General features: G+C 34.0%; 2 protein-coding genes across 3 annotated transcripts; both read right to left on the bottom strand.

Annotated features, from left to right (window-relative positions):
- Positions 1-19,618: 19,618 nt before the first annotated feature.
- LOC127862509 (uncharacterized) lies at positions 19,619-29,276 on the bottom strand. 2 transcript variants are annotated; one of them, XM_052401661.1, is made up of 11 exons: positions 29,024-29,276; positions 28,079-28,788; positions 26,621-27,157; positions 26,149-26,325; positions 25,158-25,325; positions 24,755-24,918; positions 24,142-24,223; positions 23,572-23,716; positions 23,113-23,311; positions 22,817-22,937; positions 19,619-21,484 (listed from the first exon to the last, which is right to left on the bottom strand). In XM_052401661.1, the coding sequence occupies exons 2-11, from the start codon at positions 28,092-28,094 to the stop codon at positions 21,312-21,314; spliced, it is 1,782 nt and encodes a 593-aa protein (XP_052257621.1). In that variant the 5' UTR covers positions 28,095-28,788; positions 29,024-29,276; the 3' UTR covers positions 19,619-21,311. The 2 variants fall into 2 exon arrangements, with proteins under 2 accessions (XP_052257621.1, XP_052257623.1); XM_052401663.1 differs by lacking the exon at positions 29,024-29,276 and having other exon boundaries at positions 28,079-28,835.
- A 1,662-nt stretch (positions 29,277-30,938) lies between these two features.
- On the bottom strand, positions 30,939-55,248 carry LOC127862956 (uncharacterized). The gene is made up of 6 exons (XM_052402229.1): positions 55,183-55,248; positions 39,750-39,777; positions 32,915-33,004; positions 32,310-32,455; positions 31,529-31,683; positions 30,939-31,109 (listed from the first exon to the last, which is right to left on the bottom strand). The coding sequence occupies exons 1-6, from the start codon at positions 55,219-55,221 to the stop codon at positions 30,953-30,955; spliced, it is 615 nt and encodes a 204-aa protein (XP_052258189.1). The 5' UTR covers positions 55,222-55,248; the 3' UTR covers positions 30,939-30,952.
- Between the last annotated feature and the right edge of the window lie 5,171 nt (positions 55,249-60,419).

Genomic DNA, 60,419 nt, shown 5'->3' with positions numbered 1-60,419 from the left:
ATTGACACAAACGTCGGAAGCAATAATTCTGGTTGATAACGTGATATGTAGAATATCTAATTATCTTTTTTGTCCAAGAATGTCATCGACAAAGATGTTGATAAGTTGAACTGCTCTAAAATACTCATTTAAAACTACTTGTCAAAAAATAATATGATAGGTCTCGTTGATATCCTTTTATATCGTAAATGCAAATTTGTCGTTTTCTAAGAAAGTCTATAAACCTACATAATGGTCATATACAATTTCGCGAATTGATGTAATTATAATCCGTAGTTGATTCGCTTTATGTTGTTGCGTTTAAACGTTGTTTGTGCCTCCTAAAAAAATTGAAAACACACTGAATACGTCGTAGGTCAACTTTGTTATATATTTAATTAATTCATTTATTTATAATTATTTCTTGCATTACTTGTGATTAAAATATGAGAATTTATCAACCAGAATAATACAGAGCAAATTCAATGATATAATATTCTTGTGTACATCACCGCAAATATTTCCGCTCCTTTTTACTTTACCCAGCAGTCCGAAAGCATTTTAGAATGAAATCCTCGATATAAATACTGAGACATTATGAACATGGGCAACTGCCACGTTAATATGTACATAATGAATACAAAGATAACACTAACTTAAATCCTGATAAAATCGTAATAGAAACGTTGAGACAATGTGCCTTTGGGCAAATACCACGCAACTTCAGTTTGATCATTCTCTATAAGCCTCACTTCACTAAGAACAAAATAGTTCATTGGTAATTGGAAATGCTAAAGATGAGTTAACGATTCGAGTTTTGCAAAGTAGGTTGTTTTTCGGGGACATAATTGAATGCGGAAGGAAGGAAACACGTTTTAGAACAAGATGCCTAATATTTATGAAGTATTTATTAAGAGTCTATTTCAACAAACGTTATGATTTAAGCCCATGCGTACACAAAAGTTACAACACAATACATTCACATATGGTCAATGACGTACAGAATCTTTAACAGAACCAAGATCAAAATCTTTTCAAACAGTTGTAATAATACAACTAATTTGTATACACTCGATCGTATTTTTGTATGTTTATATTAGGAAGCTAAATAAATGAACATGGAGAGAAACCATTGATAATATAAGTCAGCTCTCAAATTAAAAGCTTATAAAACAAGAATTGATTGATGTCGAACACTTTTTTATTGTCAGTCCGTAAAAGGTCAATAAACGTGATCATTTTTGTGTTCTTCAAATAATATTTATATATACATCGCCGTTTACATGTAATAATAGTATGTTATGCTTGTGACTAGTGGTATTTATCGACACAAGCAAACTGAATCTGTTATAGATTTAAAGGCACTCGTTTCATTTAAATTGAATTGAGAAGTACATATTTATATATCCAATCGTCTGTGATTCAGACACTGCTAACATATACGAATGACCGAACGAACGCATTGCAGCTACGATATATCATTTAAACAATCGCAAAGATCGTTTCAATTGACAATTGACTTGTGCGGCTAAGGTGTTTTTCCTATGCAACAAAGTATCAACCACTCGAAGACAAGATCTTATACGGTTTTGGAATTATCGATGGAACACTTGAGGTATTGTGCAAATTGCTAAATAACACATAACTGAATTTCGATTTATATACTAAACAAATACTTAGCAGAAAATATTCCCTTTTTTATTAGAACATCTAAATGATGTAATATCTTTGACATGTATCTCTCCTAAATTTGAGCCCTTCATTTCGAAAACAGATTACATACTAATATTGGTTTATAATTTATATTAAGAAATGTAACAAATAAAAAACGACGAAAAAACGGATTTATACCATTTAATTGTAAGGTCCATGTACAGAAATCAAATCAAATAATTTATATTTATGTTATCCCTTTTAAATCATGGTAAAACTTCAGTTTTTAGTTAGAACGAGACACACTTTGAATTCATTTTCCCGTGCTTTTTATTATCAAACAACTGAGAACCAAAAGATTTGTTTCCAGTAACAACATACGCTTTGAAATAAAATATAAGGCGAGGAAACTAATTTCCCAAACAGTTAACACGTTCCAGAACAATGTTCCGCTGCTTGGATGAGAGATTAACTGATTATATAGATTGTTACTTTAAGAGTACGAGTCCTGTAAAGTTTCACTTCAATTAGAAGCAGGGAATGTCAATTCATTGAAAGAGTTGCTGTATGCAGTCGTACCTAATCTACCTAAATTAGTTTTAGCTGATTTAAATACAACTGATGTCCAGGCCCTTATTTTTTCCGTTGTTAACGTACATGTTTTGAGAAAGCAAATTTGTGTATTGTATTATTTGCGTATTCGTGTATTCGGAAGACTAAGAACGTATTGGTAACATGTTTATGTCATATAACTTTAGTTGAATGGAATCAGTAATGTTTTCTTAAGAATCAGCAGTTAGTCTAGCATGTCTTATATGAAAGGCTGAAAACAAATCACTTAAGCAAAATAAACATGTTCAAGTCATGGCTATGTAGAAGGTCTAATATATTAACAGCCGGATACGGGCTAAATTTTCTAAGGAAAGAAATAAAATATTGAATTAATGCAAATTATCAATTAATCATATCAAGCTAAAACGGCAGGATACTTAAGCGTGTTATTAAGATTAAGGCTCGTAATGATATGCCTGACATAAAACATATGTCTTTCATCTTAATTTTAGATCTACTGGCATAAAGTTAAATCGAATATACATAATGTTCAGGCATATAACTATTCTTGATTTATATTTATATCACCATTCATTCCTTAGAGGTCAAAGACAATTGCTCTAACCAAAATACGTCTTGAACTTAGAGTAGGCAATTGCCCTTTTTCATCCGTTGTCGCATTTTTGTCGCGCGTGTAAGTTTAAACGAATTGGTATTTGAAAAATACATTTTAAAAAATACATTTTCGCATGTTCGCTCATTCGTTTTGGAATAGCTTTTGTTTGGTTACATTAATCGGATTAAAGGCCCTTTTGCGACAAAAAATGGACATTGAAATTGTTTCGCGTATAACTCTAACAGTATTGTTAGTTGAGTGTTGAAACTACTCGGAAAAAAACGTGAACTTGCAAATCTGGGTATTTTTAGATTAAGTTTTCAAAATCGGTGTATTGAGATCAAATCGGGATATGAATTCATCCACCTTCTTCCAAACAGCATGTCTAGTTCCATTAAAAACTAATAATTATCACTCATTTAACTAAATAAGAAACACCAACACTATGCTCTAACTAATCTTATTTAGATCATCATTGATATCATTATCAATTACATGTAGGTTCACCCTACATGAACATATCGAACCTATCGAAATTAAAACAATACGTTATCCTACGTCTGTTTTTTTCCATTTGCCAGATATTGGTCAAGATGATTGTATCATTCAACGCGCGTGTCTTATTAAATCCCGTAACCATCTGCAATTTGAGTGCGATGTAATGTATTGTATTAACACCCGCAGGTTGATCCATAAGTGCTTCGATAGAAAAATGACAAATGCAAACGCATTTAATAATACTAATTGTCCGACCTGAGTTTTGACTAAATCACATGTAGTTCGACCAATATTTTTTCAAATCTATTTAGTTTGTAAAGCTGTCATTTTACATCTTTGTGAGTATATGTTTGAACAAACAAGCATTCGAGATTCCATGTGAATTTGTGGCCAAACTATTAACTTGATTGTGACAGAGCAAAGTAGTATAACAAAAAGACCATAAAAAAATATAATCGAAATTGATTATTGTAAAACAGTAAGTACATAAAATGCACTTCTTATTGTGGAGGTATTTATTTACTCCACCGACGTACAAATGTATGAATGGCAACAACTACTGACGAGTTTTGTTGAAGTAGTGTTCAAATGAAGGGCTTCATTTTAATTTTTATATAAAAAAAAACTGCGCGTGCATATTTCAGTGTCGCTCTGGTTTCATTACTATTTAGAAAAATTAGTCCCTGAAGTGCACATACAAACTTTGATTTACCTTAAACATAACAACGCTATAAGTAATTTCATTTAGCTTATAAGATGTGTTTCTATTTATATCTGTATTTTGTATTGTTTAACAATAATATTTGCTTAAATATTTCTTATACAGGCATACCATCGGTATTGTATTCATGTCAAGTGTATACGATATTTGAAATTCATAATTTGTTGCAATTTTTTACTTGACATAATCGTCTGAAAATTACTATCGGTTCAAGACCCACACCCTTAACCGCCGTTGCTAGACACTTCTACCAGTCTTGGTTGTGCCGTATGTGGTATATTCATAAACAGCACTTAAAAAACAGTATCTAACTCGACAAGCGTAAGCCCTTTTTAAAAAAACGCGGCCCCATTGCGTGAAAGCTTGTATCTTAAGTCTAATGATTGAACCGGTAAACTCTGTGTGATACGGCTCATGGTAAGAACGAAATATTGCGCTGATGTAATGCAGGTTTAAATTGATTTAGATTGTTTTTCCGACTGACCTGTCGATTGCCACATTCATCTGAAACAATAAGTCTTATTAATGACAACACGCGCGCAAACGTGTTCCATCCTTCAGCTTGTCAAGGAATGCTGTCGACAAAGATCGTGTCATCGTGTTATCTGAAAGACTCATGAAAAAACTGTCAACATATCGCAGGAAATATATTATTCATGTACAGATATCCTATACATGGACATGTGTCAACATATTATAAATTCTATGAAAACAGTAGAGTGTGTAAGTAACTGCCTTGAATTTATATTGCAAATGTTTCACCTTATTATTAATCCAATTATGCCTTTAATAACGAAATAAATTGCATTGTCTCGTATTGTCTTTGTAATGTATATTATTATTTAGGAATGAGTAGTCAATATGTCAGCATAAAATTCTGGTAAACAGTGGTAATGTTCGCACAATTTTACTTTGTTGAATTTTTGGTTTGAATGAATTAACCATAATTTACGTTTTCATATACCAATTCTTTTTCATCTGATGCGATTTATTTATTCCAATGACCAAATCTACATATGGCAAAGCTACATCAGTGATAGTATAATCTTGTTGACATAAATGTTAAGAGTTCCCCTATGTACTTAACTCAGAATCTCGACGGCAACGTGTCATACTCTTTTGAAGATCTGGATGTTGATAATTAGAACATCTGCTAATTCAACGTTTAATATCTCTAAAGATCACCCAGCGGAATAACTTTATATATTTACAGACTATGCTATGGGAACGTTGCGACAAATTGAATAAATGCTCATATCACTTAACTACATTTTGACTATTGGTTTTCTCAAAGCGCAACTATAGGAAAATCGCTACTACCGGGACTTCACGAGGCAACGTATCGTACGTAGATTAAGTTTGTTTATTTTTGGGACATAATTGATCGCTTCTTTTAAATACGTTAGGTTAAATTATATATCTGAAGAGGATGCCTTGTATCTATGAAGCGTATCACAGCGACGTCCACATGTTGTATTAATATGATGTGCTTGTGACAAGTGGTATTGCCAAAACACAGCATACGGTATTCGGTTATAATGCCTTCTTTTAAACTAATTATAACTTGCTTAAAATAGTATTGTAATTTCGTAAACATACAAATCGGACACTATAATTACAAGTATATAACAAGATTAACACCTTGCAACTACGATACGACATTCATATAACTATTGCCAGTCCTGTTTTCATATACAAATGACTACTGCGAAAACATTTTTTTTATTTGCAATTTATCATCATACAGACTGCAATATTGAATACACTTATGATATGCTCTATGAACATTTGTTTAAATTGTCTAGACGTTTTAAACTTTAATGTATATTTAATATCTTGATTTTTTTTTAAACTTTTAAACACACATAATCCGGATTGACAAACCTTTTAAAATCAATATGCATTACACAATTGTTCAATTGTATGAAAAAGCAAGGTTCACAAGTTTTACTTATTACATTATAGTTTTGCGTGCCAATATATCTAAGTATTTACACTGATCGGCTTATGTGCTTATATGTTATTGTATTTTTCAATGAATATTTACTCGGTTGTTCTTAAATACTTTATACATTTAGTCCTTCTCCGGCAAAAAATTATCGTTCATTTACGCACTGTTCACATATTCAACTAGTACCACTTTTGAAACTATTTTGACTGCATACAATGTCGGAATCAAAATAAGTGTATACTCATGATTGTTTATTGACACACATGTACAAACACTTTCGCGTCGTTCTCGTGCGTTATAAAACTCCACAGTATTTATGTATTGGTTGTTAACCGTCTTATCTATGTTAAATAGGTGCATAAAAAAACATTAGATACCTTCTTACATGTCCAATGTATATGTTTTATAGTTATAAAAGGCTATGGTATGGTATAATTATAATTAAAAACAGTGCCACAACAAGGGATATCCTATTTTACACTTAAATAAATCTAAGTCGTTTATATAATCACATAATAATCGCTTTTTTTTTCAATATGTCTATCTGATGACCGAACCAATAGGGATAACAATTATTTCTTTTAATTCCTAGATCAATGCATCTTAGCTCTGTGTCGTTATTCGATTGATATTTCAATGTGCTTGTAGCGAGAACCATAAGTCTGGGTTGGAATCTGTTGTTAAATTGCATAGTGTCCGACTAATCCAATGCCCGGAACCGGAGGCAACCTTAACTTATATTGGTCTACAGAAAATGTCATTAATAACAACGACGAGGTGTACCTCCTGTAAAACTCTTATGAGTAGCCCGATATGCTTGCAAAATGACCTGTCTGCTGTAGTGTAAGGCTATTATTCAATTGGTTGTTTTACACTCAATTAACGTATACATAACTAGTTAAATTAACACCCAGTCAACCATAAAATGCACTGTTCTTGTACGATGAGTCAACAATTAATCCAAACTCCAGTAGAGTCCCATTAAACAAATTCCAAATTTCGTTATTTCAGATTGTGTAAGCAATTTATCACTATAAAGAGGATTGGTCCTTTTTGAAAATTTGAATAAAACAAATAATGTCATACCACTTCTTGGAAAATCCCATTCGACTAAATTGTTTAGCGTTCAGAAAACAAGCTCTTTCGACAAAATCCCTATACATCCACAAAAGCACCCCCAAATGTTTAACACAGCGCCCCTCCCCCCCCCCCTCCTGAAATGCACCATAATAAGTTACATGTACATAGAACTTCATAAAAGAAGGCCATGTTATGATTGCTTAATGGTTTTTGTCTGCAAGATGAGTAAAGGAAATCTTTAGACTTAGGGCATCACTTTCGACCACAATTATTTTGGTAGATGCACAATACAGTTTAACCTTAAAGAAAACTCTAACTGTAAAGATCATAGAAAAAAAGTGTTCCTTCATAATAATTAAGCTATGTGTCACAATACCACATACCAAACATTGCAGGTCGATCCGACAAGAAGAAATGCTCTAAACATTAATTTGCAGATGGAAAATAAAAAGCTAACAGGCTTTCATTTTCTTCCGTTCAAAATATTTTAATCTTCTCGTCAAAAGGTTTGTGAGAGTCGAGAGGATCCCACTTCACACCTACATACTTTACGAGTTATAAAGCATAGTATAACACATTTTGTACACTAAAATATTACAACTTTTAACATCACATTATAAAAAAATACTTTTTAAAGAAACAGTGAACAATACAATACTTCTTATGTCCCATATCACAGCTAATAATTCCTGGAGAAGATGACAAATGGTTCCGATTATATACTTTGTTCGAGTCATTATAATAGTTTATTTCATTTAAAATATAATAATTCAAGGACGGGTACGATTTAACAGCTTTAAGAGTGGGTCAAGTTTTGTTCATTTTACAATTATAAGAAAACATTTTTATTACAACAAATATTAAGTTTAAAGACCCATTTGTGTTTCCAGTATACAGGAAGGCAAATTAACAAGGCTCGAAAGATGATAAGATGATTATATCCAGCAAACAATTCTGATATTTACTAATTTACATGCTTGCATTCCCAAAATATATGTTCAATGGTTTCACATTCAGTTTCACAAAAAGTACAGTTGGCTGAAGTGACATAACCTATTTAAATAAAAATGAGTGTATTTCTATAATTCCATGTACAATTTTATGTTGAGACCATTGAAAATTAGTATCCCGTATTATACGAAATGGCATATCAAAAATATGTCGCCATTCTTTTGTTTCAATATCATTTAAACTGTTCAAGTATGTATCTATACACAAAGGCGAGGACTCGTTTATGGAAATTATGTCATACATAGGTTGTGTATCTTTTATATTTTCAAAGATCTGTCGCAGACTAGTGAAGATTAACGGCTTCATAAAGATTGTATCATAAGAGAATCTGAGCTACACGTATCTTTCGAATGCGTTAATTTTGCCGAAGAAAATTAGTAGTTTGGATGGAAGTTATATACTTCATAAGTTATACATGCAAAACTCACCATTACTTTAGGAGGTTTAAAGTTCAGTGCTCGGCATCAAGTCCCCAACAAAATGAATGTCTTTGTCAAACCATGATTTAAACAACACACTTTTGGTACCAATTGTTATACATTGGTCATATAAAAGTGTTTTTGAAGAAGCAAAAGCTAATGTTTAAAAGGTTTTTTCTACTAAGTTCAACAAATGATTTTAATGAATCTTTCCCAAATTCGTTTTATTTTTGAAAATCAATCATGGGATTAGGAGATGCTGCAGAGCCATCCAGGTGTACAAAAGTGTCGTCGGCAAATTGTGACAATTCATATTCTATGTCATTAGTTGTAATTCCCTTAATCTTAGTATTTGACTTTAATTTAATTGACACAATTTCAGCGCAAAGTATGAAGATAAAACAAATACAATTCATAAAACCGTATTATTACGTCATGATCAAAATTAAACCATGATAGCGTCCGATTTAAAAATGCACATGACAAATATCAAAGGCCTTTTCAAACTCTATTAACAGCATTAGACCAGGGATATCGTTTTCACCTGTGTAATTGAGTATATCGTAAATAAGTATGTTGTTCTCTCATAAGAACCTACGCTTGATAAAGCCAGTTGGGTCATTGCTTATTATTTTATCAATATAAAGTTTCAACCTGTTGCGATGAAATCAGAACCGATTTTATTCACACTATTTCGAAATGTTACTGACCGCTTCTTGTCTAGGTTAATCACCTTTTGGAATGCAGGTAAGTATACCTTGAGTTTGAGTAACGGATACATTCCACTTATAAGTGCGTGATTTAAAGCTCTGCTAACAATTGTGGCCAATTAAGGCCAAAATACCTTTAATTTGTTTTTGGAAAACCCGATGTACCTGTGTTTTCATCATGTGCCATGTTCTTTCAAACAAGGGAAGCCTCTATTAATGTGATTAGCCCTTAAAGACTATTTAACTCAGTACCAGAAAGTTTAGGTACTTCAATGTCATCAACAAAACTATTTAAATCTTAATTGTTAACGTTTTCATTTTTATTCTGGTATGTTTTTATATAATAAGGTGGTTTCCTTTAAAATGTCAGATTGGTTATCTAGTACATTTCAAATTTCATTAATTAAGCGGGTCATAGTTTAAGTCGTGTAATCGTATTTCTCAAGGTAACAAAAAAGTTTTGGGGGCTTTGAATATTTTTAACCCATTCCGCTCTCGACCTTATCACGGACCCTTTGAGTGTTTCATCGAAAATGTTTGTAAATTCAGCATTGAACATATTAATATATTGAAAATTATTATTCGTGCGATTTTTTTCTAGTTTCGTGTTTAGGTTGCTATTCATGAGTATCAGTCGATTTCTTCTTATAGGATCATAAGAATCATAGCTAAGCCCCTTATTTCAATTGGTAAAGTATAAAAAAAGATGATCGTCAATCGTGAAATGAATGTCTTGGTAATTTGTATTGGACCTATTTTCAAAGTTTACAGGGGGACCATGTATAGCTCTGTTATTTCGTTTATTTTTTATAATGTTTAAGAGGTAGATATCCCCAAATAGGTTATTATTATGCTTCCATAGATCTTTGCCTTGATTAAAATTAGGGAATCGTAAAGACACGATAAAAATCGAATGATCAGATTGGAACGTAAAACTTTAACATCTGAATGCTGGTAATAAAAGCGGCGATAAAAGGAAAAATCGAGGGTAGCTTGATGTAAAGGACTTCCCGGATAATTCAGGTCTTAAAGGGTCGGAAAGATTGCGTTTATCAAATTGCTGTATAACCGTTTGTCTAGCATTTTTATTATTAAGAGTTTTATAATAATCGTAATCAAAACCCCGATCTAAAACTTAATTGAATTCCCGACATATATATGATAATTCCTTTCAAATTACATCAATTTTCTGGAAAAATATTATTTAAAAAGTCTTGGATATCATGTCTTGAAAATAGTTCACGTCTACCAACAATTCAGGTAAAATTATAAACTACAAACCATGATCAAAATTGGGAAAGCCTCAAGCTGGTACTCTTTTCATGCTCTAAGGTAAAGATATGTGCTCAGAGAAATTGTAACAGAAATGTACGTGTCTGTTATCTACCTTGTTGCAATCTGCCACCTAGAGTGCCATGTAATTAATTTTATAAGCACCGGCAGATTAAAACATGTGTGCCTTGGGTAAAAAGGACAAATACGCTATGTCCTAATAGGGGTCTCAATGCACATCCCCCTGAGATTAATTTTCACCCATACCAAGTTGTTCAGTAACAAAAGTAAGTAAATTGTTTCACTTGTCCTCAAAGATAAACTCAATTAAAAGTGTTCATATAAACCAATTTCAATGGCAACCGCCACTCAAAATTGGAAAACGGACTAGTGCGACTATATCACATCATCATTATATTATATTATCGTAATACAACCAAATCAGTTTCTAAACAAAAGTTACATACTGTGCTTTATTTTGAAGACCAAATTTTATATTTATCTCATTTGCATATTCATGAATATTGATGAGAATCTCCAAAAAAAATGGGAAATTTCACCAAGAATACAGACAAATTGAGAACACTCGAACCATCACCTGGTACCACTGCAGATTCAAGAACAAGACAGAGACGTGTTAGTGTAGAAAACACAGTATTGTTTCCTAAGGATTGCATCTTTTGTTACAAAGCAATACTCATTAACCCAATACCCATTAACGTTAAAAGAGGTGGAACTCGGACCGAAGACTTGCTTTCTAAATTTCTAAGTGATTCATGGAGAACATTCTTATTACATGCTGAATCAATCCATGATGAGAACTTATTACTTAGAATAAGAGGCTGTGACTAATTTCCTTCAGAAGCGCACTTTTATCCAAGCTGCATAAATAGCTATTTGATATACTATATAAGAACGGGAGATAATGTAATTCCAAAGGATCTAGATGTTTTCTTGAAGTATGTGTTTTCTTGAAAAAGCGTTAACATGTGTTAATTGCCATGACATTGAGAAAACTGTACAGAAGTAATCAACTGACAACACTTGTGAATCGATTAGGCATCTGTGAGAGTCATGCGTTTGGTATTGAACTAGTCTTCTACTCGGAGTTTGATAATTTTGATCAACTGATGAATACTCTTCGAGGAACCGATTCAGTCCATACTGCACATGGAATAATGCTTACGGATGTAATTTGTGAAACAGATGATCCTGGTGGTGTTCGTCCAGTTGTTGGCGAGATATCTCGAACCATGAACATACTCCTTAAAGCACTTGTAGAAGAGGAACTATCGAGCTGCTGGGTTGGACAACGAAAGAGTCCACATTATACAATCAAACAAAGATCTTATCCGAGAAAACGAGCTATAAATCACAGCAAGCAATCAGCAAAATATTATTTGGATATTCATAAGGAATGATAAGTATGCACGTGGACAGGAAATACCAGGCTGGACTGGATTTGTATCAGTAACAGTAAGATCACCGACTAGGCTTACCACAATCGATTACTATCCTACGATCAATCATCCAATCACAGAGTACAGTACAGTACATGATTGCCTGAGATATGCAGAACAAGCTACTAGTGAGGTAGGACAGGCATGTACAGTCACTACATCTGATCTTGGCGTATGCATGAAGCCATATCCCTTGATATGAAACAACCCAGATAAATACAAGAACCACATTGTCCTTATTGGCACCATTCATCTTACCTGTGCTTACTTCAAAATCATGGTTGGTAAAAAGATGTCTGGGCCTGGACTTGCTGATATTATGTTGGAAGCAGGATTGATCGGTAGCGGTTCCATACAGGGTGTCTTCACAGAGAGACATTTTGAAAGGGCAATGCATTACCATAAAGTTGTTAGAAAGACTGATAGTAGAGCAATTCCTAAAGGATGAAAGTAAAGTGAATGTGTGTGAAAACATACTTCTTAGTTCGTTGAGCAAGCTAGAACATCTGACAGAGAATCTATCCAAAGAAGAACTGGATGAAGCCTTAGATGATGAGAATATCTAGATGTTGACACAGAGATACAATGATTTTAAGCAGATAATTCGAACGGGGTATCTTGGGAAAACAGCAAGATTTTGGCTCTAATACATCGATCATATTAGGAATATTCTCGCGCTCGAACGAGCTGTCAAGATAAATGATTTCATAACATGTCTATAATTTAGCTTTGATGGACAGAATTATGCGAAATTCCTTGCATTCTTCTCAACATTCATCTCCAATCTAGACGAAACACATCCCGGAGCTACTAAAGAGAGGAAGGAATGAGTGTTTCAATGTCATTCATCCCAGGTAACAGGTGTGCAGTCGACAAGACCATGGAAGAGACTTTCATGAAACATGCTAAAAGTGACAGCGGTGCAGGTGGTAGTGCAGCAGGTGCTTCAGGGTTAACCAGCAACTATAATTCGTACCAGAGGTAGGTAAGATCTTCACTAGAGAGGGCCAAGTGTGTCAAGGCTGCATTTCAGATGGCAGACATGATAAATGATACTGGGACAGGAAACACAGAGAACTTCACTCAGCTGAGATCTTAAAGGGATATGATGAGGTTATCGAAACTATGAATGCTATTCGTGGTTTTGTTAACCAATTTGATGTTGAAGATAAAGACAGATTATACTGCGTATCCTCGTATGTTATGGTTCCATCTAAGAATATGGATGATATAATTATTGCTGAGGTACGTGGCGCACAGGAAAACATACATTTGTGTCCGAAAGGTTAGAGAAGAAAGACAAATGTTTTAAACCTGTGAAGAGAATGACAATGGAAGATACAAGTTAACCCAAAACAGTGAAGTCGGCAAACAACAAAGTCCTTCAATATAGACAACAACGTAACATTGCCATGCAACTCTTAGTTCAATTCCAAAGACCAGACCGAATAATTAATCTAGAGGATCTTCTCAAATACCCACTAACTACTGTGCCGTTTAGCATTGAAACTGCTGATGGGTTTCTGGCAAAAACTGACAAATCGAAAGGTTTAAAACACGTCACTGAAGGGACTTATCATGCAGATACTTAAAAAGACAAGACATTAGTTATAGAAGATGGTAATGCATTGTTTCATTCGATGAAAGACATCCCGTCATATGTTAAACAAATTTCTGAAAAACTATTTATTATGACACCAAAGAAAACAGATGTCATAATAAGTACAGACATGTACAAGCAAGGGTCTGTCAAAGCAATGGAAAGGAAACGTCGCGGTTGTGGAGAAAAACTTCTGTTGAAAGGCGAAATCACATAAAAACGGCAGACTGGAAGAATTTCCTCACAAATGACGAAAACAAGCAACAACTTGAAAAGATCATGTGCAAGTCATGGGAGAGCGATGAATATGCAAATAAACGAGAGGGGCAGGAAAGTGATTCTGGTTTGTGAAGAAGAAGCCTTTCAGTTCACAACAAGAGATGGAGAAACCATTGAAAAGACACTTATTGAAGATCTGAAATCGACACAAGATGAAATCGACACTAGAGTTATTATGTATGCCCTGTATAAGAAAGAACAGGGTAACAACACTATCCAAATTCGATCCCTTGACAGTGACATATTCTGTATAAGTTTGTACTACATTCAATTATTTGACGGTTGCAAGATACTTTTTGACACTGGTGCTGGCAATCATAGAAAACTATTTTACATGAATGACGTAGCTACGGGATAAACTGAAGAAATCAGATCAGCACTTTTAGGTATACATGCATACTGCGGTTGTCAAACAACAAGCGCTTTCATAGGAAAGGGGCATATCAATCCTATTACGTTGATGGGAAAAAGGCCTCGAACTGTTGCTCAAATGGCTGCTTTACGAAATACTTGGACAGTTGCAGACGAAGTAGTGGATGAATTTGCAAAATTCACGTGTGTCATGTATGAAAATGCTATAACCGACTCGGTAAATAAATTGCGTTTTCTTAAAATTAAGGAGGTCTGTGGTGATAACCCAAAAGTGTCAAAGAATGTAGACTTGTCAGTGTTGCCTCCCTGTAAGCAATGTCTCCTGCAACACATCCGTAGAGTGAATTACCAAGGTGGCATTTGGAAAAAGGTCACACATACCCGATCCAGATACACCACTTGCAACGGAAGGACATGGATGGACCAAAAACACTAATACAGGCCTGATTGAACCGCTTTGGATTGATGGAGAAATTCTCCCGCCTCAAATTGTTGATATATTGGAAGACATGGCAAATGAACTTGAAGAAGATAATGACACTGATGAAAGTGATACTAAAGCGGAAAGAGTTGGCGATGAAGACAGTTTGTATTACGATAAGATATAATAATTTATGTGATATAGTCGCCCTGGTCCGTTTTCCAATTTTGAGTTGCGGTTGCCATGGAAACTGGTTGATATGAACATTTTCGATTAAGTTTATCTTTCAGGACAAGTGAAAAAATTTACTTACTTGAGTTACTGAACAACTTAGTATGGGTGAAAATTAATCCCAGGGGATGCATGGTGATCCCTATTAGGACATGGCCTAAAAGCATTTCATGAGAATACTATCTCGGGACGAAATCATATGCATTGTGGTTAACATTAAGACAAATGTGTCACGTTGCAATATCCATTCATATTTCACCTTTGGGGTTATGTGTTTAAACATACATAGACTGGAGATTCGATGGTCTTTGTAAAAAAAACAACATGTATCGTTATTTTGACGCGTACTTTTTGTAACAATTTATTTTTCAAAAGTATCATCTTGTAATGAAAAATATCTCAAAACAATGAACAGATACAATTGAGGAAGTGTTAAATAGCCTGCATGGCAACCGTATGTTTTCACAGTAATGAACTAACCACATCGTCTTTTAAAGTAATGCATAAAAAGGGCTTTGAAAGTTTTACTTCAAAACATTTCAGTGTATATTTCTGTGTTGTTCTAGTATTCGCTGTTACTTATGAGCAATACGTCTGTCTTTAAAATGCAACTAAACTTTAGCCTAGATTGTTTGTTACAATTTAGGCATAGACTGTTTTCTCCAAGAACACATTAACGATAAAATTTATCTAGTTCATTCGTTTTGTTTTCATTCTGTATTATTTATTGTTTCTACAGTATTTTTTGCTTGCCCTTTGCTTAAAATGGCATTCCATTATAATGGAATTCACGTCCAGATTATATGTTCTTTGATATTGATAATAAATTGAGTTTTATGCTTGACATAATAGTCTGAAAAATTGTGTCGGTTCAATTATAACATCATCAACTACAGTTGCGTACCATGTGTACCATTCCTGACTTTCCTGCCTGTGTTCCATTCACAAATGACTTACAAAACGGTATTCAGCTAGACACAATGCAATCTTGTGTACATCATATCCACGTTTTTTACGTGGAGGCTTCGATATCAAGTATAATATATGAACTTATAAATGAATCGCAAACAATTATTCTTAGTTTCGTCCGAGAGTGCTTTTCACATAGATTGTGTTGTTTTTACGTTAATGTTTAAAGATTAATTTGTCAAATCTGGTTTCACACCGCAGGAAATGCCGTATTGTCCCCTACCGGTGAAACCGGAGGGGACTAATGGTTTGCGCTCTGTCTGTCTGTCAGTCTGTAAGTCCGTCATACTTGTCTGGATCCTGCGATAACTTTGAAAGTTCTTCATATTTTTTCATGAAACTTGAAACATGGACAGATGGCAATATTGAAATTTATTCACGTCATTTCATTTTGTTCTTACGTCAATAATTCTGGTTGCTATGGCAACAAATAGACTAGAAATATTGCTGAAAATGGTGGATCCTTCGATAACTTAAAAAGTTCTTCATATTTTTTCATTTTCATGAAACTTAAAACATGGATAGATTGCAATATGGAGATTATGCACGTCATTTCATTCTGTTACTACGTCAAGAATTCGGGTTGCTATGGCAACAAACAGACTAGAAATATTGCTGAAAATGGTGGAGTCTCACCGTTTTTTTTGGCAAAAGTCTTGTTGAATGTGTCATATTGTAAAATTATGCTATAAATGGACATGTTTCCCTTTTATGATAAACTATATCAACCTTAATAATGGCCGTAAAATTATTTCAGAAAATAAAATGTAAGTGAATTGCAGTTAATAGCGTCTTTTATGTTATTGAATCGAATAGTTCCATTATACTTTCTCATGTTTATGCCATGATTATTTTATCATGAAAACATATGTCCAAATTAAAGCAATGATGATCTTGTTACCAACATTATTTTAAACACTCAGCCAATTTGTGTTTTCCCCTAATGTGCACCTCAGTGGAATTACCATTATTATATTATGTAGTATTGTTTATTCTACCATAAATTTATTGTCTACATTTGTTTGCTCTAAGCGCACAATTCGTGACGTCGAAAAAATTAGTTCAAAATGCAATTTTAAGTGCTATCGATGATTTAACGAGACAACGTCCTACATGGATTGCATAATTGTATTGGGGGAAATAATTAAATGTTATTTTCTAAGTAATTGAATAAGCATGATAGTAAAATACTATCTGAACTGCTCTCATCTATGAAGTGTGTATACATACAGAGACGTTTACATGTCATACTGTTATGTTTTTTTTCAGTAACATTACCTTCACATAGCAATAAGTATCAGCAATCGAATTTAAGACCGTCTCTTTAATAGATAACAGATTACTAATACTAGTATTTAAATACAAAAATATATCAATTCTCTATTACAGAGGGGATAATCAAGTGATAGACAAGATGGCGACGTCCATACCGAGACAGTTATTTTTCGCCGTTTTATACCCTTTATTACATCTGTTTATTTTTTTAAATGACGCTCACTTTTCAGCCATATCAGTAAGAAGGTGAGTAGCGTTTACTTCGTATTTTAATTCGCTTTATATCTCGACTTTACTCGGTGCAAATTTTCTTAGTGGAGCCCTAATTAGGTCATCCCGCTTAGAAATTTTGCACCGAGTAAAGTCGAGATATAGAGCGAATATTACCTCGAAATAAAAGCCAGTAACTTTCTTTCTAATATGGCTGGAAAGTGAGCGGAATAAAAAATAATAATACAAGTAATAAAGGGTATAAAACGACGAAAAATACCTGCCTCGGCATGGACTTCGCCATCTTGTTTGTCACGTGATTACCCCCTCTGTATTAAATCCAACACGATTTGATGCGAATTTCCAAAACATGCAGATTCGTACGAAAATGAAATCATGGCAAGAAATATTTTGATTAACAAAAGACTACTGCAGAGAGAGTTTTTCGTCCCCGCTTTGTCATCATACTGATATGGCACCATCTAATAGTGGATGAAATTATGAAAAAAAAACTTAAAACGTTGTGCGCATTGACGAATGACACGTAACTTCTTTTCAATTAAACTACATAAGAACAGTAGACGGCGGTAAGATGAAATAGTGCCCTGTGCCATAAGAACTTCTTACTGGTGCAATATGCGGAAACGTTTTAGTCCAAGACGGGAGCACTTAATTTCTGTAAAAAAAAATAGTATTTACAAACTTTTAGAAGTATAGAATAAATTTCAAATTGAGAAGACGTTCTCTCTATTTAGTCCTAATATGCATTTAAACATTTCTGTGTAACGCAAACATACTGAGGTTTGACAAACCTTCATATTTTAATCGCCAGTTAACAACTTACTAGTAGCTAGAAATAAAACCTTGCCGTTCACAGTTCGTACTTGCATCATAAAATCATCATCATTAAACGGACATATTACTTCACATTTATACTTACCAGGAAATCTGCGCATATCGTGTTGCATTTGTCAATTTACATTTGCTCGGTGTGTCTGTGACAGTATCTGCATCTACTCATTCACAAATATTTATCTGGAGCAATGTCAGTTCTAACACGGCAGACCATATACTTTCTTGCCTATGAGCAAGTTGATGTCTTATTCCAAAAGGTCCCATTACATACGACAAACTTTCTATGGCATAATGGCTGTTTTGCCTTCCCGTTATTTCACATTGTGCAAGCCTAGTTTAACTATTAACACGAATATGTCTGCTTTTTAATATTGGAATAAAAAATGTCATGCCATTTCTAAGACTAAATGCAGGCACCCTCATAAAATAGGGTTCTGGCGGTGAAATGTCTTCACAAACCAAGTACCTCAATAACCTCAACCCAAAGGTTCATCTTTCAAGGTTATCCTCGATTTGTATGGTTTGTGTAGTAAGTAAAAAATGCGATTGAAGCTAATCATATTTTCACAAGCACAGACATGACAATTAAACAACTACTTTACAATGTACTTATAATTAAAGTCATTATTGTGTACTTATATAAATGTTTCGTTTTTAAACACCATATGCCACTATCCCTTACTTAATTTATATTGACTTAAATTAATTATTTGATCGCATTATATTGTGAAGTTGTTGTTTTTTATCACCGAAGAATATTTACACACGCGTTACTCTTGAATTGTGATATTTTTTGAAGGGGAGACTTTTTGTCATACATAAATATACGTAAAGATTTTTCTTTAAAGAGGACTCAACAAATACATGTATGCTTGTCCAGTATGACTAAATGTTCAAATACACGTACGCGTTTTTATATCATACAGCATTGTCATTTACATAACAAATATTTGATACTCGAATGCACAAATACGTACCTTATGTGCATCTTCGCTAAGACATATATATAAGGACAACGCTGAGACATATTTAAACAGTTTCTGTACGTGCGCTTCTCTACCTGTGATGCCTATGCAGTTTCAGTATTCGTATCTGTATACAGTATTTATTATCGCAGTACAATGTAGAAGAAATGTTAAATTATATCGATGATAATTGTTGGTTTTGGCAGATAATCGCTTGCAAATTAGCAATAGTTGAATAAAATCATACGATTATTTGTCAGATATGTATTATCTTTCAAAGCATTACATCAAATGCAAACATGGTTCTATAAAAGGTCACACTACCAGATGAGATGTTTTACACGCTCGATGATTTTATGACAAACATGTTAAATATTTAGAAAGATATATAGGCACTTAACAAGAGGAAGAAAAACACATATTGTGCATCCTTCTTTTATTCATCCAAAGCCATATAATCATGTCTTAATTAGGGTTGCAGACAAATATAAGTCATTAAATACTTTATTAAATAGATACAGTACGTTGTTTGAGAAGTAGCGGCTTATAAGAAAAAGCTACATCCGAATTATAAAGTTCTTATTAAACATACGAAACAAACGTTTCTTTGATAAAACAGTTATAGTTCATGTACATATGTACATTTCATCTTATATTTAGCCCATTCGATACTAATAATTTAATTATTTAACTATTAAAAGCAACAGTGCGTGTACACCAATGCATTTCACTTCCTAATTACAGACAAGGTAAAGTAACCTTAAGCTGATGATCTTGATGATCTTGTTTCATTGTGTTCAAACCTTTATATTTGTACCAATCAAAATCATGTTCACATAAATAAAATAAAACGAGTAATCTCTACTTAATTGTAAATAAACGTTCTTTTTTGTTTGATATATTTATTATTTAACTGAAATTAAAGAGCCGCGCGCGGAGTTCTTTAATATACTACAAAACAAGTAAGTTGATGTCAATGTGTACAGGTGTGTTATAGATAAGATTATATTTAGATAAGATTTTATTTACAGCATTTCCAGAAGGCCAATGTCTCATGTGGACATATTTTAGTACAAGCAATATAATAACTACAGAAATATAAACATGATTATAACAAGCACATGAAATTATGACTAAGCGAGGTTACACAACTTTGTCAATAATAATTACATAAGTAGTGTCAATAGTTTACAGCAGGAAATACATATTAACCGTAATAATAATATTTAAGAGGAGTTCTCATACTGATCAATACATATTGCATTAATATTAACGTACATTTACACTACAAACAAGACCTAAAGAGAGTTAAACAAGAAATCAAACAAAATACTGATTATACAGCTAAATCAAATAGTTGGCAGCATACATAGATGAAATACGTTAAATTTAAGAAGAGTAATCCTACTTATCAATGCATAAGTAGTTCATTTCTAACACACATTTACTCAAAAAACAAAACTAAGAAGGCGTAAACAAGAACACACACAAAAATACTCATTATACAGGATTTCATTCACATACAAAATCAAAAACAGCAGCAATTTACATTGTTCAGCTAGTTAATGGGAAAAATACATCAAATTGGCGCATACATGTTCGCTGATCTAACTAAAAAAGCGGCTTGGACAAAACACTTAGTTTTCTTAACACAGAATTACTATCGGAAGACATTAATTCTATAAATGTTTGCATATATGGTCTGTTTCTGTAATATGAAGGTATATATTTACATCTTAAATCTGTATATAAGGTGCATTCAATCTCTGGTATAACGTAGCATAAGAATATATACAAGTCATGTTGTCAAAAAAATTTAGATGCAGATATTTTAATACAAAGAATGTCATCTTCGCTTGTAAATACTAAAGTTTCTTTGCTAGTGAGTACATTTCGAATGTAAACAATAATTCCACCGGACGCCCGTTTGCTTGATTTTAATAACTGAGTTCGATTTAAAACATAATGATCTAAACCATTAACATTTAATTTTGAGAAATCGTTCGTTCATATGATAAAACTGAAAAATGTCAGATATTAAAGCCTATAATGCTTTTTGAATAGTATACATATTGTATGCTGTGCATTAAAAGTGAAACAAAGTGTACTCCGGTACATTTAGCAATTTCTTTAAAACAAAACAGTTAAGTGATGCAACTGAATGCTTAAAAAAGATGTATCTCGGCTCAGAGTTATCTTTTCAACGGAGCGGTCAGTATTTCGGTGCATCGCTTGCATTCCGTTTTAATTGTTTTCTGTATAGCATACACACGAACACGGCTAAACAGCAACACAATGCCGCCAGCGCCAAAGGCAAGGTCGTGATCAAAATGATGGCATCATTCTTTATACAGACCTCCAAACTCGAGAGCGTGTCTGTGTTTCCTGAAACGGATTACAAATGTATCAATAAGACGTGAAAACATTCACACTCTCTGTGTGTTGCATTTGTTGTACTTTTCGCACATTGGAGAGCATGTATACTATGACATGCATTGCGTTATGAAAGATACAATATTTCAAAAATCGTGATCATTATCAGGACTGAGTAGATTGGTTTTCGTTTGGTACACGAACTTATGGATGGCAGAATAAATCCACCGATCAACCCAAACTTACTAGCTTGTCGTTCTCATGAGACGTTAAATGGAAGGGGAGTGTACTATGACTTTCTAAAAGGGCACAATAAGACCTAATATTGTCTCTTGAAGGGGATGTCTCTTGTATCTCGACCTTCCCTCGCAACGCAACTAAATTGTCTTCTAGGTGCGATGGAAATATAGGAAAATTCCAAGTGCACTGGATAATAATTATTTATGTGCATACATGATTTTTAGCTTAATGATAGTTGAAAACGAACGTACACAGACGCACTTTTACTACAATAACACATATACATTATTATTACAAGACACTGTCTGTATTGAAACTATTAGTTTAAACCTATTTATTTTAGCTCGATTGCATCGAAAGCCTAGGGCTTATATAAACGCTCTCGAGTCCGTTACCTGGGCCTAGAACCAGTACTTGGTGTCTTTGGGGGAGATCTAAAGAACGCTCCCACGGTGGGGATCGAACCCGTGACCTCCCGGTCGCTAGGCGGACACCATATCCATAAAACCACGGCGACCTTTTAAGACTAATGTAACTATTAAAACGTTTGAGGTCGCCGTGGTGTAATGGATATGGTGTCCGCCTAGCGACCGGGAGGTCACGGATTCGATCCCCGCTGTGGGAGCGTTCTTTCGACACCAAGTACTGGTTCTAGGCCCAGGAAACGAACGGACTCAAATAAGTAGGAATTACTTTCTATGCAATCGAGCTAAAATAAATAGGTTTAAACTTATTAAAACGTTTTTCACAGACATGATAGATTTGTTACACAAATGTATATGTTGTTTTCTTAAAGTAACATTCATCGAAGAGCTGAGACATATTTAAACAGTTTCTCTGTGTGCGCTTCTCTCCCTTTGATGCCTTTGCAGTTTCAGTATTCTTATCTTAATACAGTATTTATTGTCGCAGAACACTATGGAAGAAATGTTATATTATATCGATGTTAATTGTTGGTTTCGGTAGAAAATCAGTTGCAAGTTACCAATGATATGACTTTAAATCAGTAGTTTAATAAAATCAAACGACTTTATGTCAGATATGTTTGATTTTTTAAAGCATTGACACCAAATGCAAACATGGCTCTGTAAAAGGTAACACTACCAGATGAGATGTTCCACTGCGATGACTGGGCGTTGTAAGGAAATACGAAAACACCAACTGTAATATTATCCAAGTTCTCGTCCTCAACTGACCTTTTCTTGCTAGGTGTACATATGGATGTCTGGAAAAAATTTAGAAGTATAATACACATGAGACAAAATCTCCATGTATATACAAAGAGTTGTTTAGTGTTATTGATAACGATGTCATACAACATTACGACTACAATCGAGTCGTACATTTGTAATGAACATTAACCAAATATAGTATATCATAAAGTTTAACGTTTCTCGTACCGTACACGATGTATCCAAAGCACTCAAACAATAGTGGCCAATATCACACATGAAGAACAGTTGGGCTTTATCAATGAACATGGAGATTTCAAAAACACCGCTGTAGAGAATCTTTGTTTGAGTACCATTGCCAATGTTGCTTCCCGTCACAGGTGTGAAGTTTTTGGCTGGCAAAAAAGGCTGATCTGGTATGATGCAACTAAAATGTGTACAAAACACAGTGTTGATAAAGATTATTTTTGTTACAAGACAACTTAGTAATTGCTTTCAATTTTTTGTCCCTAGCAGATAATTCGTTTATTAAGTCCAAGGCCGGTAATAATACCGTTTTCCAAAAAAAAAACAATATACAAAACATACAAGTTTTAATCTGATATCATAAACTTTTATGTTTTTAATCAACCAAATCACATTGAAATGGTGTTGCGGTAGTTATATAAAACAAACGCGAACGTTTACCCATTCGATCCTGTTATTTGTTGAAACACGTTAAAGGTGCTGTCCCCTGACACTTTGCAGTTGATGGGACGGATGGCTACAGCTGCCAGATTCTCTTTTGCATGACCGATGGCGTCTTCATCAATTAGTCCATCTTTGTCATTATCTACGGAACCAATTGTTGGTTTGTAAATACGAAGTTAATTTTAACGATATAGATACACATTAATAAAATTGCAATTATCCAGCTACAACATCATACTATTGTAAATTATGTAGATACTGTATATGTTGTTTTGCTAATATCATATGTTAAAATAAAAAATGAATACATACCATAATAACATATATTTGCTTAATAGTCAGAGTTTCTACAAAAGTGTAAAATTGGGTTACACCATTGAATAATGCATATTTTGTGTATTGCAGAGACAAGTACCAAAATAAGAGAAGTTATTGATGAAGCATTTTCATCACGAGGTCTTACTTCAAACAACGTTTGATGCAATTGTTGTATGAGGTTTTTATTATTATTTAAGTATAATAATCAGTAGCGACATAAAACCCAATGATAAACATAAATAATCTTACCCACACCATCCACTATTTCTTCGTCAATGTAACCATCGCAGTCGTTGTCCATCAAATCACCGCGAAGACCAACTGGCTCGCACTGAATAGTTAAAATAAGTAAATAACAAGAACAACCCGTTTAACTTGAAGGTATAATTATCCCCATATAAATATTTCGCTTTCGCTCAGAAGTATGTCCATAACAGTAACCTTAACAAGTGACAAAGACCTTAAAGGAAGTCACTTATTACTTTTGCGCAAATCATAGCCGGAACAAGTTATATTTGTTATTTCAAAATACATCAATGGCTGGAGAGGCATAAAGCGCACAAAACACAGTTAGTTATTTTTAAATGAATTATGTTTAAAACATGCATTTAAACTATGATAACCTCTTGCTGTATGCATAACAGATAAAGTAATCTCCAGAAATGCAAAAGAAAATGACAACATGTTTCATGAATTTATTAAGGAAATCTTAATTTGTAAAACAAATGTATCGTTCAACCAGTAACAAGACGCTAGAAATGAGGGTTGTTTTCTCCTTGTAATAATAAGATTATTAATGAAGTACACATGTGTCATTACATGGAACTGGCTGTCTTTATTTCTGAAATAAATAAGCACTTACATAGTCGAAGTTTGAATATCGGGTCCCCGGTAAAACCAAAGCAGCACCGTCATTGAGGTTCGACCATGTATACGCAATGAACAGACATGGACTATCACAGGACAGTATTCGTAGCACTTGTTGAGGTGGTATTTGAATATTTGCGAACTTGTATCTACCTTGTCCTGAATACAGATGTTAGTCACACAATTTTATGACATACTCGATAAAGTCGTCTGATCCAAATACACATTTGTAGTTTGTTAAAAGTTTATAATGACAAGGAATGGTAACGCACTTCGTCAAGGTTAGAAATACCAACTGACCTCGTTTTCTTGTGTAACATTTTGTATTGATAACTTCATTTTGTGCAGTAAGCCTTTTTCTAACATTGTTCATCTGATATATTAAGTGCGATACGTACCGTTCACCTCTTTAACAATGAGAGGGATAATTAACTGCGAGGATACGTAGATGTTTGAACTGTTATGGTAAACTACACCCAAGCTGTAAGATGTCATTGGCGAATTGATTACGTATGTCGATGACCATTGCTGTATTGAAGGTAAAACGACCATAGCGTGTTGGACACCTGTTAGAAAAAATATTATTTGGCATTATCATAACACTGCTTATCATAGATTTATCTTTATGTTTTTATGTTTATTGGATAAAAATCATTCTTCATTAAACAGTAGGGAAATGAAAAAACAAACATAATTTCCTTTACTACCGCATACTAGTAGACAATGCAAAAAGACGCCCCGATCCTGAGCGCAATACAGTCAAAATATCGTATTGTCATTGCTAAATTAGGTGTCAGCTGTGTTGATATCATAGTCATTTTCACGTCATTGCTGTTTATCAGCCAGTGAGACCTCTTTTTTATTTTATGGTTTGGCACAAACGCCTTCGTGGTTTAATCCTACGCATTACAACTTCAAATCAAGGTTTTTCATCCGATAAGAATCGATTAATTAAACATATTTCTTAATTGGTCCGTCGTTTCCTGCATATGTCCTTATCAGCAATTAGCTTGTAGTTATGCATTTATAATGTCTTTTGTGAGTTATAAGTAAATCTTTTGGAAACCAAATGTTGTCACTTTAGTATGGGTATATAGATGACCACTTACACCCTGTCATTCTTCTTGTGGGGAGCATAACTCTGGACATTTGTTATATGATTCCGATAAAACTTCATTAAACCATAATTTACATTTATTTCTTTTCAGAATTCAAGGACCGTGAATCTGAATCTGCCTTAAGGATTTAAAGAGGTAATGGCCTTAAGTCTTGTACTTAGCGTTATGCTCTTTGTATTAAAGATGTTTAAATGATACTTGAAAATTTGATAAAGAACATCAGAGTATTCATTGACAGTATTAGAACAAAGAAGGGTATTTAAGAAGCTACCTTTAGGCAGATTGTTTGCTACGACCTGCGTAACAAATATGGGTTTATCGGATGTTAACTCGCCAGGGGATGAGCTCTGTACTTCGAGAATCAACGGTGGATTTTGGGCTGTACTAATGTTGTACGTAGTTGAATTAAGAGGTGACGAGGACGTGTAGAACTTGACTTCTGTTGTCCCTGCAATCAGAAGCTTACAAAGTTAAACAAATGAAGCGGTTATTAGCCCAACGAACGTTCAGCAGAATTTCCATTGAATCGAATAGTTTATATTTAAGTAATTACACACGAACAAATGTTTTGTGTATGTGTTGTACGATGCGTATAATGACAGTAATCACCGTTCAAAAATTCCGTGCTTTTATACGTCATGGAAATTAAGAACAATTTCTGAACAAGAAGATGGTTTAATCTCTTAAATGTGAGTTAACATATCTCCGAATGAGTGTTCACGTTACGTTTTTAATTCACTCACCTGTGTTAATGGCTTGTATGATATATTTTGTTGATCTTGTGTCATCCCTAGGAATGGCGGGTGCGAGCACGTAATGATCACCAAATTTTTCCACCGGCGGTATTTGGTCCACCATGTGGTCCGTTTCATAGTTCACGTTTCCTGATATCACTGATACTGGTTTCGACGAAACAATACGGTAACCACAAACATGGGCATTGTTTTCATCAGCTACGAGTTGTGACACATAAACGGTTCTTCGTTTATCCAGCGTAACACTAAACGTGCTCCCAGCGTTAAATGAATCTACTACATGCCCACTGGCGCTTGGGATCGTAATATTAACTTGAGTGGCGTCTCTTTGTGCGATTACCATGAACGCTGAAGTTTCGTTTTCCCATGGCATGGACACGGTATAGTATTCTGTACCAGTTACATCAACAGGCAAGGCAGAGTAGCAGCCACTAGAGCCCGTTTCTTGATTGCAAACCACCACGGAGACTTCTCTGTCGAAGGTATAGATCTCTATACCTAAGGTGTCTATTGAAAGCTTGCCATCTGTTTGAATATGTGTAACAATTCTGTTAATTTCATAATGTTCGTACTTTGTGATAGTCTATTTATTATGCGTGGACATAACTTTTATTACTGTTTCAATACAACTTTAAATGAGAGTATATGCATAAATATATACACAGCTTCTTGGTAAAAAGGGAATAGCACGGAAATACAGAAACACATTTCCATAACATACATTTAGATATGGGTTCCACATTATGATTGAAACAACATTAAATCATGCTATATTTCTAAATAAATGACAACTCAGGTATTTTCGTTCGTTTTTTGTTAACAGTTGAATTATATTGTATTTAAATACTGCACTTATGCGTTGTACTTTATAAGTTTTATAAACAAATCTCAACTGTCGATATCGTTTAAAGAGTGGAATTTATTGCATATTTTAAAGAGAGAGCGTAATTGCAATACCGCAACGATGACTGATAAAAAGCTTTATGCTTAAACATGCTTGAATGTCAATAGAAAGATATATTCAAAGATCTTTCGTTAATATATCATGATAAGGGACAATAAGAAACAACAATAAGTATGTGTACAAAATATATCAAATAAAATATACTACTGCAAAGAATGCAATGTGATACTAAATTATTTACAATGAGAACCCTTTAACTATAAACCCTCTTGCGCTGTCAAATAACAAATAAACGTATTGATTTCATTAGGTTACTTTGAAACTGTTGTATCCGCTAAACATTTCCATACGAGATACACTAGTTTTACGATTTACACTCGATTTATATTATGTGCGATTCGCAATTCTTCTTCCTTATTATTTTAGAATCAGAATTCGGTTATCCGGGCATATTGGTAGGAAATGTGCATAACAGTGTACAATATATAAATAAAGGTCTAAATCAGGATAAGACTTCAAATCATGACTACTGTTAGCATTACCTGCCGAATTCCCCATAAAGGTGCTATCGAAAGAGACCTTTAAAGGTGATCTGTCACTAACGTTATAACTCTGAGAACCTTGCGCAGTCGTGATAGTAATGTCGGTTCGAACGGCGTATCGTGGAATGATTTGCACATTTAATTTCAAGGACGACGCCCCTATTATCGGCTCATTTCGCAAGAATCCGACGAAGAAATGGGTGCCATAGAGGTCAGGACCTGCAAATAAAACGAATGCAGTGACATTGAAAACGAGTTCAATTACAGTGTGTTGTTGATTGAAGATGTCTTCAGTAATAATTTACAGGTAGTTCACTAAATGACGAATGTAAACCAAAAGCTGACTTTGATTATCGACTACTCGAACCGTTCATGATAATTGATTTTGGATATCATTTTAGTAACAACACGAAGAACTCATGCTCTCTTATTAATACAGAACGCGCATAAACCAGTTCGATTCATTTTAAATATATAAAGGAGATAATTGATTTATGGGTATTATATAGAGAAAAACAGGTTACTGTCCCATCGTTTTGCAATATATCAGGCGAGGCTTAGATTAATATAACGGCGAGACTTGACATTTTGATGATGGTGTCAATATTTGTTGCCGGCCTCGCCAGCCGTAGTGGGTGGAGAATAATACCAACAACGGTTGATGTTTCTAAGTGTAATTTCCCCGTGCAGACAAATACATATGAATTAATCTGCAACAATAGCATTACATTATAATATGAAGATAAATGGATTTATGTTAAAGAATAGATGATAAATCATTTCAATATAGCAAACATATAACAATGCAATCAATACAACCGCATCGACATGTTTAACAATACAATATTATTTCAATATAATAATAATAATAATAATAATAATAATAATAAACATAATAATAATAATAATAGTAATGATAATAATAATAATAATAACATAAAATACCTGCAGATGTATTTATAAACAACTGCTAAATCAGCACATTCAAATGGCGTCTAGCTATCTGACCGTCGCTACCGCTTTTGGACAGTGGCGCGAAAAGGATTATCAACAAGTGCTCGTGCGCATAAACGGTGTTAGCATGAAGTATAACAATAGTGGTTAAACACTACTAATACTACAACTACAATTCTAATAACAATTGACTATGCCTACTTAAAGATAGTGGCTTTGAAATATAACATCGATTTAATCAACCTATGACATTATAATCACCCCATGACATATTGACATAAGCGTGTTTAATCGTTTGTTTAAATAGTTGAGGATTAGCATACAGTTATCATTTGTCTTGACTTTTTTTGCAACACTTGTGAGTGCAATAACTATATCGATATTTAAGAGTTATTGTCCAATTGATGACATCATTTAACTTCTGTAGTGCGGGCTGTGGTGATTTAAAAAAAAAAAAAAAGTTTTTGTGATTTATGACTTTAAAGTAGAATAAAATATGCGCGTTCTTGGTATCAAATTTTTTGTTTTGTTGCACCTGATTTATTTTAATAGAAATTGTTTATTGCAAATGCCACGTAACTCCAAACATTGACTGATATAAGAACTTCCTGTTGACCATGATATAAAAAAAAATCTCAGGCAACTTTATATCAGACAGATATCAATGCGGTGGTATGATAAAAGTTTATAACTTGTTTTCTACGTGTGGGTAATGACCGTTTACATCTGTGTTATTTTCTCAAGTCTAATTTGGTGAAGAGATAAACAGGCATGCATCATGTTGTTATAAACAAAAAAAGGTTTCGTTGATTAAAACCGAAATATAACTTGGGGCTAGATAGGAGGTCTGTCTCTAGACATAACGAGGAAGTCGTCTTGTATTATGGTTCTCATGATTTGATACTACGGTGGCTAATGTACAGTGCACACCGTTATGGATGCTATGACAGATCGTAGTATGGACACGCATGACTGCTTTCGCTAGCATGTCAGATGAATAACCTGATACAGTTCGCGAATATTAACCAGGCACTGATCTTTATGCTTGAATTGACATGACAGTAGCGTTATGAAAAATAAAGGAGTTTCTGTCATGAAATTAGGATCATAATCGATTGGAACGTACCCTACTAATACACTGTTGTGTCCTCATTTAATTCTTACAAAAAACGCATACGAAGAGAATCGAATGCAAATATTTAACACAATCTAAGGGTATAGTTTATGCTAATGGCGTTCACGATTACCAGCTCCACGTAGTAGATGTATATTTGTTCCTTTAAAACGTTACAAGAAAAAATGTCGTAGATGCACGGTGGAAGAGTGGATCAACGAAATAAACCGGTCAGTTGCCCTTTCAAAAAATGAATATGGATGGAGCATTGAATGCTGCTGCGGCCGAGGTTGTTACATTTAAACTTTGTATGAATACTTCAGAAAAATTAAAACCATGGTGTCTAGGCGGTGTAACTTGTAACATGGATACATTTGCTCAATACGACTGCAGGGGAACAACGCCATCAGAATATCAAAAGAAAAGGATTTCAATGTGTCCAACATGTATTTATGGATCTGTTAGTAGTAACCCAACTATTAGCGTGAATTTCTATTTATCTGCACTTGTTGTTAATGGTTTACTTCGATTAACGCTACCAACACATACATTTTAATATATATTTTTGCATACGTTAATAAATCCGGTACGGAGTAAATACATTACTTATTTCCCGACAGTTTTGAAGATTTTACAAGTTCGTTAAATAGATAAACTGTCATATAATAAGGATTTACTATTTCAATGAATTAATATCAATTAATTTTTTATTCTTTAAACATGAAAATGAAATATAATATTTAAAGGACCTGTTAATAAACCAGGCAAGTAATAAGTAATTGTCAACTCAATCTGAAATATTTAAGTTATTTACCCATATCCAGCGAAGGAGTAAATTCCACGGAAAGAATAACCTTTTCCCCAACACTAACGGCACTCAGTGGTCGCAACGTATCCGGATTGCGCAATCGTAGGTACGCCCCTATTTGCGGCGATTGAACGGTAATGTTGTACTTCTGCTCACTGTTATAAACGTGGATATAATAAGAGCAACTATTGAAACCCCACTTGAATAAATGATATAATTTGCATTGGATCCAAAAAGAGATAGAAGTGCAACCAAGAAATATTGAAGCATAAAATGGTTGCTTAAACACATGAAAATGTGAGCATAGGGGCTATACACTTTTTTTGCAAATATAAGACGATTCAAAAACTTCGTTCTTCAAATACAGTGCTGATGAATGCCAAATATAAAAATCGTGTTTATTTACGGATTAAATAATTATATACAATTCTAAAAGAAAATGTATTCACTATATATATGCAATCCGGACTGATCATTCAATTTCTATTAAACACAATAGGCGATTTACACTGCATTCATTTGCGAGCACGAATTTTATCTAAAATATGGACATTTAACCAGCATTTCACTTCACCTAGGATTCAACTCCCCTAACGTTATTTGAGAGTCGTCTAGTTGATCCGATCGGCACGCGACACTATAAGAAGCATCATCAGCGGTCAAGATTGTGTCCGAACTCGCATATGCCCGAAATAGCAGTGATAATTGTTTGTAGGTACCATGGTCCGTCTGCAAACAATCACTGCATTAATTAAGGTAAATAAAAATGAGGGTTACGTGTTATCGCTGTTTCGACCAGGCTGTGTACAAACGTTTTATATGGTTTTATATTTAAGTTAATCAATAAAATTTAGCGGAATATAGTGATCATCTTAAACTAGTATATTTCTTGAGCTTGAATAGAAATTAGTATGGTGTAGACCGGAAATATGTAACCGTAAGTCGGTTTGTCGCTGAGGGTTAGCTGGACGTCGGTCATATTATTTGAGAGGGAATCGGTTATATAATAATGTATACGGCCTTATCCCCCTGCGTTTGATTCAACAATTGCCAATGTGAGTTACATGCATTAGTATTTCCATTTCGCAAGTATAAGGCAGCTAACCCAATAAAGTTCGAATTTAACTGACCGCCTTGAAATGAGTTAAATACTAAAAACGGCGAGACATCCAACACGAACAGCTGAAAAAACACGTCTAGTTGTGTTTTGTTTTGAGTTGCATATAGATGCTTCCCTGGGTTTGGCATTATATTGTGTAAAGCAAAATGTTTTGGGAATTTTCCTGATATGATTCATTGTATAAAAGAACGTGCTATTTTTTGTTGAAACTGGACATAAAGGAATGAATATTCACCACAGCGGCTCCACAAGAGTGTGATCCAGAAGTTATGTCGACATTCACGATGAACTCGATTGGGTCCACAGTCCCGTTTCTCACGCAGTCGTTGATACGATTTGCCGAGAGCGTCGTGTCACCATTTGCAGCGTTGAAGGCGTATACTAAAACCCGCAAGAATTTTGACATGCTAACGAAAATTCATGTATTCAAATTAATATTAATACGCATCGTATTTACGAGAATGTACATTCAAAGAAATTCACGTTTAAGACTCACGCACAATGCAGGTTCTCAATGGTAATCAACTTTACCAGGATGGGTAAAGCATTTATTTACATAATAGGATGTACGCAATTAAAACACAGTAATTAAGGCAGTGCTACATGTCGAATAATTTCGCAAGCTTTTTGGCATTTTTTTCTGAAACGCCTGATTAACAAATCCTTTTAAATAAATACATAAAATATATCCGTAGAGTTTAACCGAATAATTACATTGTGCTTTACATAGATTTCTGGCAAAGAATTTACTTTTGTCAGCACAAATACAGAGAACAAGTAAAATTCGAATGTTTAAACAACGCTCAAACAATTATGCTTCATGTAATCTTAAAACAATACCTGTGTTAATTGGAGATCCGTTCTTTTGAATTCTAAATACGACTCGTACCAAATTTGGGCTCCCTGTGACCGCCTGGCAGGACAGGGTGGCTAAACATTAGTGAGATATAGCAGTAAAAAAATAAACCCATCATAAGATTGTCAATTGAAAGCTCAAATGACTTTGTAAGTATGTGTAAAACAAAATGCCAGTTAGCTTTTAAGGTTTCAATATAAAGAAGAGTTTATCATATCACTTCGTTGCTTGGTTCCAATGTGCCTGCTATATTGTTTTAATAAGTACATTAGGCGTTCATAACAGACACTATTTGGGGATACTCATCTGAATCCGCTATAAAGTCAGAATCTTTGGAAGAAATTTGTCAAATTCATCAGAAAAAGCATTTCGAATCCAGATAGTATTACCTTTTAGAGACACAAAGTGAAATCAATAATTGAAGAAAAAAAACTTATTTTATAACTATTAAAAATGAATCTTCAAGTAGGCACCAAGATAAAAACGTCGTACAACAGATGCATTCGCTTTAAAAGTGACTGATTCACTATCATAAATCAATTATGGAATGATAGGGAAGAAGCGATAAAAGATCTAAAATATATCATGATGAGAAAATAATAGTATTAATGTAATGTGCGTTGGTTCCATCATCAAATATGTTTTACTTGCGAGTATTTTAATTTATTAAAAGTTTCACGCTTTTCAATATGCTTAGGTTTGACGACATGTGTGTGACCGTGGCTTATTGTATTAGCAAGATAACTGAGTTTTACCACATTTTAGCAAACCTAAAATGATCCAGATCAAGTAAAAAGTATTCTCAATATCATTTCGCTGGTTATATTTAAACGCAAAATGTCATTAACATATTTTACTATTAAATTATATTACAGCACAGAAACAACTTTTATGTTATGTTTAGTTGTATATGTATATATCGAAAACAATACGGAAATGAATGTTTGAATTTGGTCATTCAGTAATACACTTGTACGGAACTATACTGATGAAAATATCCTGACTGCCTTGTGTATCACACATATGGTGTGCAACTTTAACGCGATATCATTAGTATTTAGACATTTAAGTCCCTCATAAATACGCATCTACAACATGTTTTGTAGATTCACTAATTCTCTCGGAGGTCACATTTCTACGTTTTCGCGCTCCTGCCATTGCACGAATGTATGCCAACCGAAAATATTTACCCATGTATCATCACATACGAGTGCGCCTTTATCCATATGTACTAGTACGAAATTATGAAGACAATTTGTAAACTTCAAAGTGCATAGATTATGAAGATCTTTTGAACGAAAACTGTTTAGGAAAACACCAATAAGTTTTCACATTTGATTCATTAAATACAATTAAACATGAATAAACCGTATCTTGACGCAAATTTTGATTTGTTGAAACATTTAAATAAGCAGTAAGTAAAGCTGAAACTATTTTTTGAACAAGTTTAAACAATTATTGATTTTCACGTGGGACATTTAATGAATCAATTAAATTATTTTAAAATGAAATAAAAAATGATTTTCGTAAATTTAAGATCGCGCGAAAATGGTAGCCTTTTAAATGGCTTGACATGTGAAGGCCTTCAATTCAAGTCACTCCAGATCACATGGGATATGCTCACTGCAAAAATTTACCCGTTTAAAATGTACCCAAACTTCCGTCCAATTTCTTGTGTTAATTAACTATGTAAACTTAAGTTTAGTTATAGCCATTTCACTTTGCCTCTTATAACAGTGGAAGAAACTTCCCGTTCGGGAAACTAGGGGAATCCCCATATTGGTTTCCTGATCGGGAAACTCATAGACAAAATTTGCATTTTTATTCCCGATCGAGAAATAAAACAGCAATTTTATGGTGGGTTCAGAAAATGGGCTCGGGGAAAACTTTAATATACAAAAAATCTGTTATTAACAACGCCTTTCTGTAGAGGAAAAACACATCAGAATTGACTGAATTGTTGTTCATTCTTGTTGACTTTATCTAGCACTGACAATTGCTCTATTATACGAAAGCCTATTAGTACCACTTAAATTTTATATAAAAGAGTGCGAAGACGTATTAATGCGAAAAGGGCGTTTCTACGCAAATAAACACGTAATATCGAGAAAAAAAACATTATAACGGTTATTAAGTGCAATAACGCAAAATAAAGGCATAATTTTGCGAAATGAAGGCATACAAATGCTTAACAAGAGAGCCTGACAGGTCCAAAGTCGCTCACCTGAGATAACATATTATTGGGACAAATTTTCTGACCAAGTTTCATGAAGACCGCCCCTTGGAAGCCATGTTTTTCAAGCAAACATAATTATTTTCGAACTCATCCAAGATATCATTGGGACAAATCTTCTAATAAAGTTTCATGAAGATCGGACAATAAATGTGGCCTCTAGAGTGTTAACAAGGTTTTACTATAGCCATATATATAGCCATATAAGGAACAATGCCCCGCCCCTTGGCAGCCATGTTTTTCAAGCAAAGGTTACCATTTTAACTCATACAAGATATCATTGGAAAAAATCTTCTGAGCAAGTTTCATGAAGATCGGAAAATAAATGTGGACTCTAGAGTGTTAACTAGGTTTTACTATAGCCATATAAGGAAAAATGCCCCGACCCCTGGCAGTCATGTTTTTCAACCAACCGGCATCATTTTCGAACTCGTCCAAGATATTATTGGGATGAATATTCTGACCAAGTTTCATGAAGATCAGACAATAAATGTGGCCTCTAGAGTGTTAAAAAGATTTTACTATTGCCATATATAGCCATATAAGGAAAAATGCCCCGCCCCTTGGCAGCCATGTTTTTCAAGCAAACGTAACCATTTTCGAACTCAACCGTCATATCCAGAAAAGACATGTTCTGACCAAATTTCATGAAGATTGGACCAAAAATATACATATAGAGAAAACTGCCCCGCCCCCCGGTTGCCATGTTTTTTCACCGATCTGGACCATTTTCAAACTCGTCCGAGATATCAATGAAACCAATTTTTCCTCCAAGTTTCATGATGATTGGGCGAAAATTGAGACTTCAAGAGTGTTCACAAGGTTTCTTTATAGCCATATAAGGAATACTGCCCCGCCCCCTGGCGGCCATGTTTTTCAACGGACCGTAACCATTTTTTTAACTCAACCAACATATCATTTAGACAAATATTTTGACAAAGTTACATAAAGATTTGGCATCAAATGTGACTTCCACAGTGTTCACAAGGTTTTTCTTTTTTTTGACCTAGTGACCTAGTGTTTGATCCAGCATGACCCAGTTTCGAACTCAGTTGAGGTATCAATGGGATAAATGTTCTGACCAAGTTTGATGACGATCGGACAATAAATGTGGCCTCTAGAGTGTTCACAAGGCAAAATGTTGCCGACGGACGACGCACGACGGACAAAAGGCGATCACAAAAGCTCACCATGAGCACGTTGTGCTCAGGTGAGCTAAAAAGGTGCAATAATGCAAACTTAAAGGCGTACCAACACTAAAAAAGTGGTGATAACGCCAAACTTAAAGGCCTACATACGCTAAAAAGGGCGTAATAACGCAAAGTAAAAGGCGTATAAACGCTAAAAAGGCGTAATAACGCCAACCTAAAAGGCGTACAAACGCTAAAAAAACATAATAACGCAAACTTAAAGGCGTACAAACAACACGAAGTTTTATCGCCTTATCGTCATCGTACTATCGTAATTTCGCGTTTTCGTTATCGAGCTTCTATCGTTGTGATTGCGCGTTTGCATCATAGTAATATCGAGTGTTGCGTTTAAGATCAACCCGTTCATAGGCAATATCCATATCAGGATTGCGTACATTTGCCCGTTTGCAGTAAGTAAGACAGCTTGATTTCAATTTTCAATCTTAAGTATCGTGGCTAGATTTTTTCATTTATAAACCGAAATGAAATATACAAGTTTATTTGTATGTGATGAATGCAACTAACAACTGAAAAAGACAATTAAATCTATGTCATCAATTTAATTATTAAGAAACGTACAGTTTAAACTTAAATTTGTGAAATCAAGATATACACAAAAAATCTGTTTTCAAATGTATTTCTTGTTCAACATAACAAGAGATGACACATTTTCAGTTAAAATACAATCTGAACTTGTGTCGCTCGTAATACGATACGTTATGCTGCTTGAGCGACGAAATTGATTAAACATATATTAAACTTGCGTGTACACTTGTTCGTCTGGAAATTTTGGTTGATTTGTACGTGTGCACAGTTGTGGCACATATTTAGCAAAAAAGGACTGTAAAACTGTGTAAAACGTAACTCTTTGGTAGTTTTGCAACAGGGATGATACTTAACAAACACATTTTCAGCGTGTAACTGTATGCACTTTAGTATCTTGATACATTTAACATGACCATATTTAAGGACCCTTTTTGCAAAACAACAACAACAACCCAATAGCATTAAAGCCTTTTGTCGCGTATAAAAAACTTACTGAGTAACTGCAAGCTCGATTATACGTGTCTTATATTAATATTAATCACCACGTGTTTTCCTAATGCGATTAGTGTTCAATGACCCTGCTGCATAAATTCTCGCAAGCCATCTACTTCAAACGCGATGTAAAAGAGCTACGCCCAATTAAAGAAACACTATTTATATTTCTAAATCACACATCCAGGAACATAGTTATTATATGACATATATTTATACATTGCAAAGGTATCATATTATTAAAAACATTTGAATTCATTAACAGTAGGCAAAAAAGAAAGATACCTCACAGAAAATAAAGTGATTTTTTTCACGTCACAATATTCAGTCTCACATATTTTTATAGACGATTTTATCCTAATCTAATTAGCTGTCTTAAACGTACACTTGGAAATTTTTCTAACGCAACACTTTTCAAACTTGTGAATCTCAGTCAAAAGTAAGAAAAAATTTAAATGTGTACATGTGATCATTTGACTTCATTTGACGAACAGTCGCCTTCCTATGTGGATGGTTCTACTTACAGCATCGTCGTATTTTAAAGTAATAAGCATAAAATCAACCCGTTCATAGGGGATTGTACTAACAGGATTGCATACAAATGTCGATTGCCTATTCTGGCTTATAGGGACGATTTCTAGAAAGACATAAATTGTTTTTACAAAAACAATAAACTCAACTGTATCCATAATGTTTTGGTTTGATTTAAAGTCTTCAAAGATGCCATCACTTTATATAGAACAAAAGGCGTTATTACGACTTTTGAAAGCGTTTGTACGCCTTTGAAATTGGCGTTATTACACCTTTTTAGCGTATGTACGCCCTTTTTTACGTTACTGTGCCTTTTTTAGAGTGTGTACGCCTTTAAGTGTGGCGTTATTACGCCTTTTTTAGCGTTTGAACGCCTTTTAGTTTGCGTTTTAGCACATGTTTTAGCGTTTGTACGCCTTTTAGTTTGGCGTTATAGCACCTGTTTTAATAGCGTTTTTACGCCTTTTAGTTTGGCGTTTTTACGCCTTTTATAACGAAATTACGCCTTATCTAGCGTTATTACATCTTTTAAGCATTTGTTCGCCTTTCAGTTTGGCGTTATTACGCCTTTTTCGCGTTAATACGCGTTTATTAGCGTTACAATGCGTTTGTTTGCGTTGTTACATGTTTGTTATCGTAGTTACGCCTTTATTTGCGTTAAAAAGACTTCGAACTATTTTATTTCCAGTAGTACTTATGGGCTTTCGTACTTTTCTGATCTTAGTTCTTTGGACAATATTCTAATTAGGCTAAATTTTCCAGATTGAATGCATTTAACTAGTTCCACATTGTTTAGGAAAACGTCCACCTTCAACTTTTGATGCCATGTTTGTGTTAATGTCTAGAAATAATGCATGTATACATTAACTGGATACATATGCATTTTTTCCTGATTAGGAAACTTTGTTTCCCAATCAGGAAACCTCTGAAACTGTCAATTCTGATAATTTCCCGATTAGGAATTTTGGTTTCTAATTCGGGAAACCACTGATTTTACCATTTTTTCGTTGATTATTCAATTTTTGCAACTATATTGAAAGAAAACCAGGGCCTTAAAAAAATGTGCACGGTAAAAAATGTTGATATGTATTTCCTCTACAGAAAGGTAGTGTTGAAAACATATTTTTTGTATATTAAAGTTTTCCCCCAGCCCATTTTCTGAACCCACCATAAAATTGCTGTTTTATTTCTCGATCGGGAATAAAAATGTAAATTTTGTCCATGAGTTTCCCGATCAGGAAACCAATATGGGGATTCCCCAAGTTTCCCGAACGGGAAGTTTTTTCCACTGTATAAAAGTATTATAAAAAATGATATTATTTTCATTTACAAAATCTCGATTCGTTTAATCAAGAAAGGCAACTCGTGTAAAACTCGACATCGGGTATCGAGACTTTATAAGGTGTCTATTCCGGCTTTGCTTTCTTGATTTTATTATTGCAATATTAGTCGATCTTATCGACATTTTAAACAGGTTACGTGCATAAAATCAACGAGATGCAATATGTATCATTAAAACCGACATAAACTCCATATGTCATGATGACACGTTTCTAAAACGATACACACGAAGTGTTTTTATGATAGTTTTATTACTGAAATTAAACTATTTACGATGCATTTGACTTCGGCTTCTTTGCACTTGCTTTAATAACAATAATTATAAAGTAAAGCAAAATAAATGTATGTTCGTGCATCAACAGATACGTGTTGAGTACGACAAGGTCAATAAAGACTACATTAAGTATATAGTGCATGTATATGTTTATTTATATTACCAAGGATTCTTAAACGAAAGTTTTATTGCAGCATTTTGACCAAACTTACCTTCCTTTTGTCCTTCTGAGAGACCCCACTGAAACATACAATAAATTTACTTACAGTAAAACGAACCGCGTTAAACAACTATAGGACATGTTGATTTCTGAACATTTTCGTGTATTGAAATATAAGGTGTTTGACTATGTTCAATAGAATTGTGTTTTTTTTACATTCGCAGTCGGTGAAAAAGCAAATTACTGGAGCATTTTATTACTGTAACATTGGTGCTTGATTTGCATATACTTCCTCGTTCGAGTTGAACAAAATAATCTTCTTGACTTACAAAACAGGTTATTAAATTGTTTTCTCATCTTTTCGTGATATTACAAATATTAAGTAGTCACCAAATTGTGCTTAACCATATACACGCTTAGTGCAAACAGCACGCCGTTTTTCGAATATAAAACTGTAAAGTCTATAAAAACAGATAACATATACACATATTTCTGTATATTGGATATATGTTACATAAACGTGAATTAAGCTAATACAACTTCAATAAAAAATGTAATTTTACATATTCGCGCTCGATACAGTGTAGAGCAAACAAAACAATTAAAAGGAAAGGCAAATCGGGGCTACGTCATGCGTAATTCAAATTGCCTATTTGTTAAAAACATTTGATGAAAGTTTAATAAAACAAATGTTTTAAAAGCACATGGATTTAGAATACAGACTCAGACATTAAACTTACAAGTAATCTTGAATTGGCTTGACTTCGTCTAATTGCTTAATTGAGGAAAACAGTTGGCCCAAGTTTTATAAAGTCCTCTATTTCGTATCTAATAGGGATAAATTGACAAAGAACAAGTTTGACTGATATATTTCGCCTAAACAGGCTTTTTCAAAGTTTGTGTTTACAAAATAGCTACATTTTATATTACTAAACAAAATATACTATTGTTTTGTTGAGTAACATTACACAATACATTGTAATGCCAATTTGTAAAAACAAACTTTGAAAAATCCACTTAAAGCGAAATATATCTGGAAATAGTGAAACTTGTTCTGTGTTAATAAAACTCGTTTAAAGAGGAAATCAAACGAAAATGGACGCTAAACAATATAACTTTTTAGTGTGACCTTCACGTTAATTTGACGGAAAATGCCAGTTGGATCAATAACGTGTATTGATGACCTTAACATGTGAGCAAGTTTCATGAAAATCCTCTATAACATACGAGATAATGAGCTGACACGTAATGAAAGCTCGATTACTTCACCTACACGTGTGACCTTCACGTTCAATCTACGAGACAACCATCTGCACATTGCCTTAATTAGGAGCCAAGTGTCTTGGAGATCCTTCAAATGTTATAGTAGAAATGACAGAATTTATAACCTAAACGCTACTAATTTGACCCAGTTTCTATATTTTTCATATTGGTCCCGCCCTTTAATCAAGCTAGTGACTTATTGTTTAGATTTTTTCGATTAACTCATAAATACCTTGTATTCTCAAAATGAATATGGTGATCAAATAAAAGTAAGAGCATGGAAAATTACTCTCACGCTTCTGGTCAATTTTGTTAGCAGAAAGACATCAGACACAACAATAATTTATATACGAAGAGCACGGTATAAAGCAGGTTTGATATAGCTAAATATTTCACAGTTGTGATTACGAGTTTTTTGGTGATTCTGAAATGTATCTAGAAAATAATTATATATGTAAATTTATGTATAACATATTTTACAGCCTATATGGATGCGATGTATATTATTTTAATTTTGTTGGCGATGTTAATAGAGTCATATTAAAAATATCTAGCCGTACAAAATTCAAAATTACAGGTTAACTACATTATTCACATAAAATACCTCAGTTATAGGAAATGTATCTTAGTATTTTTATTATTGTTTTGGAATGCCTAGAATAAATTGATTAACATGAAGAAAGCATAAAGAAATAATTTTTGGAAAATACAAATATGATAAAATATAGATAGTGTGATAGATGTTTATTCAGGAAAAAAGGCAATATGCCCATCATTCCGCATGCAACACATGACAAAGAAATATACAACCGGTTAATGGTGAGATATGTTGCATCATGTTAGATATCTGCATATATATATGGGGAGACATAGATACATTTTGATTGTGAAGATGCAATAAAAAGATAAATAAATAAATAAACGTTTGGAAGCAATGGAAGGAAAAAAAAAATATAGCGTGTATTTGTCTTAGACCAGGGTTATTGGGTCATTTCGGAGAAAAATGTAAGTTCTAGTCTAATGAAATGTAACTAGAGTTTATGTATTAAAAAGTGTAAATTTAAATATGAACGGTATATTTAGTATATATTTGACACACAAAGTTGAGTTAACCAAAAATGGATATTAAATCTAGGTAGCCTTTTTTTTTTTTTTTTTTGGGGGGGGGGTTAGATTGTATATTCCTTGTTAGAGAGCCAAAAATATAGAAAAACTCACGTAGGCATGCTATAGTGTTTGATTTCAGGTACATGTACATATCAGGTGCATTTATCAGTAAAAGTTATTTACATATATATTTACATACATGTTTAACAGTTTACAAAATAACATTTGTTATTTACTAACACATACACACACGCTTATATATATATATATACACATACATATACATATATATATATATACACAAAGTATCATATAGTATTTTTACAACGTTGATGATGTAATTGGTGCATGTGTATTTTGCGATTGATGTTGGTGTTGTGTAGCCTTTCATGTTCAAGCTCATAACGATCATTCTATACATAAATGGTGACGTCACTACGTTATTGTCACCTCTATACTTAGACGCATCACGCACCTCCATTTGGAGGCATTTATGACTACGACACAAAGAAGTCCGCGGATGAATGAAGAATTTGCTTTATAAGTAAACTTTCATGTTATGATTTAAAAGTTAAGTATAGTTTTGTTCAGTCTTACGGTCTTATGTTAGTATCAATTAAAATTTTCGTAAGTTTTCAACAATTTCGCTCTTTATTCATTTTTTAAACTGTACTTTCACTTTCGGTTGTATAACAACATGTATCCTTTATTGACGAAAGTTTTCAATGAAATAGCGTTTTCAAAACCGCTTAAAAAGTTTCAGAAGGTGTATCTGATGCATGTTATGAATAGACACAATGTCATAACTATATTGCCGACTAGTATGGGGTCAATTTGGTATTTCAAGTGGCTCCATTTGCATTGCAAGAGAAGTTCAAATTGACTTGTTCAGTTTGTTGAATTTTGACACCCTAATTATATATTTTTTTATAAGTGCTTGATAGATTTTTTTCTTTAAATAATTGTGATCAATGAAAATTTTAGTAAAAGCACAGCATTGATGTTCTATGATGGTCATTTTTTAGTGGAATAGTATGTTACAATAAAACAATTATAACTAGTGTGTTAATGAATTTAGATTAGGTGTCATCTTTAAATGGGGTAGTAATTCATTATATGAGATTAGCACATTATATAGTTGAAAAATAAATAACACTTTAATGACTTACCATAGTAAATTAAAGTAGCATAGAATGTGTTGCAGGTCATAAAATGTGAAACTGAAATTGAAGAAGGTTTACAAATATTTTACACTGACAACACTGTTGGTTTTCCAAAAAAAAAAATCCTTCCTATCTACCTGCCCTAGTTTTTTGGGGCAAATTTAAATATTATTAATATCATTGAGTTAAATTATTAAAATATCAATATGTTTTGATTACATTAGCTTATTTTATTATTAATAATAAATACTTTGCAAGGAAAGTCCAATTCTGTTTTAATTGGTCTTAATTAATAGGTACTAGTAAAATTGAAAATATCAGTGACATCCAAAACTTGGCTTATATGCATATGAATGCATATTTTCTTTGACAGTTACATAGTACCCTATTTAATTGGATTAAAAACAACAAATAACTATAGTTCTACAACCCAGCCCAAGTTGACTCAAACTGAATTAATTCATCAATTGATCCTATTTAATTATATTAAAAACAACATGTGTAAGATTTTGAGAATATCTCATGTATTCCTCTAGTACACCAACATGCACGTCTTACTAATGATTTACATGCACTCCTTAAACAGTTTAACAAAAATAATGAATGATTAATCCAAAGAAAACAACAAACAAGCTGCTTCATATAAAAAGTTAATTACATAAGATTACATAAGCAAAAAAATCATTTTGATAATAAATCAAGATTTTACTTCAACCAAACCATTATAAATTTATTGTGAGGAGGGGGGTAATGTAAGCACTAAAACTAAAATGGGGGAAATGTCTGGTGAGGGAACATCTTAGGGGAGGGCGTCCGGAATTCCTGCTAAGGGCGACAGTGCTGTTAATGTGTCTTTAGAGGAAATAACTGAAGGAAAGTACTCATTGGTGTATGCCCATCCAGAAGCATTTCTGAGCATATCAATTGGAACAGCAATATTGAGTGCATTTGAAAGAGATATAACTGTTTTATGTATTGCTTTTGATGAAGCCCACAAATCATGGTCCTTTAATGGTAGCTTTCCTTTTAGCGAATTTTATACTTATTTTTTACTCTACAATCTAGCTCTTTTGTCATAAAATGAGAAGTTTTATTATCCAACAGGTTTTGTGTTTGAACCTCACAAATTTTATAATACCAAAGTCCCATCATATAATCATCATCACAATCAGCAGCAGCATTATCATATTCATCATCATCATTGTTAGCAGCAGCATCATTGTGTTGTATTATCAGAATTCAATACAAATACAAACACAACCATTACAACTCTTACTACTACTACTACTAATTAATTAATTATCTACTACTACAACAAGAACAACAACTACGACTACTACTACTGATCTTACTTCTACTACTACTAGTCTACTACTACTACTACTACTACTACTTCTACTACTACTACTACTACTTCTACTACTACTACTACTACTACGACTACTACTACTACTACCACCACCACCACCACTACTACTACTACTACTACTACTACTACTTGGTACACCAGAACTTGTTGTCCATGGAGATGATAAGGAGAACTCCCAGAGTATTGATCGAACCCACGCCCAGCGGACATCATTCTCTACACCATAGCGACCATGAATTAATATTTGACACCATGTACAACATAATTCACCTTATTACAAAAAACATGGAATTCACAAAGTGACTGAAAATGCTTTAACATAAATGCAAATTTGAAACAAAACAACCTAAGCAATACATAATAAGAAACCCTACATTATTGAAACACTGATACCATGAACATTTTAGGGTGTAACACCTTATGTACATGTACCAGACCTTTAATGTACTACCGGTACTTTGAAACTTTATGTACCACCTACATAAAATATAGGTGTTATTGTCCATTCATTCATAGCAGTCCTGATGAATTATGGTCATTCTCTAAACATGATTAAAGTCTAAAGAAGGAAATAATTTTGATTTTTTTTACAGTTTGAACATTGAGGTCATTCTCTCTTCTCTTCAAAGTATCATATTTCAATTATACAATATAATACAAACATTTTAGACTTTATAATCCTTAGTCAGGATAAGATAAGTAACAAATGAATTTTTATAATTTACTTCAATTTCAGGTAAGACTAATAAATCATTTATTAAGTACTACATGTACTTGGGCTAATAAATTAAACTAAGACACTCAGTGACACTTAGACAATCTGACAAAATACAAAATCTATCGCCAATATATAAGTCTAAATTCATAAATACTATCACACAAAATACATTTCATCAATAACACACATTCATATTAAATTAGTTATCTCTTTATATTATAAATATGGTACATAAAGTGTCAGATAGTGGTACATAAAGTTTTGGTATATAAACGGACTGGTACGTAATGTGTGACATTCAACATTTTAAAAATCAGTTAACAATATATGGACTTCATTGTTTTGCATATACGCAATCAAAGCATATTTATTAAATATTAAAACACACTGTTCATGGCTGTATCTTTTTATTTATACATGCATAAACTATTCTGGTTATTAATACATTTATAAAATTATATATAAACACGAGCACCACATTATGGGTGCCAAGCTAGGCTGCGGTGCCGTTTTGAATAAATGAAATTTAAAAGAATTTTTTAGAGGTTAGTGACCTTGACCTTTGACCGAGTGACCCCAAAATGGGTGTGGTGTGTAGAAATCATCACGGTGCATATACATGTGAGGTTTCAATGTTATAGGTGGAAGCACTTTGATTTTAGAGCCGATGTAAAGGTTTTAGCACGACCCGGACATCTGACGACGAGCTATGACAATACCTAGGGTTTTCCCCGAAAACAGCCGAGCTAAAATTGAGCACCATTAGTCCAAATTTTTGACGCTCTTAAATATTAAGCTACTTTTTATATGGGTAATATTTGGAGCAAAGAATTTAGCCCATATAAAAAGTATCTCTAAATTCTTTGCGCGTGTTATAAATAAGACTAGAGCGCCATATAAATTAAATGGAAAACATACGACTTTATGTCAAGAAAAATAAAGCTGTAAAAATCTCACCTGCTCGTCTTTGATGTTGCAATTAGCACATTCAGCATTTTCAGTATCTACTAAATAAATATATGAAAGTGCCAAATGTCCAAGATACCATGACTTCCTCTTCAAAATGTTAGATCCTTTGAACTCCATTTAATTTATCCCTGATTAATCCTTTCACACATGATGTAAGATTCCTTGTAATGTTCACAGCGTTTATTTTAAATCGTTTACGTCCTCAAATTTCAGCAGGTATTAAATTATAAATATTTATTAATGCTTTTGATTTATTTACTATTTCGAAGATACAGTCTTGCAACGTGTTTAGTTAGTCTAAGTTACGTGTTAGGTGATTCTTACAAACAATAGACTGACATGAAAAGTGGCTCCTTTTGAAGCACAAACTGCATCCATGTATATATTTCAGCTGGCCCGGTTTGATGGGGCCTGTTTTTGATAATAATTAATTACCATTTTTCACTTCCGTGTTTATTATGTTTATCAACGCCATGATGGAAAAAAGTCCGTTTCCCACAATGCTTAGAGCGCATTCACACAGGTCAGTAAGACCGGTGTGACACAATGCATAACGATATTAATATCCGATATATCAACTCGTGCTTCCGTTACACAATCGATTTATAATTGGAGAAATCATCAAATGTGTCTGGAAATAATCGGATTAACTACCGTCGTGGATACAGTTAAATGGATTTTATCATGGTAAGTCAACGTTGTAAGTGTGGTACAGTTTTACAAGCTTGACAACCTAACCCGAAATCAAAACGTTAGGTTGAGGCGCATGTGTAAAATTGACCAGCTTAGGTCTGCTCATGACTCATGTTAGTCAAGTAATCTAATTCGGGGAATTAGGTTACTACACATGATGGAGCTATATGTATATACTAATGATACAATTGAGTGGCTTGATATGTGATGGCCAATTCATCATGCTAACAATTTTTGAAGATTTAAAAGTTACACATTTAGACAATTAGAGCACACATTTATCGATTGTTATTTGATATGTGGTAAACAAATGCATTGTATTTGCGTTCACCAATAAGAAAACCTTACAGATTTTGCAAATTTTGTAAGTTTTAGTAACAACATAGAATAAAATAGCATGGTATATGATGGACAACTGTTATAAACTTAGATACATACATGTACACCTACATAAAAATGAGCAATATACATATACTGGCTTACATGTTAATAAAATATGATGTTTACTATTGATGTTTATTTGATTCTTATGTTTGCAATACACCTAATAAACATAATTGTGTTTTATGTTGTATCTTTTTGTAATATCAGTGTATTTTTGTCTTTTCAATTTCAGGTACCACTACTGTTTCTTGACACAAATTGTTTTTCTACTAATTTGGTTAAAAAATAGTGGTGTGTGTTTTCATCGTTGCTGTAATAAGGGGCTGTGAAAACATAGAAAAGCTGGATTGCCATTTCACATATTGACGGGTTTGCCAGGCTCGCATGGTTGTGAGTATAATTATATTTATTTTATGTAATAGGTGATTAATAACTAATTCTGTGAGTATATATTTTCTCTTAACACCAGTGATTTATGTATATATATTCCGAGGTTTTTTAGTATACCATTGTTGTTTGCGGACATTAGTTCTGAAAATTTAATTATGTTTGGATGTTTCCAATAGTATTTTTTAATGTGTAATTTTCTTATTTCCTTGTAAAGTGGGCATTCTAATAAAAAGTGGAATTCATCTTCTAGTGTATTGCAAGATAGGCATTTTCGTTCGTTTCTTGGTATTTTGTTTGGTTTGTGCCACCTTCCTGTTTCTACAGCGAGTCTGTGTGATGATGTCCTGAGACGTGTGAAAGCTTGTCGGTATTTTTTTATATTTAAACTGTTGAGATAGTTTTTGTAGCCAAAGTTGTGGAAAAGTAAATAAGTTGATGCTCTTGAGGACATGTGGAGTTCATTGTTTAAGTTTTGCAAGAAAATATCTTGTGCTCTTTGTTTTAGAGATATCATGAATAAGTCTTCGTTTTCAACACCCTGATTTAGCCATACATGAAAAAAGCCTAATTGTTCTAGACATTCTTTTAGTGATTTCACCCAAGATGGTTTGTTTGGGTTAGCTTCTAGTTCTATCAACATCATTTTATATGTGATTTTGATTAGTTTGGTCTCTGGGCATTTTAAGATTTTGAACCAGTATCGAATAATATTAGCTACAATGCTGCATTTTAGAGGAAATCGCCCAAGTTCGCTGTATATAAAGTTATTTTGTGTTTGTAACTTAACTCCTAAAAGCTGTTTGCAAAATTTTAAGTGTATCGTCTCTAATCTTTTACTGTTATTGAAACCCCAAACCTCACTTGCATAATTCAGAATTGGTGTTATTAGTTTATCGAATAGCGATAACGAGTGTTCAATTGAGATATCAGTGAATTTATATAAATATGATCTTAGTTTAAATATTGCTTTTAGGCCCTGTCCTGCAAGTTTATCGAATGTTAGGTTGAAGGATCCTTTTGAGGAAAATGTTATTCCCAAATATTGAAAATTTGTGACAATTTCAAGTTCTTGGTTGCCGTATAGAAAATGTTGTCCCCTTGGGTTTCTTCCTCCTTTCTTGAATATTAAAACTTTTGTTTTCTGAACATTCAGCGTCAATTTCCATTGATTACAATATTGATATAAAATGTCTAATCCATGCTGAAGGTCTTGTTCATTTTCTGACATTATTGTTATATCATCAGCATATAAGAGTAAGAATAGTTTGAGCATGTGGATACTTATTCCGTTGTGGCCTTTTAATATCAATGTCTCTTCAAGGTCGTTTATATACATTGCAAATAGAAACGGTGACAAACAGTCTCCTTGGCGGACTCCGAGGTTGCATATAAAGCTTTCACTTAAGCAGTTATTAAATTTAATGCATGATTTAACATTTGAGTAAAGCGATGTGATGATGTCTAACATTTTACCTCTGATGCCTAGTTTGATAAGTTTGTGCCATATATTTTCTCTTACTAGTAAGTCGAACGCCTTTGTGTAATCGACAAAACAGACAAATAATTTCTTGTTGTTATTTAACATTTGTTGTATCACCGCGTGAAGAATAAAAATATTATCAGTAGTACACATGTTTGATCGGAAACCGGCTTGTGCTTCTACGTAAACACTGTAATTTTCGGCCCATGCATTAAGTCTATTATTGAGGATTCTTGTGAATAGTTTTCCGAGTGTGCTTAGTAGTGTAATTCCTCTATAATTCTCTGGATTGTTTATGTCTCCTTTTTTATGCAGTGGTATTATGAAACCGTTTGACCATTTTTGTGGGAAGTAGTTTAAATTGAAGATCTTATTAAATAATTTACTTAAATAGTTAAGAAGATTATTTATGCCGTATTTGAAAATTTCGTTTATGAAGTAGTCTGGTCCTCCTGATCTAATATTTTTCAACTCTTTACATGCTTTAAGTATTTCATCATTGCTTATTTCAATGTTAAGTTCTTCAAACATAATATTGAATTCCCCTTTAACATATCTTTCATTAAAATGTAGGGTGTCTTCATCTGCTTGGTAGAATGTTGAGTCTGGACAGTTTACTGCTTTAAAATATCTAGCAAAGGTATCATGTGTTATGTTTGTAGATGTGTTATTTGTACATAAGCTTTTTAATAGTTTCCAGTAGTCCTTTGCGTTGTTCATTCTAGCATTAATTAGTTTTTCTGTATTTTTTCTATCGTGTTTGAACTTTTTTGATCTTACGAGTGATTTGTATTGTGACCTGACTTGTACCATATTTTTCCTGTTTTCGTCACTATTATCAGATCTGTAATTATTGAGGGTTTCGTAAAAATCTGTCTGTTTTTGTTTACATTCATTGTCAAACCAACTATTCTGTGTTTTTGTCTGTTTATTTCTGTTTTTGATGGGTTTTTTTAATGGTGAGCAAGTTTTGTTTAATAAGTTGCAAAATGTTTCAAGATTATTATCAATTTCTGAAGATTGGGTAATTGTGTCTATATTTGAGGTTAGATTGTGTAATTCATGTGTTATTTCTTCAGATTCAAGGTTATTGATAAAAAATAATCTTTTATTTTCATCCCATACAAAAGTATGATCTATTTGCGGTAAGTTTCTTGGTTCATTTTCGCTGTTTATATTTAATTCCGCGTTTCTGTGTTCAGTTTTAATGGAAAATTCTATTTTGCAGTGATCTGATTCTATGCTTGGATCTGATATTGAGAATTGTGTGAACTTTGGCATCATTTCTGGCATACATAGTACATAGTCAACAACACTGCAACCAGCGTCCTTTATACATGTGTACCGACCTAAGTGCGAGTCTTCACATACACGACCATTCATGATACGGAGGCCTGTTTGTTTACAGAAGTCAATTAACAATTTGCCATTTTCGTTAACAATTTTGTCTTGACTGTTTCGCGGCAAGAATACATCTATACTATAATCATCAGGCATCATATTTAAGTTATGCAGGTATTCATCATTTACAAAGTCATTGCGATTCCCAGTTCTGGAATTAAAATCACCTGTAATAATAAAGCTAGTTTTGTTTTCATATATAGCATTAAATTCTACAATATCTTGTATTAATGAATCATAAATGTTTTCATCATCATACACTTCTCTCGCACTGCCAGTTGGTACATTGTATAAAAGACATACAAATACATCATTTTCATATATAACTTAATGAAATCGACAAGTAAACAACTTCAACTTGCTCGCATACTTTTAAGACTTTCCAATAAAAAAAAACCAGGTATTATGCGATTGAAGTTTCTCTACAGAAAAATAATAAATGTGGTATAAAATGTTGCCGTCAAAGACATACTTGTTTTGTGCATGAATCTTAGATATGTAATAAATGTGTACTATTTTAGAAATAGTATGCAACGTTATATCATAATTAATAAATATGAAAAGATATAGAGTTTTGTACCGTGTATAAAACAACATTAACACATGATGTTTATCTTTGTTTGTATTTTAAACCTGTATACTAGTAACCATTGAATTGTATTCATGCATTTACTGTACCTATGGGCAAAAGGCCTAAGGTTTTGAATAATTGTCACTTTTAAAACGATACGAAATGGTTAATCAGATATTAGACCTCAAAGTTTGAAATTGACACTAACTTGCCATATGCACTCTGACCGAATTATCTAAATATTTGAGGCAGATTACATGAAAATCCTTCACTGGGCATAGAAGATATGGAGCTGACATGAACTTTTCAGGGACTGAAATGGAGGCTCAAATATTTGAATTTCAATTGCCACTTTCACCTTGAAACGGCGTGTCTGGTTCTTGAAAGAGCGCCTCATTATAATAATTTAAACATGTTAGCCACATTTCAGAAGATATTCATCTCATCTCATCTTCATCTTCGCCTGTGGTCCCATCTGGGACATAGACCGCCAACCAGCTTCCTCCAGGCGTCTCGGTTCTGGGCGAGTCTCTCCAGCTACCCCCATGTTGAGCCCATCTGCTTAGCATCTGCACCCAGGTCAAGGCGCCATGTGTTTCTAGGCCGACCTCTCTTCCTTTCCCCTTGGGGGTTCTATGCGAGAAATTGCCTTGTCGTATTGGATACAGGCTTGCAAAGGATGTGGACTATCCACCTCCATAATTCTTCGTTGGACATCTTGTTTGGCCGGCGGATCTGGAGGATCTCCCTGGGGCAGGTGTTGATAAAGAACTGTATTTTCTTTATGGTTGTGACAGTGGTTCTACAGGTTTCTGCTCCATAGAGGATTAGTGGCTTCACGATGGTATTGAAGAGCCAAATCTTGGTGGTGATGTCGATTGCGCTGGAACCCCAGATGTTCTTCAGCTGATAGAAGGCTGCTCGTACATTATCAAAGCGGGTTCTGACATCTGCATCGGTTCCTCCCTGGTCGTCCAGAATGCTGCCGAGATAGTTGAAGCTGTCCACCTCCAGCGCCTCGCCTTGGACTGTGATGGGTGTGTTGTTGGATGCGTTGGTCCTGAACACCTTGCTCTTCCCTCTGTTAAGGGTGAGGCCCAGACTAGCTGAGTTGTCCGCTACCATGTTTGTCTTTTCCTGCATATGTTGTTGGGTGTGGGAGAGAAGAGCCAAATCATCGTCAAAGTCGAGGACTTCAAACTGTCTCCAGAGTGTCCAATGAATTCCATTCCGCTTCTGGTCTGTCGATGTCTTCATTACCCAGTATATGGCCAGCAGGAACAGGAAAGGTGAGAATAAGCAGCCTTCCATCACACCGGTTCTCACTTCAAAGGCATCCGTGAGCTGTCTGCAATGAACGATTCTGCAGGCCATTCCCTCAAAAGACTTTCTAATGATGTTGGTGATCTTTTCTGGCACTCCATAGTGCATCTGACGTCTCCAGAGGGACTCCCGGTCGACGCTGTCGAACGCCTTTTCATAGTCAATGAAGTTGACATACAACTGCGAATTCCACTCCAGGCAGGGATGCTATCTGATCCATGTATGATCTCTCCTTTTGGAAGCCTGCTTGTTGGTCAAGGAGATGCGGTCCTACTGAGTCTTCCATTCGGTTCAGCAGGATGCGATTACACATCTTTCCTGGGATGGACAACATTGTGATTCCTAGGTAGTTGGAGAAGGAGCTGAGGTCGGCTTTCCTGGGAAGCATGATGAGTTAACCCTCTTTCCACTCTGTTGGAATTTCTTATTCTTCTCATATCTTTCTAAGCGTTTCTGTCGGTATGCTGTCATGTCCTGCAGGTTTGTTGTTCTTCAATTGCTCGATGGCGCTGCTGATCTCTTCCTTTGTGGGAGTGCAGCATTTGATTGGCATATCGCTAGTAGCTTGCAGAATTTCCGGTGGGTTCGCAGGAGCTGGCCTGTTGAGTAGCTCCTGGAAGTACTCAATCCACCTCTTCTTCTGCCCTTCGTCATCTGTTATTGCTCCTCCATTTTAATCGCTTACTGGTCTCTCTGGCTTGGCAAACTTTCCTGTTCATCTCTTGGTGATTGAGTACATATCTTCAGTTCTGTTTTGATATGCTGCCTCTTCCGCCTCTGTTGCAAGCGTCTCTAGGTAGTTCCGCCTGTCTGCTCTAATACTTCGCTTGAAACGTGTTGAACAGATTGACCTTGAACTCTTCTTGCTTCAAGGTGTCTTTCAGTGTGGCAGTGTTGTACCGTTGGCGTTGGCTGGGCCCCCCTGTCCAACTCTTCTTGAGATGATGGTCCAAAGCCACGTCTACTCCTCGCTTGACACGTACATCCTGAAGAGAGCGACGAAACTTCCTTGCGATGCACAAGTGGTCAATCTGGTTGTCCGTTAACAGGTCTGGTGACACCCAAGTTGCCATGTGTTAACATCCTTCTGTGATGGAAAACACTTTCTCTGATGACCAGGTTAATTGAGGCGCACAGGTCGGCGAATCTCACCCCGTTGTTGTTCATCTCGCTTGCTTCCCCATGATCCCCTCATATCCTCGGTTGTCATTGCCGATCTTGGCGTTGAAGTCACTTACTAGAATGATGATTTTCTATTTGGTCTGTCTTGTATGATGGTTGACAGTCTTTTGTGAAAGTTGTCCTACTCATCCTCTTTACTGTCGTTTGTCTGGACGTAGCACTGGATTATGTCCACGTTGATCCTCTTCTTCTTTATAAGGAAAGAGGCCGTCATCATCCGTGGTCGGTGTGCCTCCCACCCGATGAGCGCTCTCTGTGCCGACTGGAAAAGCATTAGGGCTACTCCATGGGTGTGTGCTCATCCTCCTAATCATGCCCCGAGAACAACAGTCACTCACCGGAAGTCAGTCGATTCTGCCCAGAGCCAGTCCATCATGATTCACTGATCCCTATGATGGTGAGGTTGAACTTCCTCATCTCTGCGGCCACTTTTGCTGTCTTCCCGGTCACATACATGGATCGGACATTCCATATACCGATGGAGGTTGTGGTCCTGGTGGAGATGATGGTCTTCGGCCTGATGGCTTCCAGTTGACTTTGGCTTTCACCGTCCGGCGTCATACGTGCTCCAGCTGGCGGTCCACCTTCTCCCAGGTCTGCGATGTCTGTTGTTATTCTGTTTGGCGTTTCTAAAGCAATAAGGTTTCAACAGGGTAGGGTAGCTATCCCTACGCCAAACCCTCCTGCTTTTTCAGCGCGGGCTTGGGACCGTCCTTGGCGGAGTTTCAACTGATATTAATCGGACAAAAATGTGAGATCGACTAGTTAATTTTCATGATAGACTTTGACCTGGGTCGGTGTGACTTTATGATGCCTTAATCATTTGAGACAAATGTCTTAAAAGTCATTCGAAAGGTATAAAAGACATGGAATGGACACAAAGATTTTACAAACAGAGGGAAAGATGGATGGACAAAGGTTATTTTTATAACCTCGTCATGTTTCGCGGCGGGGGGTCATCAATGATCATATCACGTATAACAACTTACACGGTAACTTATGTTTGATTCAATAATTTAACATTTACAAAGTGATTTTTAAATAAAAATAGTATTAGAATTGTCATCATTTTTCATTCTCAATGGTACAAAAACTAAAATCTTTTGATGGTTCATCGGAAACACAGTCTTTGTTTCAGATGAATATTTTTGTTAAGTCCGATGCCAAGTATTTAGTTTAATGTTCGAACATCTAAAGCGAATGAAAGACCGCTTTCATTTGAAAACATTAATTTATTAAAAATATGTTTTTTGCTTGAGTGAAAAGTTAACATCTGTCTACAGATATGAATGTATTTACTGTCTTTCGCTACAATTGCAGTAACATCATTTACTTAAATTGCCCACATAAATTACATTCTGATATCGTCAACTGATCTTTCACGTCTTGACATAGGATATTTATGATTTAGCATTTGCAATAAATAATATCAGCATTCGCCATTTAAAACTGTTTTATACACAAATACATACCTGTTGCACAACATTAATAACCATATGACACGTGTACATTTTGAGTATTCATATCTTAAACTTTTCATGCAAACTTGGTTTCCAATAAGGAAACTCGTGGCATCATGGCTGTACATATAGATAAGGGGTCGTGTTAAAACATTGTGTTAAAACATGAATAAAACTATAAATCGTTTAAAACAAAGTACATAGATGAAATTATACATATTTTTCAAAAACAATTTCCGTTTCACAAACATTGATAAAATCTTCATTTTAAAAATTCATAGAATCACAAACTTATTTGTCAACATATTGTAAACATTCATATATTCAAGAACTAATTTGTCAACACTCACACCAAGTATATTCTTGTGTGTGTGTGTATATAATGCATAGTGTAAAGTTGTATACATTACTTTATAATGTCAGAGAGACGGTCGCTGTATTTTCATAGACTCAACAAAATGAAATCATAGTATCAAGTGGCGGGTTCCCAACCAAACGCATATTTCTTCTCAATGAGAATTTGTTTGAAGACATGTACTTTTGGAAAATATAATGAAATGAGTCGTGTTCTGAGAAAACTGAGCATAATGCATGTGCGTAAAATGTCGTCCCAGATTAGGCTGTGCAGTCCGCACAGGCTAATCAGGGACGACACTTTCCGCTTTTATGGTATTTTTAGTTTCAAGGAAGTCCCTTCTTACCGAAAATAAAGTTTAGGCGGAAAGTGTCGTCCATGATTAGCCTGTGCGGACTGCACAGGCTAATCTGAGATGACACTTTACGCACATGCATTAAGCCCAGTTTTCTCATCACAAGGCTAAAATATATCCGCAATTGTTGAATGTGTTAGATCTATGACAATATGCTTATATACATGTATACTATATCTAATGTGTTGGAAGTTGAACTCAAAGTATAATTTAATGTAATTATATTGAACAATTGTTTATTAATATTTGACTTATTACAAAAATCATGGCATTTTATTTAGAAAAATATCAGATAACTTCTACTTCGTACTTCCTACAGCCAATTGCTGACTATTTCAGGAAGGCCTTTTATAGGCAGATATGGACACTGTCGAGTCCGTTTCCTGGGAAGAACCAGTACTTGGTGTATATGGAGGAGATAATGAGAACGCTCCCCGAGTAGGGAGCGAACCCACGGATTCCCGATGGCTTGGCGGACACCTCATCCACTACACCACCGCGATCAGTTGTGATCACATGCGGAACGGTAAAATTAAACGATACGCCTGCCTTAACAATTTTGACACAACTGCTGGAAATTTCCAAATGGTTGCTTCACTTAATTAGACTGACCGTACATCTGATATCAAAGCGATTTCTTTTAATATATTTGCTTTATTATAAACGGTTATAATCATGTATGCATCTGTATAACTATCGTTTTGTCGTCTTGATCGCTAATGTGAAATATGCAACTTGGATTAACTATTAACTACTGGAATATGTCATTCAAGAGTTTATGGATACAGGGCATTGCTTAAATATTAATGTATATAATTTTTCAAGCTTAAATTACAGGTCGACATATTAATTTTGTTACATAGAAAGTGGTTAAACTATTAATCATGAACCATTATTTTGTTTCGAATTTAATAAATTTTTGATATTGGCTACTCGGGTGGACCGAATATCCGATGTTTTTGCCTATAAAAAGGATTTCATTCATTCAATTATAATTGCTAATATGACAATTAAAAATTTTCATTATGAGATCACGTTTCGGAATTGGAAATGGGTTCAACTCATCCATCGTATCATTCTTGATTCTGACTGTCTTAGTTTCATAAACAACATTGTCACCATTGAAGTATTCTTTATGAACGATTGTGCTGTTGTTGTTGTTGTTGTTTGGGGGGGGGGACAAACAAACTTCGTTGAAATTTTTGTGAAAATCTGTATTAACGTGTCGACAAAAATGGCGGACACACCGATAGCAACTGGCTCCCAGATTTATCAATCGCTGATCGGTCGATCGATATTTAGATAAGAGTTTGACTAACAGATGGCGAGATGTTAAATTGTACTGGTATTTGAAAAAAATCAATCATGGGTTATTAATATTGCAGCGTCCGAGTTTCATAAACTCTTTTTTAACATTCAAACCATAATTCATTAACGTTTTGTTTTAAAAATAAACTCGTTGATAAGTAATGTGAACCTGGGCATTCACCTTGTCGAGGAAAATGGCGGGCATCCCAATACCAACCGACTTCCAAATTGATAGATCGTTGACTGGTCGATCGATATTTACATGACAATTTGACTGATAGTTGGCATAAACTATTATATCAATTGTGGTTATGTTATTTGTTTTCAGAATATTAATATGTATAATTATTTTGACTCACCAGTGAAACAATTACTGTTGGAAGCAAATAGTTGAACATCTTCGCGAAGCTCTGAAACATATTTAAATAATCAAAATTATTATCACACACCAGTATATGCACAAGTACACATAAATGAACATAATTAACGTTACAACACTGTAATCTAAATACCAAAAAACTGATATAAAACTGAAGTAATAGCATCAATACAAATAATTTAAAATCGATTGAATCTTTTAATGCAGAAATTTCAATAGATTCCAAATTTTTAGTATAATCGATTTATTTTTTTAATAACCTAATTAAAATATTATTGAAATTATTTGTGACATTAATCAAATGCATTCAAGACTTTAAGTTTATACGTATTCTGTCATCCATCAAAACATTAACCGCCGATTCAACTTCACCTTAACCATTAGGTCATTAATTTTCTTTCAGTTCGAATAAAAAACAAGTATTTATAACCGTGATAATGATCATTCTACTTGTATATGCCTACCATTCGCAATTGTGTCAATCAGAGGAAAAAACTGTGTTTATACAGATTTAATATAAATACCCAATTATGTATGCATGAAATGTGTCATATTGGAATATTAGACCCATGTTTTTGCATTGAATTACAATATTTGGTAGTTAAACAGCTCGTTCTTTATCATAGGAACAATATTTCAAGCACTTCTGACGCATATCAGACATTCTTTTCACACTGACAGCAAACATAACAATTTTGTTACTAATCTTGCATTGATTTCAAGAAATTTATAATCATATTTCAATTCGTCGTACAAAATAATGGTGTTTGAAACAAATAAAGTTTTTTAATGCGTCATACCAAAACGCATAACAATATACATAAAGACAGACAGCATATAGTATTATCAAAAACGCATTGAATACAGAATACCAAAATAAAAATACGAATTTATATTTTATTGGGACATACCATGGAACCTTACGGTATAAATAAACATGTTTTAGTCAAACTCAAACACTTGAATTACTATTTAAAACGATATATAATAATAAGGTGGTTTTAGAACATTTTTTCCTACATATACAAAGTAACAAAAGGATATAGTATTCCTTACATTTTTTTCTCGGTGATAAATTTCAAACGATTCTAAAATTCCTCTATCCATGCAATTAAAGCAACAATGCTAAACATTCAGTGTATTTGAATATCAATTAGTTACTTACGTTATAAACGACTTTCTAGTAAGTATTTCACTACCACTGCAGTTCGACGATGTCTTCCTTTCCGTTTCCTTAAGCTACCAATTTTGTTTCAAAACTTGTTTAATTGATATAAAGTATAAATTCATAAACTAGTTAATGTTATTTCAGAAGACATGCTAAATTCCAAGTGCGTATTTTAAGTTACATAAGTAAATTTAATTCATCAATAAATTATTTCACTCGTCTATTCAAAAATTGCGGCTTTTGTAAACACAAAATTTGTTATTTTGCTTCTAAATAAATTTGCTATTTTTAATCAACGTTTCAAAGTTCGGTCCTCTTCACACCTTTATTGATACAAGTTTAATTAAATATTTTACTTCAAACGATGACAGTTAAATAACCTCTGTTTGTACAGCAGAGCGTGTCTTAACCAGCGGACCAATCACTCAACCACCAGACCATTCACTGAACAACTCGGTCGCGTGGGTGTTGTCGTGTGAACGTGAGAAGATGGCATGGTTGACCATGACGCAAATATACGTGGATTTTTTGTTCAATTGTGTTTTTTATTTGTATAAATGGCTCATAGCAGACGTATGCAACAGACAGCATAGGCGGTTTGTTGCAGAGTTGATTAAAAATCGGAAAACAGGAGATCGTCGATGGGTCTCTCACCTCAGTTATAATAGATACATAAGTTAAATTTTGACATACAAGATAACTACGAACCACTTTCCTATTGTCCTAAAGAGAAATCATACCCGTCATCTGGCAGCCTCACATAGAAACAAAAAAGATTTGTTAGGAAAATTTTGGACGGGAGCCTTACTTTATCAAGGAGCAGGATACCGTGACTTTGTGGAGTTCCCAATTAAACGTTAATGGATGTAAACACATCAGTAAATAATTTTTTCTTAAGATTTTCAACTGGTGCATAAAAGACAGATTGTTATGCTGCTGATGGCAATGTTAAAACTAAATCATCATAATTACTTTATTAAATACGCATGTGTTCTTGTTTAAAATTTATATTTTTACTGTATTCATGTATACGGCAAGGCTTCACGCAACGTGAAATTTTGTCACCGATTACAGACGTATTCAAGTATGTGTTCTTATATCTAAAGATATCGACACAAACTGCAAGAAAAACTGTCTTTTATGCATTAAAGATATTTGCAAATTTTATTTCACTAACTTAAGATATTTGCAAAAGTATAGTTCACAACGGTGTGTTAACATTCTGTCCAGCCCGTACGTAAGCCCCTGAAAACCCCGTTGATTCTGCAACCTGATATAAATAGTTCGAAATCCGTGTTGGCGTTTGATTATAAGATTGTTCAACTTCCTTAATCCATATTTGTCCTGTTTTGAAATTAAAACTGACAGAAAAAATAAATAAATCGGGTAACAAGGAAGAGGACCGGGGAATTGTTTTTCAAAATTATTTTGAAATCCGAAAAGCAGTTTCTAATAAGCTTTTATTTAACGTAATAATTTACAATTCCTCACTATGACACCCTAATTAATAAAAAAAACGTATTAATTTGTTTTAGAATAAATTATTGTTTTTAAATGACATAAATATATTTTTTAATTTTAATAAAAACTTTTATAAGTTTTTGTATTGTTAAATGGTTCACGCAACCATGTTCCATCCCGGTTGTCATTTTGATTTCAAATTTTATCGAACTTTCTAACACGA

The sequence above is a fragment of the Dreissena polymorpha genome, chromosome 16 (assembly GCF_020536995.1).
Source record: "Dreissena polymorpha isolate Duluth1 chromosome 16, UMN_Dpol_1.0, whole genome shotgun sequence".
Classification (NCBI taxonomy): Eukaryota; Metazoa; Mollusca; class Bivalvia; order Myida; family Dreissenidae; genus Dreissena; species Dreissena polymorpha.
This window is presented reverse-complemented; position numbering and strand designations above follow the sequence as displayed.

Coding starts and splice junctions, on each gene's coding strand:
- LOC127862509 (XM_052401661.1), bottom strand. Junction 25,326..26,148: donor AGCAAACAATCTGCCTAAAG/GTAGCTTCTTAA, acceptor TTTTTCTAACAG/GTGTCCAACACGCTATGGTC. Junction 24,224..24,754: donor GATATTCAAACTTCGACTAT/GTAAGTGCTTAT, acceptor TTAACTATTCAG/TGCGAGCCAGTTGGTCTTCG.
- LOC127862956 (XM_052402229.1), bottom strand. CDS start 55,221: ATGTACACGTGTCATATGGTTATTAATGTTGTGCAACAG. Junction 33,005..39,749: donor CTCAGAAGGACAAAAGGAAG/GTAAGTTTGGTC, acceptor ACTAATGTTTAG/CCACCCTGTCCTGCCAGGCG. Junction 31,110..31,528: donor TTAGGGGAGTTGAATCCTAG/GTGAAGTGAAAT, acceptor CGTTTATAACAG/TGAGCAGAAGTACAACATTA.